The sequence below is a fragment of the Adiantum capillus-veneris genome, chromosome 8 (genome assembly GCF_014529385.1).
Source record: "Adiantum capillus-veneris isolate H3 chromosome 8, ASM1452938v2, whole genome shotgun sequence".
NCBI lineage: Eukaryota > Viridiplantae > Streptophyta > Polypodiopsida > Polypodiales > Pteridaceae > Adiantum > Adiantum capillus-veneris.
Window position 1 is genome coordinate 97,712,251 of NC_140938.1, and position 72,089 is coordinate 97,784,339.

A 72,089-nucleotide genomic window follows, 5' to 3' on the forward strand; every position below is an offset into this window, starting at 1 on the left:
AATTCTTTGTTTCTCTTGGGTCCTGCTAGAGGAAAGGAAAAAGTGACAGCATGTCCTTCCTTTAACAAAGCCAAAGAGAGAGCACCCTTACCGGCATCCACAATAAGAAAATAATCAACGGATTAGTTTTCAAACAGCATTACAAGTAACTTGGGTGACTCTAGGGATCAACCAATCAAGTTAAAAAGTGCAAGATCGCACAACAAATTCGGCACCTTAAGAAAAACATCTGAGTGGTTGACCCTGATGCAATGACATCCTTTCCATACACTATCACCAATGTTTCTCCTTGTTCAGATATTGGGAGGCCTATAAGGAGCTTACATGCTTTGAATGTGATAGCTGTTTGTCATTTGCAATGGCATACACATAGCTTACTCCACAATGGCTAGTGTGATCATGATTGACGATGGGTGGTTGAAACTTAGTGATGATCGATGAGGGTGCGCACAATTGTGCGTCTTTGGAGAGATGCATGCTCTGTGATCTATCCCTCATAGATGTGCTTCGAAGAGGTGGATGCTACATGATAGGTGCATACTCTAGGCCTATGAAATATCCCTAGAGTGGCAAGCTTGACTCAATGGACACCAGACCAAGTATGTGTTATGTGTGAGTATAGCGGACACTTCAAACGTAGTTTTGCAAACCAAACTGCTCGCTCTCATTCCCTTCCTGGCTCGTTCTACTCTCATTTTTTTTTGTGTTTCGTTGGCCACCATCGCCATAGCTAGAAAACCAGAAGCGAAGCCTCGTTTCTTTTTACTCGGGGCTGAGCAGTCTCTACGCCATTGTATCCGAGATCTCTCCATTCGAGCTCACCTCCATTGTTGGCAGAGAGATCACAGGCACAGGTAAGAGTTTCCTTGCTTCGTAATTTTCTCTCATTCTGCGCATTGTTATCGCCATTTTTGCGGGTGCAAGGTGTTATTTTTTTCGTTTTCCTGTGTAATGTCTATGGCGGCTGAAGCTATCTTCTCACTGCTGATTTCATCTTTGACGTTGGGGAGAAGCCATTCCCGCTTTGAATCATGTGTTTCGCTACTGACATGATGATGGGCCTCCTATACTCTGGTAGAGGATGCCATGTTTTTGTATTGCAGGAAGTTTTCTCCTGAATGTTGATCCATTTCTTTTTTAAGGAAGCTTTGTCTGCTTATCTTCCACTTCCCGTAAGTGTGCTTCCTATTTCTTTGAGTTTTTCACTGTGCAAGATTTCATGTGCGCATGCCTCTCAAGCCAGGACCCATTGCATTTCAAACATATAGAAACAGATCAAATACACAACATCTTCTAGAAACTCATTGCTCCTGTTCTGTTCTTTTAACGATTGCGTCTTCCTCAGTTTCTCCTGCTGCGTCTTCCCGGTATCATGTTCCGATGGAATGCTGTCCATTTTCTGCTCTTTTTGTTGGCTTTGCATCTTATGTCTTTTGTTGTATTGCCATGGTCTCCTGCAGGTATAACACATCAAAGCAGATCAGGTTGTGCAGAAGTCCCTCATCATATTAAATGCATCTTCGTTTTTTTTTGGGTAGTGGTTCAACAACTGTTACAACTCGTTTTGATTGGTTTGGAGTTGTGGGTTCATTCCCACCAGTTGCGTTGCTCTTTTTACATTAGAGATGAGGTTGGAAGTAAACTTCACACAGATAAGAAGAACTACAAGCTGTAAGCTCTTCAAAACTCGGATCCTGTAAGGGTGTCCGTACAAAAGGATTGTTCTCTTCATCATGAAGCGTGCTAGAGATGAGAATGGGGCAACAGGGCCACAGCTCAAACGACACTCGACGTCCCGTGGAGAGATGTGAGTGTTATTTCTCTATTTTTTTTTCTTTGGCTGATTGTGTCCCTTCTGATTTATTGCTTTGACTTTGTTGCACCTTTCAGGTCTGTCCCTGCTGTGCAATCCCAACAACGTCTAACAACAGATGATGCGTTAGCGTATCTTCAAGCAGTCAAAGACATGTTCAAGGATAAGAAAGGCAAATATGATGAGTTTCTGGAGGTGATGAAAGACTTCAAAGCACAAAGGTAAACATCATTTACAGCTGTTGTACTATGGTGCATGCTTGGCTGCTTCTAAATATTTGTTAGTAGGTACCGATATGTCTGATAATTTTGTAGAGACTTGCTAGCCTCTTCCTGTATCGATTGTTTGAGATTAAAAGCAAGTGAATGTATGCCAGGTTTATAAATGTTTCTTCTTCTATTTGTGTTCACGTTGTGTAGGATTAACACACCTGGAGTTATAGCTAGAGTGAAGGAATTATTTAAAGGTCATCGTGACCTTATACTAGGATTCAACACATTTCTGCCTAAAGGCTATGAGATCAGGCTCCCACCAGAAGACGAGGGCCCTAAAAGGCAACCTGTGGAATTTGACCAGGCCATTAGTTATGTCAACAAAATTAAGGTACAATTGCAGTGTGTTTTTTTGTTTTTTCAGGGTTATCTTCTCTTATTAAATCCAGTCTAAATGACTCTGCCCATGCTTTTGTCCAACAGACTAGGTTTCAACAGGACGAGCAAGTTTACAAAGCTTTTTTAGAAATTTTGAATCTGTATCGAAAGGGGAACAAGTCAATCAATGAAGTGTATCAGGAGGTAAGAGCTCACTGTATTTATGCTTTTGGTGCAACCATCGTTTAAAGGGATTCTTTGTATTTTCCGATGCTTCGCCCAATGGAGGGGTGGTTGTACTTGTGTAGAAGTTCAATATGCTGGTAGTGTGCTCATGTGTATGAAAGGGTGCTGCATTATTATTTGCTTCATGTAGACACCAGGGCAGCTTTTGAATGGATCATCAGCTAAGTTCCAAATTGTGTTGACTTTTTTGATAGGCTGATGTTGAGGTGGGAATGGCTAGGTAGTTGAAATGCCCACCTTCTTTAGATGTTGCTTCGATGTTGTACTGACATTCTACCACTAATGGTCTTAACTACTCCAGCTTTCTACCATTTTCTCTCAGTATTGTCAAGAGGCTTTTAAATTTATGTCATGTTGCTCTTTCGAGTGTGTGTATGGGTGTGTGAGTTGTTAATAAGAAGAGGAAAATGGTATAACCTTTCTATCACCCAAGTGTGGTAAATTGGTTAAGCCATTCCCCTCTTGAATAACAACTCTTGAGAGTTCAACTCTCGTCAGATAGATCTTTGAGGTCTCTTGGGATAGCTTCCTACGATTTTAAAATTCCTTTCTTCTTCTTCTTCTCCTCTCTCTCTCTCTCTCTCTCTCTCTCTCTCTCTCTCTCTCTCACTCTAGTTATGATTGTTTCAATGATTGCTGGACAGTTTCAGCTCTATCATCTATCAGGCCTTGAATTCATATATGTCAATTAGATTTTATGCTACTTCTAACTTACTGTTTTCAAGAAGGTGGCAATGCTGAAATGGCAGCAGCATCACTTTTAAGAACGTTTACCTCGTTTTCAGGTTGCTGCCCTTTTCAAGGACCATCAGGATCTCTTGGAGGAATTCACATGTTTTCTTCCTGACTCTAGTGGTGTTAATCATCCTTTATCAAGAGGATCAGGAGTTACCATGATGCGCAGAGATGAGAAGCCCCTAGCAATGAGACATACACAGGCTGAGAAGACTGTGAAGGTAGGGGAAGCAACTTCTTATAATGTTGTGCACTTTGTTTCTTTTATAATCCCTTATGAATTTTTTGTATTTTTCTTTCTAAATGTTCTACCTGGTTGTGTACAGAGAGAAAGAGTGGCCAACAATTCAGTTGAATGTGACCGCAGCTCAGAGAAGATACTTGACCGAGAGCGACATGACCGGGTCGCTATGGAGGCAGACAAAGAGCAAATAAAGAAGGAGAGAGATGATAAAGAGGAGAAAGAGCACAAACAAGTTGATAGAGAGGAGAAAGATTCAGACCAAGAGGGAGATAAAGACTCAGATGCTCTGCAAAGACTGCCAAATAAAAGGAAATCAGCTAGGAGAGCTGATGAATTAATTCGCAAACAGTCTCAGGGCGGGGAAGGAGGAGAAGCAATGGCTGGAACATCTGCGCCTCTTTCATCAGTAGAGGAAAAGAAGGCTTCTAAGGGTATGCTTTTTCTTGTAGATGTAGTAATGTTCTGATTTTGCTTTGATTTCCTCTGAAGTGCAACCCATCGTACAGGACTCCAGAGGAAGCTTGCATTTTTTGAACATGTGAAGAGCAAGTTGCGAAGCCGGGAGACTTATCAGGAATTTTTGAAATGCCTAAATCTTTACAGTGAGGAGATCATCACGCGCAAGCAGCTGCACAGTTTGGTGTGTTGACACATTTCCAAAAATTGGTTGCTTTGTTCATTTCTGATCGTCAGTGAAATGCTTATTCAGAGAGTTTTGCGAAACTTCTCAATGCTCAAATCTATCATGAATGAGCTCCTCTAATGTAGGGAATGTGAAAGAGTAATGTTGTAGTAAAAAGTAAATAGTAGTTCTTGGAAGGTACATGGAAAAAGTAGTGTAGTGCATATTTTATTGTTTCTTTTGAGTAACTACATAACTTCAGTTTAGGAGTTAATTCTCTATTTTTGTATGGGTTCAGATTGTAAGTGATATTATTTTTTCCCAGGTGGATGGAGTTTTGGGCAAGTTTCCAGAACTAGTTGAAGGTTTCAATGACTTTTTAGCTCATTGCGAGAGCAATGGTAAAGTAATTCAAACTCTTCTTTTAATTTATTATTTCATGAGCCAATCTATTCGCTAACAAAAGTATTTTTTTTTTTCTTTTCTTATATTAGAGGGTTACCTTGCCAATCTTGTCAGCAAAAGTAAGAGCTGCTTGTGCTATTTGTCTGAAATTTATTGGTTTTTGAAAACGCTCTCTCGGGTCTTTCAGTTGCTTTGGGATCATTTTCATTTGATTTATTGCTCTGATTTCAATTGTGTGCAGAGCTTGGGGATGGACCTCTTTTGAAACCAAAGGTTGAGAGAGAGAGGGAGAAAGACAGAGAAAGAGAGAAGGAAAGAAGTAGGGAGGAAGAAAGAGGTGAACATGGCAGAGATGCAGAGAAGGAGAAAGAGCGGGATAGGCATCTTTCTCGAGAAATTCCTAGTCACAAGGGCTTATTGGCAAGCAACAGGGAAAAATACATGACTAAACCCATTTCTGAGCTTGACCTTTCCAACTGTGAGCAGTGCACTCCAAGCTACCGGCTATTGCCCAAGAGTGTAAGCATTACTCTTGTTCAGAAGTGATTATAATCGGATCTCACGAAGCTCTATTCATTTAGTTTTGACCTGACTTCGGGCAAGTCTAGGGGGTCTGTTTTGCTGATCTCACATATTTGTTTGTAGTATCCAAAGCCAGTGGTCAGCCATCGCAAGCCCTTGGCACATGAGGTTCTCAATGACACATGGGTTTCTGTGACTTCTGGAAGTGAGGACTATTCGTTCAAGCACATGAGGAGAAATCAATACGAGGAAAGCTTGTTTCGCTGTGAAGATGATCGGTATGCTTGGATTGATCATTTCATTTTTTAAAAAGATTATTGTAAAATCATTGAAATAAACACTAATTTTATGTTTTTTTACAGATTTGAGCTGGATATGTTGTTGGAGTCTACCGCAATTACAGCAAAGCGTATGGAGGAGTTACATGAAACAATGCAAGAGGCAAACTCTAAACAAGATGGGCAAGCTCACCTTGACGACTACTTAACTGGTAAGTTTGTTAACGGTTTTTGCTCTGTGTGGAGCTTGTCCAATTTTTTCACCTACCTTTCTTTTGGGAAGTGTAAATATCTTTGCATATGATTCAGCCATCAATATCCGATGTGTGGAGCGTATATATGGTGACCATGGATTGGATGTGATTGATTTACTTCGCAAGAATGCTGCTGTTGCACTACCCGTAATTCTTAGTCGGCTAAAGCAGAAACGTGATGAGTGGACAAAATGTAAGGAGGACATGAACAAAGTCTGGGCCGAAGTTTATGCCAAGAACTATCACAAGTCTCTGGATCATCGAAGTTTCTACTTCAAGCAACAAGACAAGAAGAGCCTCAGCATGAAAGGTGAGTCTTTTCTTCTAGCAGTGAGTGACGGCTCTCCTGAACAGAAGTTTCTCTTAAACAGTGGATTCACTCAATGGTCTTTCTATTAGTTATCTCACTATGTTTTGCTTGCAAGGATCTCCGAAGCTCAAGGGCATGATTTTTAAGGGCACCATTTGTGAACTTCTAGACATAATTTCATCCCGTGTGCATAACTCTTTCTGATTGTGAGAATGAATGATTGGCGGATCACAGATGGTGAATTAGAAATGCTTTCTTTTGAGTTACATTGAATGTTGTTGCATCACAATAGTGAAATCTATTTTGGATGTAACAGCTCTCTTGGCGGAAATCAAAGAAATCAATGAGAGAAAGCAGAAAGATGATGATTTTATCCTTTCTATTGCTGCTGGAAATAGAAGGTCATTGATTCCTGACCTGAGGTTTGAATATCCAGAGCCTGATGTAAATGAGGATTTATACCAGATAATCAAACATTCAGCTGATGAGATGTGCACTACCATGGAGCAGTCTGATAAGATCATGCGGCTTTGGACTGCGTTTTTTGAACCAATATTTGGTGTGCCTTCTCGATCTCATGGTGCAGAGGATACTGAAGAAGTTTCGAAAGGCAAGCCCACAAAGTTCCAAGAGACTGGATCACGAAAGAGCGAGGCTGATGTAAGGAAAGAAGAAAAGGGCTTGGTCTCAGAAATGGATATTGAAAGGACGTTATCAAACGAGAAAATGGAGATTTCTCGAGCTGAGAAGTTAAGTGCAAGTGTAATGGCCTGCCGAACAGATGAGAGCACATCTTTGGCTGCAGCTCCAGAGGAGCTGAAAATCAACAATACCACTTCTAGAATTGAGGGTGTTTTAGCAGCAAGCTCTCAACCAGATCAGGTGCACGCGACTGGTAAGATGTTGTATGACTCTTTGTTTAGATAGAATCTTGATGTAAAAGCTAGCCAGTCTCTACTTTAACTCTGTGAAGTTCCTATGGCTGCTACAGGTTCGAATCCAGTCCATCCTGGGCCTGATAGACTGAATGACAAAAGTACAAAAGAGAGGGAAGTGACCGTGGTAGGTGTCTTGATGAATATTTTCTTGTTGTTTATTTGTGGTTGGTCTGGGTGGATGAGTCTCCTTGTTGGGCTTAGCGAGATTTTACTTGTCTGCTGGATGTAGGATGTAAGTAGAAGGGCATTTGATGGAAAAAGAGAGAGTGAAATGGTAGATATAAAGGCAGATCCACCGCGAATAATAGTAAATGGAAGGATGGAAAGAGAGGAGGGAGAACTTTCACCTTCTCCGGAAGCAGATGGAAGGCTACCCGAAGGTTTTAATGGAGGGCCTTCAATGGACTCTATTCCGACAGCTGTAAAGCAAGATGGTGTTGTTAGTCATGGTTTCGGTGGTCATGCGGAGGAGGATGAGGAGATGGAATGCGATGGAAAGGGGGAGGGTGAGCATGATGCAGATGCGGACGATGAAGGGGAGGAGAGTGCACCAAAATCATTCGATGATAGTGAGAATCCATCAGAGGCTGGCGAGGAAGCTTCTGGTTCCGAGTCCGGTAATGCGGAGGATTCGCGAGAAGATGATGAAGATGAGCATGAAGTCAAGAACGAGAGTGAAGGTGAAGCTGAAGGAATGGCAGATGCTGAAGGTGAAGCAATATCTTTGGCTTCTTCAGAGAAGTTGTTGCACTCATGCATGCCTCTTGCAGCTCATGCTCCCTCTATAATCTCCAATCCTGCTCCTAGCAGAGAGTCCACTGTGTTCTATGGCAATGACACTTTGTATGTGCTATTCAGACTTCACCAGGTAAGTTGTGTGGTATATCAACCATTCAAAGGTCTCTTATCATTGGAAGTTACTGGGTGTAAAAAAACTTTCAAGAGTCTTGTCTGTGCCTGCAGGCCTTGTATGAGCGCGTACATGCTGCCAAGGTCCATGCAATTGCGGCAGAGGAGAAGCAAAAATCCCCTAAAGATCACTCATCTGAGCTCTATCGAAAGTATAATCTTCTTCATGATTTGCAAATTGCTAGAACGTTTGCACAAGCTTTTATGTGTTCATAGATGCATGTGCATCAAAAAATGCAACACTTGGTGTGTGCATGCATGTACAAGCATTACTGCCAAATTGTGCCAGTAGATTCACCACCATCTTCCAACTCCGCTTGCTTTTTCTTTTTTAGGTTCATGCGAGCACTCTACAACCTTTTAGATGGAACGATTGATAATGCGAAGTTTGAAGATGACTGCCGGGCATTAATAGGAACCCAGTCTTATGTACTTTTTACCATGGATAAGCTTATATTTAAGCTGGTCAAACAGGTACAGAATGTTAATTTACGGAAGAGTATAAGGGTTTCAAAGTTTTTCTCAATGATTATTGGAATCCTTGTTTGCCAGCTTCAATCCATTGCGTCCGATGAGATGGCAAATAAGCTTTTAGCTTTGCATACCTATGAAAAATCTCGCGCTCCCAATGGTTTTATTGATGCGGTTTACCATGCAAATGCATCTACCCTTCTGCAGGATGAAAATATCTACAGATTTGAGCATGTAAGGATGTCATGGATTTGCGCTGTGTTACTGCGTGTTAAATTTTGGCGTGGGCTGTGGACTCTTACATTTGATTTTTTTTTTTCCTTCAGAGATCAAATCCCAGTCAGCTTTACATACAGCTCATGGAGGGTGGTGCAGAGAAGCTGGAAGCTGCTGCAAACGCCATAGAATCATCTTTTTTTACTTACCTAAATGAGTTCTTATTTTCCACCACTGATATTCACAAACAGCAACCTCCAATATTTTTAAGAAGGTATAGCTATTATTTATGTTATAATTGCAGACATTTTTACCTTGAGAAGCATTTATGTACCTTGCTTGCCATTCCTTTTATTGCTATGGTAAACTTTGGCAGTTAGTGTTTAGCTTGTGGTTATGTGATGTATAGTAACATAGGATGGACCCCTGGTTGAGACAGACAGGGATAGGACGGCCTTTCCCAGATCACCTGACAGCACATGGGAATGGGTCGGGATTCGGAACGCGTTCCGGGGATGTAGAGAAGGCAAAAGGCCTGTTTTTTTTTGGGTTGCATTATGCCCAGGGACCATGCCTATAATTTAGGCTTTCTCCTCAAGAGGTTAAGCCACACTGCACAAGCTCATTGCTAAGCCTCAAGCTCATTGCTCAAGCCTCAACCTCCATTGCTCAACTTGTAATTCAAGAGTGACACGTGTAGTTCATAATTTTGATAATTTTGATAAAAGAAATTAAGGGTATTTTACCGTTCTTGATCTCAACCCTGTTCCCTAACTTTTACTGTCCGGATCTGTTGTGTGTCCCTGTTCCCAGTACCATGTTTCTATGACGCAATGAGACTTTCTTTTAGTGCACGAGAGTCCGTATAAGTTGAATGTGAACTTAATCTATGTTTGTCTCACCTTGATACTAATCCTTCGAACTTCCAAAGCAGAAATAAATGTTGCTGTAGTGAAGATGGTGTTGATCAGAATGCAATGGCCAAAGCAATGCAGAATGTGTTTGTTGCAAATGGCTTGGAATGCAAAATATCCTGCAAAACGTCGAAGGTAGCAAGCTGACTTTTTCGCTGTGATGTAATGTAAATTATAACAGCTTTTGTTGGTGTTGTAAATCGTTACGACTTTTGGTTTTGTGCAGGTCTCCTATGTTCTAGACACAGAGGACTTACTTTTCCGCAGGAAAAGAAAGCGACGGGATAGTGTTAGTACTCTCTCCAACAATTTTATCAGCAGGAGGGTGCTAAAGTTCCGTAGATGGATTGATTGTCATTACAATCAGAAGAAAGACAGGTAACGGAAGACCATGGTGCATGCTCTTTTAGGAATTCTCAAAATAAAGTTTATGAACTTTTGGACTTGGATTAATAAAACTGTCCCTGATTTCTGCTGCACGGCTTCCTTTTGCCTTATTGACTCTTTCAGAAACTCTTTAAGAGGTGGGCACATTGCATAAAAACCCTTTCTTAGATCTTGGAATTAATTTTTGCATTTGGTTTTCCATGTTGTCTCTCTTTGATCTTGTATTTGTTGTGTGCGTGGTGCACATACAAGTGTGCTTCATTAAAGGCGTGGTTTGGCTTTCCGTCCTCTTTTTTTCCTTCTATTCCAGAATTTTCTCATGTGTTAATTAATTATGCTTTCTTTTTGTCCAACAGAAGTTAAGAAAAGCCTATGTTTATTGAATATGTAACTCTTAACCATGTATTGAGAGTATGATTGTCTTGTGGACAGATGACGTCTTGACTATTGAAGGTGTTGAACTTAGCCTTGTGCCGCCTTGTATCATACGCATTTAGCGAGCAGTTTAAGAGGCTGTACACAGATTTGTGGAAGCGTTTTTGATATAACTCTTATACGATCCCACACGATGCAGCCTCTTCGGAAAGCTGGGGCTCATAATTTTATGTACATCATCAATGAATGCTCTGCTGTAAAGTTAAAAGGGAGAGCCTAGGCAAGGGCATTCTCTCAGCTCGTGGTTGTCATTGCAGCTATACGACTCTGCGAGTATGTCGTTGAAGGAAGCCAACCAGCTTCCAAATGCTTAATAGTAGCACATCCATATTAAAAATCTTGTTATTTTATGTGATGGAGGACAAGCTCTCATGATCTTGTGTCGGTTGTAATTACGACATTGTGAATCCGACATGTGTAGAGTGCTATATCATCATTTTCATTTGCCCAAAGTCATTAGCTATTCATGCATGCATGCTCTCTCTCTCTCTCTCTGCACAAATGTACACTTCTTGCACAAAGCACATACTTTAAACATACGGTTTGTTCATCGGTCACATTTGCTCTGGTTCATGGGTCACATTTGCTCGGCCGTTCCCCTTTCCTTGCCCAGTGCTGGGGTTTTTTATCATCTCATGGGCTGTTTGACTTGTACTATGGAGGAAGATAGTTGCTAACATTAGGTTTGCTTGCAAATGCTCTCTCTCTCTCTCTCTCTCTCTCTCTCTCTCTCTCTCTCTCTGTGTGTCTGTGCACATGTGCGTGTGTGTATATGGTGTATGCAATTTGTTTAGGTTGATTCCTTGCTCAACTTCCATGTGCTGTAAAGATGAGTTGCACTTCAGGGAGCTTTTTGGGGAGAGTACGGCAGGTGCAGGTATTTCTGACCGAGCGTCGATGCCTACCATTCATCTCCAACACTTAAAAGAGTAGATGAATCTTGTAAGAGGAAAACGGTATCCTGACAGGATTGTAAAGGTTTGGTCTCATAGGTCATTTTGACCTTTTGAAGACGTTTATTATAACAGTTCATTTCTCTCTCTCTCTCTCTCTCTCTCTCTCTCTCTCTCTCTCTCTGTGCATGTGTGCTCAAAGGCCACATAGCTAGTTTGTAAGCAGTGCAAAAATTCATTGCTTGCCCCATCATGCGGAGGGCTGGCTATCTCCAGATGTGTTCCTTGCCATTGACACGTACTTTTTATGCAATACACTCGAGAAGTTATGATTGGAAATGTGGTGATCATGCTTCTGTTATGTGCTAATATAGTGCTTTTGGCCCATTCTTAGATGATGCACTTAGTCTTGGAATTTTTTTGCTTGCATCATAGTCAATCACGAAGTCTTAGGCAACATAATGTGCATAGTTGATGAGACACCTTTCACATTGTTCTCAAATGCATAATAGGCCCTCTTCCCAGCTTCTAAGCCTCATGCACACCAATCATTCCACTTATGGAGTTATTCACACTTCAAGGGACCTTGTAACTGTAACCCTGTCACAAGCGTAACTTTTTTTTTCAAGGTCAGCCCGCTATCCCCTACTTGAGTTCCCAACCTTTGATCACATTAGAGCTTGCTTTCCCCATATTTTCATCACATGAGCCCTTCCTATAGACATCTGCAACTTCTTAATTGTGATGCTCATTTCTACGATTGTTAAGCATTGTGACAACTTTTCAGCTCCACATCCCCCCCCCCCCCCCCCCCCCCCAAAAAAAAAAACCACACACACACACAAAACTATGTGCACAATAGGTGTTACGAGGTGGGAGATAAACCAAAAAAATGAAGATAATAATTTGCTTCTCTCAAATACAAAGGTCATAAGAGAGAGAGAGAGAGAGAGAGAGAGAGAGAGAGAGTGAGAGTGGTTCTCACCTTGATAGAGTATTATCCTCTAGAATCTACTTCTCCTTTTGAAAAACCAACCAAAAGAGATTCTCACAATTCAATTCACATAATATCTATACTATTGTATCTTTGGTTCCTCTCCCTACAATAACAACGAAACTCATTAAAGTTTTCCTTATTTCAATTTGTGTTTGACTAAACATATTTAGTATTGGTCACATGTGTGCATGTTTAAGCTATGAGTGAGTATGGAAACACTACACAAACGATCATTAAACGAGAGTGCAGGAAGAGGGAGGTTGGTGCTATTCTCTCCTATTAAAATAATCACGAAAAGATGCACCATTCTTGATAATGCTAGGTTCTTTTTGATAGTGCCAAGACTCCTAGGCATATAAGGACTTCGTAATATGCTTGTATCAAGAAAATGCACTTCCTTTATCTGCTAGGACAAATCAAATACATTAAATTGAAATATCATGTGTATTACTTTGATAGCTTTGTCAAAAAGCCTTGTCATGTTGGGACATACCTTCCAACAATTGCATCTAAGAGACAAGAAGCTTGCAAACAGCTTGTTGTCTTTGATTACTCAATCGCACCCTCATACGCATTGAAAAAATATTCCCTATAATTGTGTTCTTAAGAAATCCACTATCACGAAGACTGTCAGCATGTACCATCCAACCTTGCTTGCCGATTTGTGTTGTCAAATTGACATTTCTTCTCTCATAAAATAATTGAATAGGAGTAATGAAAGGAATGTGTGCGATTGCTTGAAACTTAGTGATAATGGTAACCTTGATCTGAAATCTGTGGAAGATAGTAAATTGGGCAGTGGGCAGAAAATACTCTAGTGATAGGAATTCCATTATGCTTTATCAAAATTGGTTCTTGCCTCAACCTGAAGAAACTCCCCTTGATGAGATGTCATTAAGGCTCACACACCATGCTCTGAAGAAATGTCCTCAAGCTGAAGAAACTAAGCTTGATGATACATCATGAAGGCTTGCATGATGCACATCTAGTTCCCCTTTGAAACTAAGAGCAACACATCTTGCGCACAATGGGTCATGCTTTAATCAAAAGATGTGTGCTTGCATGTAACCTTGGCTAGTGCATACAACTATTTGCTTCATTGATTATCTACCACCTCATCAGCATAAATGACAACAACTGCATTTGGCGAGGACAATCAATGTTGATGATGATTTCTTCTTCCTCACTCAGGAAGCATGGTGTAGCATACCATTTTTTTGCAAGAAACCCCCATAATAAAAGTCTCATCATAAATTCATTTATCAATGCCACGTTTTACATAATCCCACATACCTTCAAGGCAAAATAGTACATGATTGCATCTTCATAAAGGCCATTGTTTATTTTCTATAACAATCCCAAAGGTTCCTCGATGGTGCGATGGCATAACTTTCTTCAACAATACTTGATGATAGTTCCTCTCATCATGATTCACTCACTATTATCTTGAATATTTGTGTTATTACCAATAGATTCTTACTTCATCTTCCATACATAACCTTTTGGGACACTATTTCCTTCTCTCCCTTAGTTCAATATCCACATTTAAGCTGCTAGACAAGCCTCTCAAACTGAATCAAAATAATAGTACCTTAATTCCCCTACTGCAGCTTTCAATCTATTAAAAGTTGTGCATAAACGAGGTACATGCATTGAGTCCTAGAAATAGGATTTGACACCCATCTACCTTTGTAAAGGTAATTTTTTTGGTCATATGGTCACCCATCTACCTTTGTAAAGGCAATTTTTTTGGTCATATGGTCATAATTTTCAAAAATCTGTCATTAAAAGGGTTTGTTTTAAGATTTTCTCCTTTAGATACCTACCAATGGAAGGGGAGCACAACAAGATGTTCCTCTAATCTAGAGAGCACGGACGTGCTATATCAATAAAATGGTAAATTGGTATGTAAAAAAGGAATCCCTTCTAGCCTTATCGTCCTTTGAAGGATTCACCACCCTTATAAAGGCATTCCTCTGATGTAGGCATATAGGAGACGAGATCGATCCCAGGTTTGCCATCTACGTTGTTGCCTCTGCCAGCAAGCCAAGCAAGAGATTCGCCTTAAAGGAATGCTTGCAAAATTGTAGTGACATTCAGGTGGAATATTCACAGATTCCACCTCTACCTTAGTGTTTCTAGCATGTTTCAAAATTGGATGCATGCTACAGTTTTGAGTCGAACCTAAGTCACGGCTCCCGGGACAAGATCCCTATGCTAACCATGTGACCACAAGCAATTGCTTCTTGCAGCATGCATGAAGCCATTAAAAAAAAAAAAAAACTCTCTGCTAGAGCACTCACCCCTTTTGCATGGCTCTCTTCCACTCGTCGCGGGCACAACTCTGCCCTCGTGACTTCTCTTCGCGCCTTTTACCTTCTAACTAAGTGACATATCTATCAAAGATTCACTTTCACACGATTATATTTGAATCATGCCTCCATACAAAATAAGGGCATAATTAAAACTCTTCCGGTTATTCAATCAAAGTTGGGAGCATTTTTTGTAGCTCATTGCTTTTAACAGGCTACCTAGAGACTTGGTGAATTGTTGAAAACATGTTATCTAACAATGATGGATTTAACTAGATTATTAGTGGTAAGCTAGACAAGAACAACTTCCATGATTGGAATTTTAGAATGACCAGTTTTCTTATGGTTTAAGGTTATTGGGAGTACATTGATAGATAGAATGAGATAACACCAACACTACTAGATCAATGTGTAATTATTGTGCAGATAAAGGATTCTATGGATAACACCAACACTACTAGATCAATGTGTAATTATTGTGCATATAAATGACTTTAAGGATTGGAGCTAGGGATCTTAGAAGGTCATGTACTAGCTTTTTGTGAGTGTGTAGGACACTATAATTGGGCACATATAAGATACTCACACCCCAACGGAGTTTTGGGACACCTTAGCTTTTTATAGTGTGCAGGACACTATAATTGGGCACATATAAGATACTCACACCCCAAAGGAGTTTTGGGACACCTTAGTACTGCTAGATGTGACCAATACAAAATCAAGGAAGCTACAGTCGAAGACTGATCTAAACATAGTGCATAAGAAAAACGTGTCTATCAATGAATATTCTCTAAAGATAAAGAAAATTTGTGAGTCCCTTGCATCAATTGGTGTTATAGTTGTTGTTGATGATAAGGTGGAAGTATGTCTGTGGGGTTTAGGTCCATAATAGCAACCAATTTAAAATTGGCATCCATCTTCGAGAGAATATTTTTGCATTTATAGACTTAGTGTCCTTGTTGATTGTGGAAGAGAAGGAACTTGAGGAAATCTATGCATGGAAGAAATAACTTTGAACAGGTCCTCTACAATAATAGTGAAAGAGAAAGAATAAATGGTACATATCATGGAGATGGTCGTGGAAAAGGCAACCACCAAGCACAACGACGAACTAATTTCCAGAGATAGAACATAGGCAATTGAGAAAATTTTCAAGGCAAGGGAGCTCAAGAGGCCATCAAAATGCACAATATAACAATACAGGTCAACATTGCAATGTTGTATGATGGATTGTGGGAGACATGGTCACTTTGAACGTCATTGTCTAGACATCAGACACCAAAATGATTATGCAACCACTATCAGTAATGTAGATGAGCTTGATAGGCTACTTATGCTACATCATATATTAAATACTATGTCTGGAAATGTGAAAAAGTTGGTGATAATGTATGACATGTGGATTTAGGTGCATCTAATCACATGACCAATCATCGTGAGTGATTCAAGGAAATGTAGACTTTGTAAGTCTTGAATATGTAGAGACTGGGGATGATAATGTGCATTGCACTATGCATACAATAAATGTACCATTATCTATGACAGATGGAAAAGTAAAGTATCTGGCTGACATGGTGCATGTACCCAACATTACAAAGAACCTAGGTATTGTTGGGTAGATGGTTGTTTGGTCGAGCTTTATAGGTGCGGTTTGATTCAAATGATCTCTTTGTCAAAGAGTATAAGAAGATGGAGGGTTGGTTGCGCAGGAAAAGAAAGTGGGCACAATGTTTACTTTGGATGTTAACATGGCTACAATAAATGCTACTATATCTATGCAAGGTGTAGGAGTTGTTGCAGATATTAAGATTTGGCACAAACATTTATGTAAATCTTCAAAGGTTGAAGATGGTGCAAACTAAAGAGATGGTTATAGGTATGCAACTTTTAAAGTTGCTGAAATATAGATAATTTGTGAAGCCTGTTAGTTTAAGAAGCAGGCAAAATGACAAGCATGTAAGTAGGAATGCATTGGAATAGTACGTACATATGTACGGGGTTTTGCAAAGACTACATTTATGGGTGGATGGAGGTACCATGCGAGCTTCATTAAGGACCATACAAGGAATACATGGATCTATTTCATGAAGCAAAAAAGTGAGGAGTTTATGCACTTTCAAAATTTCAAGGCTATGGTTGAAAAACAGATAGGGAAACATGTAAAGTGGTTGAGGACAAATGGAGGAGGAGAATACTTCTCAAATGAGTTCAATACTTTTTTGAAAAAGCATGGAATTCAGAGATAGTTTTCATGGAGGTATACTCTCCAGCAAAATGGTGTTGTAGAGCAGAAGAACAATCACATAACAAAAGCTGCTAGAGTCATGATGAATGAGAAGAGCATGCCTCATTTTATTGGGTTGAAGTTGTTGCTACAAAAGTTTATACTCTGAACATAACCCCTACTACTGTAAAGCATGATATGATACCTGAAGAGAAGTTAGGTGGTGAAAAACTTGATGTATCAGAAATCAAAGTGTTTGGTTGTATTGCTTACATGCATGTGCCAAATGAGTAGAGAAGCAAGCTTCACCCAAAGTCTGAAAAATGTGCGTCCATCAGTTATTCTCTTGAGAAAAATTGGTTTTACGGTGTTACAATCTTATCATGGGTAAAGTGAGGGTGAGCAAAGATGTTGTTTTTGATGAAATGGAAATTTGATATAATGATGTCTAGGATAAATGCTACCACATCTATGATAGCCTTTTCCTATGGGAAGCAAGCAAAAGCATCATTTCCTCCTAACAAGCATGTAAGTAGAAATGTATTGGAATTAGTACATACATATGTATGGGGTCCGGCAAAGAATGCGTCTATGGATGGATATAGGTACCATGCAAGCTTCATTGATGACCATACAAGGAAGATATGGGTCTATTTCATGGAGTAGAAAAGTGAGGTGTTTGTGCACTTTCAAAATTTCAAGGTTATGGTTGAAAAATGGAAACATGTAAAGTGGTTGAGGTCAGATGGAGGTAGAGAATACTTCTCAAACAAGTTCAACAATTTTTTGAAAAAGCATGGAATTTAGAGGTAGCTTTCATGCATGTATACTCTGTAGCATAACAGTCTTATAGAGATGAAAAATGCACATAGCAGAAGTTGCTAGAGTTATGATGCATGAGAAGAACATGCCTCATTGTTATTGGGCTGAGGTTGTTGCGAAGGGTGTTTATATTATGAATAGTACCCCTACTACTGTAGTGCATGATATGACACCTAAAGAGAAGTTCAATGGTAAAAACCTAATGTATCATATTTCAAAGTGTATGGTTGTTTTTCTTTTGTGCATGTGAGTTGAGAAGCAAGCTTGACCCAAATTCTGAAAGATGTGTGTTCATTGGTTATTATCTTGGGAAAAATAGGTATAAGTGTTACAATCCTGTCATGGGTAAAGTGGGTGCAAGTCATGGTGAGAAGACATGGAGTGGTATGTTGCATGAAAGAGCGAGTCCTAGTAACTCTTCAAATGTTCAAGAAAAGGAAAGGAAAAAGTTGATGATGTCCCTAAGCTACCAAATTTGAGTGGTAGTCATGTTGATGGTGGTGACAACAATGGTTTTGAGAAGAGTTTAGATAAGGAGTTTGGCATACCCTTTATGAAGATTTTGGGTGTGAGAAGGATGCAAGCGAGGACTAAGGCACCTAGAAGTCATCCTAAACCATGTAGATCCAAGAGAGTAAGAAATATTGTATAGAGCTTGACTTATGATAGTTATGTGTCTCATCATTTGTGTACATGGAAAAGATTTTAGAGGAGGCAGAACCCACTCATTTTGAGGATGCTATTAAGGATGCAAAATGACAAGCAAGCTACGTATGAGGAGATGTGTGCCCTTGATGATGCAAATGAAACATGATTTTTGGTGCCCTTATGAGAGGGAAAGAAGGCAATCAGATCTAAATGGGTCTATGAGGAGATGCGTGCCCTTGATGATGCAAATGAAACATGATTTTTGGTGCCATTATGAGAGGGAAATAAGGCAATCATATCTAAGTGGGTCTATGAGATAAAGCACAACGCTGATGGCAGTGTGAGAGTACGTACAAAGCAAGGCTTCTAGCCAAGGGTTATGCACACTATGGGATTGATTACGAGGAGATGCTTAGCCTTATAGATGTTACCATATACATGTGGTAGGGATGTGTGTGAACACACTAGGACCGCCGGGGCATTTTTTCCCTCTTTAGGAGGTTTTTTTCCCCCAAGCATTGTATATACGCCCATCACTCTAGGGCTATCTATCTTTCCATTGCACACTAAGTAACACACTCTCTATTGTGTGCCTTGAGCTTCCTTCGTCTTCTCCAAGCTGTGTGCATTTCTCTGCAACCCTAATTCCAACAATTGGTATCAGAGCAGGTTGCGTCCTCCCGGGCTTAGTCGCCAGCTGCTCCAGTACACGCCTGCTCACTTTCTCCGATTTCAGTGAGCTTTGGTGTTCGTAGGTCGACAAATACTTTGGGAAACCTCAAAGAGCTTGGTCTGCTCAGATTTTTGATTCGGGCTCAATTCGGCCTCCGTTTCCACTACAGGCAGTACTGCACAGGCTATTTCGTCATTTTGTGCAAAATTTCTATCATCAGTGTCGTTTTTTGCATAACAGGTGCCTTATAGTCTTCTACGGTTTGTGCTATATAGTACGTGTTGTTCCCGCTCCGTTTCTCCTATTTTCAGGCAGTTTTCACATCAGGTGCATCATTTACCATGGCTGACAACAACAACACAGATGTGTTCAAGATGTTTGCTGCTGAGGACAGGTTGGATGGGGGCAACTACCCTATGTGGTCTTATATGATGCAACATGTTCTTGTGTCAAAGGGCGTCTGGAACATTGTGCAGGGCATTGATGTACGTCCTGGTTCTGAAGATGTAGGCCATGTTGCAGGTCTTGCTGTTGCAAGGATTGCAGCTGTTAGAGTTGTTTTGCCTACGGCAGAACAAGCTCGTTGGGATGTTAAGGATGCGCAGGCTCATGCATTGATTGCGTTTTCTGTGAAGCGCACCATTGTTCCTCACATCCGTATAGCAAAATCTGCAAAACAGGTTTGGGATATTTTGGCTGGTCTTTATGCAAGCCGCAATGAGGCTAAAATTGCTTTGCTGTGTAAAGAGCTGGAGTCGAAGATTATGCATGGGGAAGATGATACGGACACTTTCCTTGCTAGTGTCAAGGATATCAATGAGCAACTTATTTCTACAGGTGAAGTTATTTCAGACAGTTCCCTTGTGCAGACTGTTCTTGATGCCTTACCAGATTCTTACTAGACTTTTGCTAGTACTTGGAGACTTATGACCCAAGGAAATCTAGAAGTTGTCAAGTTTGATGCATTATGCACATTGCTGTTGCAAGAGTCACTTTCCACAAAAAACAGGACTAGACATCGTGCAGTTGAACAGGCTTTAATTGCTTCTCAAAGAAAGGGTGGTAACAACAATGCAACCACTTCTTATGGTTCTGCTACGAATAAATTCTGTTCCTAATGCTTCTGCTGGCAGCAATTCGTCTGGAAATTCTGGTGATAAGGGCAAAAAGAAGATGCGTTGCCATTATTGTAAATCCAATGATCACTTGATCAAGTCGTGTCCTAAGTTGAAGGCCAAAGAGGCTAAGAAGAAAGAGGGTGGTTCCACTGCAAATGCTAGTTCCACTACAAATGAAGCCATTGTTGAGTCTTCTATGAAAGGAGACTGTGTTGCTGATGTTGATGCAGAATGGGCTCTTAGCGCAGAGTGCACTTACAATCCTGCTATCCATGATGCATGCTTGTTAGTTGCTGCAGATTCACTTGTGTGGTATTTCGACAGTGGTGCTACAAAGCACATTACCTCACATCGTGAATTGTTTACCTCTCTCGAGTCTGTCCCTCATGGGAATTCTGCCACTTGTGCCAACAATGCCTCTTATCCAGTTCAGGGAGTTGGAAAGATTGTGCTTACTGCTGCTAATGGCAGTTCTTTCACACTTGTTGATGCACTTTATGTACCTGGGATCAAGAAGAATCTCTTGTCTGTATCCGCACTTGCTAGACTTGGAGTTGTAGTCAAATTTTGTGGATGACAGATGTACAATTCATGATCTCAGTTTTGGTGATGAAATTGTTGCATCTGGCCTTTTGTGCCGTGGGCTGTATAAGCTCACTTTGTATGACAAGTGTGGACAAAATTTTGCAAATGTTGTTGCAGATTCAAGGACTATTTCAGATGCAAAACTTTGGCATGCACGTTTTGGTCATCTGAATTTTGCCAGCTTGCTGCGTTTGCAGAAATCTGATATGGTTGCTTCTTTGCCGCCTCTTGAAGCACCTGTCAAACATGTCTGTGAAGGGTGTATTTTGGGTAAGATGCACCGTTCTAAGTTTCCAAAGGATGGTTCAGTTCGGGCCACATGTAGGTTGCAGCTTGTGCATAGTGATGTTTGTGGGCCCATGCAAACTCCGTCCTTGGGCAATTACATGTACTTCGTGACTTTCATGGATGATTACTCCAGGCATGCATGGGTATTTCCGCTTAAAGCGAAGTCCGAAGTTTTTATGTGCTTCAAACAATTTCTGGCTATGGCATAAAATGTCTCGAAATGTACTATGGGCACCCTCCGTTCCAATCGAGGGGGGGAGTATATGTCTCATGAATTTAATGCATTTTTGGCTAGTCGTGGGATAAAACACCAATGTACAGTGCCTTATACACCTTAGCAAAATAGTGTTGCTGAGAGGAAAAACAGGTCAATGATGGAAATGGCACGATGTATGGTCAAAAGTCAAGCTTTGCCGCATTCTTTTTGGCTTGAGGCCATCATGTGTGCCACTTATGTACTTAACAGGTGTCCTACGAAAGATTTGCAGTCTATTACTCCATACGAAGCATGGCATGATAGAAAGCCTTCTATTGAGCACATACGTGTTTTTGGCTGTTTGGCATATGCTTTGGTGCCACAAGTGCAGCGCATAAAATTGGATGATAAGGCTGTCAAATGTATTTTTGTTGGTTATAGTGCTGAAAGCAAAGGTTACAGGTTGTATCATCCCAAACAAAACGTATTCTGGTTTCACGGGATGTAGTGTTTGTGGAAGATTCTGTTCAGCCCTTGCTGTCATGTACTAGAGACAGTAATGTAAGCTCACATGACATTTATGACACTTTGTTGCCTCTTTTCAGTGGTGGAAATACGAATGTAAGTTCCAATGAGGCAAATGTACAGCCTATGGGGGTTTTTGAAAATGTTCTAGATCAGCCTATTACTGATGCAGATGTACATGATGTACTTGATGAGGAAAGGGCTGAAAATGAGCAGGCTAGAGGTATGCCAAAATGGTTGGTGCACACTTTGCGTGGCAGTAAATTGGATGCACCTTTGTCTACTAGTTCGTACTCGTTCAGGCTCTCGCCATGCATCTTATGCATCAGATTGTTATGCTTTGGCTGTGTCTAGATTACATGATGTTGAGGAGCCTCTGTCTTTTGATGAAGCACAAAATTCAGAAAATTGGATGGCTGCCATGCAATCAGAATATGATGCACTTATAGAAAATGACACATGGACTTTATGTGATTTGCCTCGTGGCAAAAAGGCCATTGGTACGAAGTGGGTTTACAAGTTGAAACGCAAGCCCGATGGTGAGATCGATGGCCATAAAGCTCGACTTTTTGCAAAGGGTTATGCACAACAAAAAGGCATTGATTATGAAGAGAATTTTTCTCCCACTTGTCGTATGACTACTGTGCGTTTTCTATGTGCATTGGCAGCTCATTTTGGTTGGGATGTACATCAATCAGACATTGTTACTGCTTTCTTGAATGGTGACATATTTGAGGAAGTTTATGTAACGCAGCCTCGCGGTTTCGTCATAAAAGGACAAGAGGACAAAGTGTGCAAATGTAACAAGGCTTTGTATGGGTTGAAGCAATATCCTCATGCTTGGTATGAGAAAGCTGACACTCATTTGGTCAAACAAGGCATTCGTAACAGCCAATAGAAAGCACATTGTATGTTAAGCGTGAGGGTGATGTACTTCTCATTGTGGTTCTTTATGTTGATGATTTGCTGATCACTGGACCAAATGAGAGACATATTGTTGAATTTAAGGCTGATTTGAATGCTACTTTCAAGATGAAAGATTTGGGGCTGTTGCATCATTACTTGGGTATACAGTTTAACCAGTGTGATGGTGGTATTGCCTTGTGTCAGAAAAGTTACATAGAGACATTGCTATGTAAGTTTGGACTTGAGGATTGCAAACCTATTGCCACTCCCATGGAAACAGGTTTGAAGTTGAGTCTACATGATGCTGGCAATCCTGCTGATGTCACTCTTTACCAAACTGCTGTTGGCTGCCTCATTTATGTATGCAACACGAGGCCAGATATTCAATTTGCAGTCTCACAGATCAGTAGATTTATGCATAGCCTAGGGTCTAAGCATTGGCAGGTTGTCAAGAGGATTTTCCGCTACCTTAGTGGCACTTTACATCTTGGCTTGTTTTATCCCAAGGGGGGATCATTCCCGCCAGACTTACATGCTTTTTCAGACTCAGATTGGGCTGGTTGTTTTGACACGAGAGTGTCCACAAGTGGTTTTTGTTTCATGCTTGGCAGTTCATGTATATCATGGTTGAGCAAGAAGCAACCTACTGTGGCCACTTCGAGTTGTGAGGCCGAGTACAGGGCAGTCTTCACAGCTACGGTTGAGTGTGTATGGCTCAGAAGCCTTATGGCTGATTTGGGTGTTGGACAGGACACTGCCAGCACTATCTACACTGACAGTCAAAACGCATTGGCAGTTGCGAGGAACCCAGTTTTTCATGCTCGCACAAAGCACATTGAGGTGCATTACCACTATGTCAGGGAGAGGCTCTCAGCAGGAGAGATCATCTTGGCTTATGTGCCAACACAGGACAACCTTGCAGATCTTTTCACAAAGGCATTGCCTCGTGAGAAGCTTGAAGCTTTCCGCAAAGCTTTGGGCTTACTCCCCTTTGTGGACTGATCATGTCCTTAGGGCATGGAACTTCCCTTTACTCATGTGCCAGCTCTCGTTCATCGCATCACTCCAGGGGGGATTTACATGTGGTGGTGATGTGTGTGAACACACTAGGACCGCCGGGGCATTTTTTCCCTCTTTAGGAGGTTTTTTCCCCCCGAGCATTATATATACGCCCATCACTCTAGGCCTATCTATCTTTCCATTGCACACTAAGTAACACACTCTCTATTATGTGCCTTGAGCTTCCTTCGTCTTCTCCAAGCTGTGTGCGTTTCTCTGCAACCCTAATTCCAACAATAGCCAAGATGGTTATTGTTTGTGTGTTATTGTAATGGTTGCATCATTAGAATGGGAGTTGAAACAAATGGATGTCAAGAATACTTTCTTGCATGGAAACTCAAATAAGATTGTCTTTATGGAGCAAAGATAGGGTTATGTGAATACTTGCAACTATGTGACCTTGTATGCATGTTAACAAAAGCATCATATGGGCTACAACAAGCACTAGAGCTTGGTATGTGTTACTAGATTGGGCACCCTCATGTTGTATGGGGTTAACTACAATTGGGATAGCTGGACCGTAATGGTTAATTACTGTGCTGTCTTTCTATTTTTACTAACGGTGAGTTGATGACTTGTAGATTGGAACTCTGGGAGTTCAGGAGAAGGCACCGCCAGTAAATAAATTCATTGGCCATTTTATATTTGCACATTGTTTTAGATATTTTATTAATAAGCCACTATGGCTGCTTTATTAGATAGGATAGTGAGAACTCACGCTAAGTGATATGCTCCACTCATAAACTAAAGTGGAACTAAGTGTAAAAGAGGGGACTTCAATTTTTGGCACCAATAAGCAATATCAAATATTAAATACCAAACTCCACAATAGGTGCCATGGAGTGGGGTTTGGGGCTACAATCTTTAGGTCATTCTTGTGCTCAAATTTTCCCTTTCCCCTCTCTTAACCTATGTCTTGGGCTATGGAGCTTCATTGTGTCATCTTCCTGTGTAAGAGTGTGTAAGATTTTGTCTCCTTTTCTTTGTGTACTATTATGTGTAGATATGTTAACATCTCCATCCCTTCTTTCTATGTCAACGTCAACTCTTCTGTCTCTCTTTTCCCTTCTCCATCATGGCAAGGCCAAGGTGGAAGCCTACCCTTTCTCCCAATAGTGGTATCAGAGCTTTTGGTTCGAGGAGATCGCCCACCGAATTCAAATTTTAAGGAGAAGATTGAAATCTATTGCATCAAGCTTGCAAAATCAAGGCTTAACTGACGATTAATTGGCAAATTGACCAATTAATTCCACTTATCGACCATCAAAAATTGGCATGTCAAGTTTTAAAAATAAATTCAATGGTTAGCTCTTGTGGGTTGTGAAGGGGGGAGAGAGAGAGAGAGAGAGAGAGAGAGAGAGAGAGAGAGAGAGAGAGAGAGAGAGAGAGAGAGAGAGAGAGAGAGAGAGAGAGAGAGAGAGAGAGAGAGAGAGAGAAACATGAGATTTTCAAGGTATTAGAGAAGCGATAATTAAGAAATTTGACATTGGAATGCCTTGAAGGAGATTTTGAAGGGAGAATCTAGCATAAGTAAAGAGAAAATCAAGACGTGGCTTCGGCTTGAGCAAGCTGTTGATGGAACTATGAGGGCAAATTTCGACATTAGAAGAAAAATTAACTGAGAAGATGGCTTGTGAGAGCGTTCAAGGCTGTCTTGAAAGAGGAATGGAATTTTGAGTTGGTTCGGAGGTGAAGCCGATGGCCTTCGATCACACTAGAATAATTTTGGGCTTCAGCACTCCAAGTTGAAGTTACAACCCTTGGCATCCAAAGCAAGAAATCAAGAGCCACACCAAATCGGACACATATTAGCTACATGGTATATTAATTGTATGTCCACATTAAATCGGGTTTGTCTCTCACTCTCTTTCTAACATTTTAGAACAAGATTATTTCATATTTTATGCTTTTATATTCTTTTATCATGTGTTTTCTTCCAAGATGTCTTCTAGGCAATAATACCCATTACTGCATTATACTATACTGACTCTATTTGTAGCAACTATGGTTACTTACTAGACCCTTGAAATTTACTTTGGCATAAATTGATCCTAAAATTTAATAATAATGGAATAAAGATTCATGCATATGGAACACATCCATCATAGCTAAGCTACTATCTAAAATTTTCCATTATTGATTATGGTTCAACATTGAGACTTTATATAACTGCTAATCAAGATCAACCTGTCTTGTTCTGAGCTATTTTTGACAGGTATTATACATTCCAATCTGACAATTGAAACTAATGAACAACGCTATGGATCTTCTTTGAACATGGCGACCAAGTTTAATCATGCCACAACCAGGACCAATCTAGCACGAGTCTACATATCAAATAAATTGATAAGTGTCTTTTCTAACTTTGAAATTTTTCCAAAGTCCTGCTTTGAAGTTTACGAGGTTTATCAATTTATAGTTTTTATGTCAATAATCTAACCATCTCCTTACTGTTATCCGTATCATTTTCTCTCCCTACATCCTTGGAAGCTATTCACTCGATAAGCTGCTAGATTGGGCCTGTTTTAGTCACATGGCATGTCGAATGTGTTTCTATGAATATGATTGTTCACATTTGTAAGTCTCTCCCCTTCTCTCTCCTTAGAACAAACCATGTTGACATTCATGGTAATACTCATATTTCTATTATCACTTATGGATTTTTTTTGTGACAGTTGTACTTAATCATTGACGATTGCATATTACTTCAGCCACCCCTCCTAATGGCCTCTGTCATTTTGGTAAATTCCCAATTTTGATTTGATATTTACAGTTAATCTGGTGTTTTTTGTGCATTATGGACTACATACATTTGTCAAGGGATGGTAGGTGAGTATACATGTAGAATCTCATGCCTTGTGGTTGCCCAAAATACCCATAGTAAGCAAAAAGATGGTAGCGACTCTAGGTCACAGTAGAAGCTCTGTGTGTGTGTGTGTGTGTGTGTGTGTGTGTGTGTGTGTGGCCCTAGCAAGTGAATATGAGGCTTGGATTGCCCTACTTTGCCTATATGTGCTCGACTTACCCGGAGTCCCAAGTCGTATGTGCCTTGGGACTCCGGGTAAGTGAATATGAGGCTTGAATTGCCCTACTTTGCCTATATGTGCTCGACTTACCCGGAGTCCCAAGTCATATTTCCATTTCTTACCATGATTTCCCATGGCATATAAACTACAGCTCAAATGGATCATCATTTGGATACTTGGTCATTGATTGCCCTTGATTTTGCAAATTGGGTCCATACTTTCACTCTAGCAATCATGTTTGTCAAAAATCTATCAATACGGATCATTCTTATGCTTGATAAGAGGTAAAAAATGATAAAAGTAACTAAAAAGAAAAAAATTAAGTGAAAACACACACTTTATACACTATACACATGAATCCTCAATATCTTGCAGCTCAAGATCTTGCAATCGGCTATTATTGCTCTTGTTACTCCCCCCTTCCCATTTTGAGTCATTGCGAATAAAGGTTTGTGCAATGTGCATGGGTGCGAATATCGTGTCTATGCAAGTCCGTGTAATGTGGCCCTATTATGCTAATGGAATAGATGCATGGGGTAACAATATGCTATGTAAGATATGGATAGTGAATTGATTGTTCAGTGGCTTTTGCTGGTGAGGCTCCATCGATACGATATGGTCCAAACAAAAGAATTCGAAGATGGCACGATCTTTCTTCAATGGTTGTTTTGTGGAGTACCGTGGGCTTGGTTTCCATGGTTTGTGTGTTCTTGGGTACCCACTGGTGCATTGGCTGTGGAGACTAATGAGCTAATTGTCAAGTATGTTGGTTTGGTCTTCATTGCCAAGTTGTCTTGGTAGGTTGTGGCTGGTTTGATTGCTGTTTGTACTTCGATATCCATTGATACTTGGGTTGGAGTGCTTTAGGTTTTGTCGATTGTTTGGGATGCCATTTCCAAGTATAACTGTGACGAGGTTGTCGAGATTTTGCTGGTGGGCTGGTGCTACTTTGTTTTGCTACACCAATTCTATTTCTTTTTATATGCCTATGTGCCAAAACTCAATTCCATTAGAATCCACCAAGTTGTAAGAGACTACAATATATAGACTAGCTTGTGGATCTCTCCCTTTTTCTCTCTAAGAAGGAATCAAGTATTGACACAAGGAAATTCTTTTTAACACAAAGAAATTCTCCTTGATCTATTATCAAGCAACACAATTATATTAACATGATGTTAAGTATTGATGGCACAAGTCCATGGTGGGAATTCTACCAAGGTTTATTCCTTGGATATCATTTAGAGATTGGTCTCTACTCTATTATACCTTTTATGTACAAAATAGCCAAAGCACAAAGAAATGTACTCTTAAAATGTTAAAAATCTAATTTAAGTTACCGACAAAACTCAAAATATGGTAGAGATAGGGCGCTCTTGAACAACAAAAAAACAATAGACTCCAAATTGCTTCTTATTAATCTTGTTCAAGATATGGTCGTGAAGAGAGAATACAAGGGGCAGTATAGTCATAGCTATTGTATCGATTCCATGATATAGTGTACTCATGGTATCCTAGTACATAAAACTATCTTTGATGGGGGTGTTTCATGTTAGGAAAGAATGTCTTACTCATGGAAATATTTTTTATTTCCCTAATTAGGATCCCTCCATGTTAGCATAATGGTTGTTGTGGTGAGAGTTGCATTAAAATTATACAATGAAATTTCTTGAGGAGAGCTTTGTGCCGCCACAAGGGAGTCATGTTATGTCTACAGCTTGAGCCATTGTCACAAAGACCAACACTCAACTCACATAGTAAGAGGTCACCTTGTACCATGATACTTTAGAGAACTGCTCAAACAAAAAAACACACAAGTTCAATTTTTGCAAGTTGTATATAAACACACTTGCTAAGTATATGTTGTACAATTTGCAATTATTTTCATCTAACTTGGACTAAACAATGCTGAAATATACATTATGCTGAGATTACCCACCTCCAAATAAGCATGGATTTGAAGAACCTACTTGCAAGATATAACAAAGAAGATTGTTTTAGAGGTAGAGTTGTGTTTAAGCTCTATTATGTCAAAGATTAGAAGGTTATTCAAGCTCTACAATGAAAGACAAGGAGATTGTGAGTGCATGTGTGTGCGTGCGCGCGCGCTGGGTATACACATGCACACACAAAGGAGATTTTGGTGAAAAATGGTTCAAAAATTAAATTGAACATTTTAAAAGAAAGAAAGAAAGACAATAAAAATAAATTAGACTGTATAGACTATCAATTACATTATCCCAATAGATGCCTTCCCTCTCCCAACATATTGAAGAAATGACAAGAGACTTTTGCATGGGTACACATTTCATCCACTCAACAGTCGACATTGTGTCAAAACCTGTAGCACGACCTTGTTGTGATGATCTTTGCTCACCCATGTGTGTGACTTTTGATGAAAAATCTGTGGACAAGCAAATATACATGCTTGTGGTGTGCATGGTACATGGTTTGTGATATTGTTGAGCACTATGGCTACTAAACTTAATGATGCAAAGGAGGAAGGTAATGGAAGGAGGAAGGTAATTTCAGCTTGAATGGATTTTGGTTGCGCTCTACTCAACCCCTCTGGTAGGATTCCTTTGGTCAAGCAATCACCAACGTATGAGCTTCACTTAGGTGCAATCACCATCAATCTTTGAAATGTTTGTGCTTTGTCATTGTGAGTTCCCATAGTTTGCACATGGGCTTGGCTTAAGTAGACATCTTTCTCTGTTGACTTTAGCCTCAAAATTCCATCATCTCCTTGCTTGTATAACCTTCCAACAATTAATACTAATGTTTGATTTTGCTCCATGATTGATGGCTACCTTTCATCTATAGTGAACCAATAGTGAGCAAAGGTATGACATGTTCCCTCCATCGTGGTACAATCTCAATGTTGAATATATAAAAATCTGACAAGTCATCATCCACTCCCTTGGGTGCCTCTCCATGAGTCAATCTAGAAAAATGATCAGCCCTCCAATGTGTTGTTCCTTTTCTCACTACTATGGTGAAATCAAACTCAAGAAATCTAATAAACCATCACAAAATACATTTTGTATTGCACCAAGTATAATAGTGCTTGATGATCCACAAAGAACTCAAATTTGTTTGTGAGAAGGTAGTGTCTGAAATTTTTCACATCATAGAACATTCTTAGTCCTTATCTCTCTTTCTTTTTTGCACTATTAAGTTGTTTGCTAGAATAACAAATGAGAAAATCCAGCTAGTAAAATGATAGCGAAGATATGAGAGTGAGAGAGAAGTGTGTGTGTGTGTGTGTGTGTATGCATATTATGTGTGAGTGTGTATGTGCTAAAAATTTATTGTTTTTAGCTTGTGTGTGTGTGTGTGTGTGTGTGTGTGTGTGTGTATGCATATTATGTGTGAGTGTGTATGTGCTAAAAATTTATTGTTTTTAGCTTGTGTGTGTGTGTGTGTGTGTGTGCATAGGAGAGAGAACAAAGGTTTTTTTGTTGGTCAAAAAGAGAGAGAGAGAGAGAGAGAGAGAGAGAGAGAGAGAGAGAGAAGGGACAAAAAGTGAGAATTTCAGCCATGAAGAGAGAGAGAGAGTGAGAGGGAGAGAGAGATAAAAAGGTGGTGGGCTAAGGAAGAGAGAGAGAGGGAGAGGAGACAAGGAAAGGGGGAGAAGGGGGGGGGGGGACTTCATGGATGAAAGAGGACAAGGTGGGGAGAGGTGATAATGAGGAGGAGGCCCCTATTTGCTTTTGTAAGAAAGATGGTGGCCATGGTTGTACAAACCATTGAGTGCCCCTTTTATTCACTAATATATAGCTTCTAAAAATTGGAAGTGGAGCCCTATGAGAAGAAAATGAAGGAGGGGGGATGATTGCCAGTGGCTCCACCGGTACTTGGGGACAAAAACTCCTTACCATGCAAGATTGACGGCTTCAGGTGAATGCTCTTACGGGAGTTTTTATCAATTTTGATCATCAAGTGGTCATTCACACATAGTGCACTTGAGAATTTCCCACAAGAGGGGGGTTCCATAGAGAGAGGTGGAATGAATTCAAAAGGCATCCCTCACTAGTAGTGGCAACTTTAAGGCCGTCAATAGTATCTGATACTAACCGTTGTGTCTCTGTCATGCAACAATACTTTGGCTACACTCTTATTTTTGTTGCTGACATTCTTGAAGAGATACCTGGTATCTTTGACGGAAGCAAAATTGACATATGTTACTTGATTACCTATTGTAAAATGCAGTTGGTTGTCGAACAATTATATTATATACAATTTTTATTTGCATTGCCATGGTGTGCCCAATATTAGTTGATTATCTAAGGCATTGGTGGCAGTACAAAGAAGTTATGGGGGCACATGTATCCATTGATGTATAATGTGAGCTCCACAAAACTTGTAGCAATACTGACAATCCCATTGTATCCTATAAATGTTCTTTTCAAAGGTTGTAGGACCAATCCTGGCAATTGCTAGTACAAATTCCAATTGATTGTATTCAAATGCACATCGGAGTTGACTAGCGCATAAATAGGTAATTTAGGAAGAGGATTGAGGGTGATAAAGGTAAAAAGACCCCAAAGAGTAAAAAACCCTTTAGCATTATTGAATGCTTAAAATGCAGCTACTTAACTAGGACTAAGGTACTCCTAGGCTAGGTCATAAGCTTGATCTCCAATGGTGGCTTGAATCATTTTCCATGGGAAGATCTCAAATAGATATCTCTTCTCATACCCAAACACTACACTTTAATCTCCAACTTTCGTTTCACTTCATGAGTCTTAGTTGTTTCTCGGTTAATTCTCTCTAGATTCACTGTGATCATGCAAAAAGGAACTAAGTCCAAGCCAATTTTATCACAAAACTTGGTAGATTTGATCTCATTGACACACACATCTAAGGTGGCCAAAAGCTAATTCCACTCCAAGGGTGCATTTTTTCTTCAGGAAAAGGCTTAGGTATATAGTCAGAATCTTCAAAAGGTCTTGCTTTCTTGCATTTGTCATTGATAGAAATTGTCGCAAATTGAAGCTCCACACATCCATAAGTGAGCTTTAGAGTTTTACCACGTAGGTACTTAAGACTCTATAGCAGTTGCAAAGTCAAAATCCTCTACGGGGGCTCTAAATACATCTTTATAGTTGTGTTCAGTGAGATTGATGCAGGTAGTGGTCTCCATATGGTGCAAGTAAATATAATCATAGTCCCAGTCCCAAACCATCTTCAATTGGCATATGCACAACCTTCCTAGAATAACATCGTAATTATTCTCAGTACCAAAGTCTACTATAGCAAGCGTATGTTCATACTCAATTCCACAAGAAATTATCACCAATTTTTCCAAAATACCAATAGGTCTTGCAATATAGCCATCAACTAGCTGCAGTTTCATCCAAGTTATTCTTAGGGCAGGTTTTCCCCATTTCTCCCAAATCAATTTAGTAGCAATGGAAACCCTTGCTCCACTATCTAGGATTGCAATGGTTTTTACTGCTTGATGCACTATGGGCAGTGTGGTGTTACATTCTTTGCCTCTATAGTAATTGCCAACTTTGTTTATGAGAACTGGCTTGCATCCTTTTTTGGTTGGTTCCACTCCTCCATTTCTAGGTTTAAAGTTTCAACTGGGTTTTTAATTCCCATTTTCTCGAGACATTTTCCAACATCTTTCCACGTACGTGGTCTGATTTTGAGCAATTCAACTACTGTTAGGGTGCATCTCACCATTGTTGACATGAATTCTTACAACCCTTGAGAATCTATGGTTGGTCTAAGGGTTCCTCATTGTAATGGCAAGATCATAGCATCAGAGTTTCTACCGCAAGGTCCCAAGTAAGAAGGCAACTCCCTAAAGTTTTCCTCCCGATTCCTCTGATTTCTTTGTACCTTGGTTTCCATACATGGAATGTAGGTTGACATCCACCATGCCTTTGTCAAGATCAACCTTAGCAATGGGTGTTGACCTTCCATCTTAGTTCTCATCTCTTGCCTTCCTAACCATATTCCAAAGTTCTCTCAACCAACTATCTCTTGCCTCTGGCACATTAGGCGGTATCTAGTAAACAAAGTTATTTGCAGTGTTCTCTGCCACTTGATTTGTCGTGCCACCTGATTTGACATGTGTCCACTTGTTCTTCCCTTAGATGGTGTTTCAGCTCATTTTCCTTGTCTTGTTCATTGGTTGTTTCCTTTCGGTTTTGTTTACAACTGACTTTTTGTGATGTCGTTCTCTTTTACTCACTTCTTTTGCTTCATCGGGGTCTCTACAGTCTACAGATGGTTAAGGGATTATCCTCTCTTAGATGGGCATGGCTGGTGGAGGCTCCATAAGGGCTTGAGCACACTCAATTTACTTCTTGCACATCTCCAACCAAAGCTTTTACCATTCCGCATTAGGATATGTTGGTCATTGATGTTCCATTGTCTGACAATTGTCTAGTCTGCCTTTGTATGCCTTCAAAATTGCTTCCAATGGCTCAAATTTTTTGTTGAGTAGCATTGAACCTCTAGATCTAGCTTCCTTTGGTTTGTTTTCACTCAGTCTCACCTATTTCCTTTAGTACAACACTAGACTTGGGTTTTGTTGGTTGTTGTGATTGCTCTTGAGCCTGTGAAAGCTTAGTTGTAACAACCTTTAGCTTCTTATGGTATTGAGATCTCACTCTATCTTGTGTGGCTTTTCTAATTGATTTTGCACTAACTTCTTTGTGAGGGTCGCTACCTGCTTTTCTACTTATTGCCTTTTGTTTTTCCTATGATCTTGTCACCACTTTCAATGGTATTTTTGTCTCTAATTTTGATCCACTTGAAGAGGGTAAAGCCTGCATAATGTTCATCATCACTTTTCCTCTTTTGTCTAGGTTCTACAGATAATCTGGGTACAAGTGTTTAATCCCGCATTCTCCACAATATCCTCCATCACCTTTCCTCCCATGATGAGTTTTGCAAGTTAGGTTGGTCCTCAGGGCAGTCTCATGCTTAATGGTCTCCTCCACATCTGAAACAAGGTCTCAGGGGCCTCGATGGTTTACATTGTTGAGCATATGGTCTTTGGGGACATGCTTTTGGTCTAGATTTGCCCTGATTAGATAAGAACATCAATGTTCCCTGACTTAGGTAAAGCCTTTGCTCTGATTTACATTGCCCATCATTGACTTTGAAGCTCTAGAGGATGAAACATCACTTTCTTGATCATAGGATTCCATGACCCTTGATGGATAGGGATCACTTAGATAAAAGTGTCCGTGGTGTTACTATTTGTACTACACCTGTATTGGCAAAAGAGAGCTCTCTTCTAGGTAGTATTGATGTGGATATATGTACCTCAGTGTTGCAAGATCTTCACTTGATAGTGGCAGTTGATGGCCGAGCACAGGTCTTGGTCTTTCTACTCCTGGTTATGCATTTACTAGTCCTAAGGCATATCTCGTTGGTGATGGTGCTTGTTTGTTTGGTTGATACCGAGGGTTTGTTGGCACGTTTTGTTGGTGTTGAGGGTTTTGCTAATAAGGTCTTTCACTAACTTGCCCTTGATTGTAGTAGCATTCCTCAGTGGCATGGTTTGTCCACTAATTCTCAATGGCACACCACTTTTGCTTAGGATATGGTTGCGGCAACATAGTGCATTATGGTGTCAAATGCATGAGGAAAAATATAAACAACAAAATGGCCCTTTAGGGTCAAACATGCTTTTGTAATATACTCTCTACACCAATGAGAATGGGCTTGTGGCCACGGTCCCACCAGTTTGTTGGCCAATAGTGCATTTGAAGCGCATTGCTGAGCTCTTCCATATATATGTTACATGATATAGTTTTGAGGTACATAGATATGGGCTATCCATGTCCCCCCTTTTATGTCCTATTGTTGACTGAAATCTGATTGGTTTCTCTTAGAAGGCCCCTTTGGGGTTCATATTTTTTCTAATGGATCTCCTCCACAGGTTAAGCATCACCTCAATGGTGGTACTCTCTGGTTTTGAATGCCCAAATTTTGCCCCATTCTCCTCACAAGTTCCTCTACAAGCTGCTTGTTGATGTTCATGGGTGTTTGTTGATGTGGTGGCATTTTTGCTGTGCTTGGTCCACTAGCTACGGATTGAAAATTTGTTGAATTTTCATCTGCATCTTGCGACACTTCTCCATAACTTTGGCAATTGTCCACTAAGTAGATGACTTTTTTGTGACCTCGTCTAGCGTCATACTTTGTTTCCAAGTGAACATCCTTCATGAGATGTTTGTTCTTGAGACCCTCTATGAACAATACTACTTGAAAATCCTTCTAAGGCTTCTATGTGCTGGATACCTCTCAATGTACTGCTTGAATTGCAATGCAGCCTCTTGGAACTTTCCACCCTCTTTCTAATTGAACAAATGAATTTATGACACTATATTTTGTTTGATTCCTCTCATGAAAAGCTCCTCTACAAAATCCTATATAGCAATGCTTCTATATTCCCATAGTCTTTCTTTTTTAAAGGTTGGAACTAAGTAAGGGTGGTGCCTTCCAGGTTCAATCCAAAACCTTCAAACTGGATGTGGAAATTTGTGACGTATTCAACTCTCAATACCTGTTTGAAAGACGTTGAATGTGCATGGGGATCACTTGATCCATTGTATTTTGAAGCCATGCATTTTGCAACTTGGGACGGATGCATGGGCCATGGATCAATGACATATCTCACCATTCTTGGAGCTCCAGTGAAAGCTTCCTCATATGGAGATGTTGACATTCTTGATATAGCTCTCGATCATTCTCTCATAGGTATATATGGTCTTTCCCTTTTAGTAGGGTGTGGCATGGATAGACCTATAATGGTTATATAGCCACCTCTAACAGGATCTGGTTCTAACAATTGACTCCTTCTCATCCATGGATCTAGAATTTTAGGTTTTTCTTGATCCCATCTTATGAGTACTCTCTACACGAGGTGGTATCTCAGTGACTTGGTCCATAAAACTTACCTACTTTTCAATAGGCTTTTTGTAGGACATTTGATTTAAGTAGATAACAGAGAACGGTTCTCCCCAACAGGATCTTTTCCATGTCTTCCATATACGCATATCTATACTCTTGCCCCTTACTATCTACCAAAATAGGTCATTTCCCCGTTTCAAACTGGTAGACATACATGTACATTTGCTTGATGTCGATAAGTTCCATATTGCTCACATCTTCCTTGATTTTGCAGTTTTCTCCCTCTTTGGTTATTAATTTGTGTAATCCCACTATAGGATCATCTACAAGCACTCTTTCTAGATCTTTCATGGATATGAATCTAGCTCTTGGGCCATTTTCCAGTGTGGAGGTCTCTCGATTCCCTGAAAAATCTTTGGTTCCGGTCATTCCCATAGAATCAACAATTTCAAGATTATCGGTTGTAAGGAAACCCCTCTCTTATCAATACAATGGTCTTCATAGTCAATAGCCTCAACTTGCTCTAGAAACTCAACGTTCCCAAGTTCTCTCAAACATAGCACTTATGGACGGATATCTACATAGATTTTGGCTCCCTTTCCATTAATGTAATGTTAGTACAGTTGTTTGATTAGTGGAATTTCTAGTTTTTGTGATGTGCCCTCCCCATCTCTCTCACTATGATAGCTCATTTTTGATGCTTTCTTGGCCATAAGGACAATGAAGTCTAATTCAAAAGAAGAGTGAGATACCCCTCTTCTTTAATGGTTGTCATCAAAGAGTGCTCTCAACAAATGTTTCTTTTACACACTGCCTTATATACCTAGGGTAAAAATATGCAATGTCCGGGCGCCCAAGGCCTTTAGGGCTCCACCACTTACTAAATCTGCTACCTAGCACACTAACTGACCTGTTCTTTACAACTTGGAACTCTCATTGAGCCCATAACACATTAAAATATTACAATGGCTTGAGCCCGTAACTCTCATTGAGCCCGTAACACATTAAAATATTACAATGGCTTGAAATAAATCGAAAGTTTACAATACATGACCATTTTTGAAAAATGTGAAAAATGTGTAACTCCAATCTTTACTGCTTCTTCATGTTGATCTTCGATGTGCATTCATACGTTTTCAATCTTTAGCAGCTTCTGTTAATTGACGTTGACTAACATTCCCCCCTTCCGATTTTAGTGCCCATCCTCGGGCATTGTTGAAAAGTGTCCGTGGAGGCTGTGGAAGGTTTTTGATTGGTTGTTGATGGGCTGATTGTCTTCATTTGTCATTTAATTTGTTGATGAGGTTCAATTTGTTGCAGTATCGTGATTGATCCAAATATGTCTGTTGTGTTTGTTCGTTGTAATAGCATAATGATGAGGCTACTTTTTATTTATGAAATGTATGTACAAGAAAAGTAGAATGATGAGGTTCTAAACTAGGTTCTAATACCTGGATGACCAAAGGGGAAAAACCTAGTGGGAAAAAAGTGCCTTTGGGATACACACATTATTGGAGTATATATTAGCATGGAAAATATTAATAAAGTACTCAAGGGATTATTTGTTGATAGATATAGAATTAAGAAGGTAGTAAATATGAGAGTTTATCATGATGGAACATGGATTTGCCTGTTGTAGTCCACTCAAGGTGCATAGGTGGAAGCAAAAAAGAGTGTCTAGTGCATATGTCCAATGATGGGACATCCTATTTATGCATACATAGAAATGCATGGGAAACAATATGCTGTGCAAGAAGGATTTTTGAGGGGTTCTTCAGAAAGATGGTGTATCTATGAAAGCATATGACATGGCTTTGCCAGCTGGCACCCCTTTAAGAATGGTTTTTGTTGTCGAGGATATGTGCTCTCATCTTACTGTGCACTGTGCGTGAGTGTTGGACTCTACGACACTTCACCATTTGTAAGTTAATAGACTTCGACTCTTATGCTTATTTCATCCAGCATCAGCAAAATGACTTTAGATATGCTCAACTCTTCCAACTTGAGAGTAAGCCTAATAACTACGACTCTTAGCAAAGAGTTTAATATGACTTGAAGCTTTAGAGCTAATGCATTGCACATTTTATGGCTCAGCAGCCCGACTCTGACTATGCCAAAGAGATTTTTTTGCACCCTAGTGACTTGACTTTTTACATTCTTGTGCTTACTACAAAAATTTCTTCAGGTAAAAGTAAGCTTGAATCCTCAAAAAGAAGATTAGTGAAGGACCAAGTTGGCATTGAAGGCTTCTTTTGCCATACCTGTTTTATCATCTTCGAATCTACATTCTCATTGGTTGGGTTGTCCTTCCTTGACTATGAAGACTCCATTATCTGCTTGATCCTCCAATTAGGCCTATTGATAGGAGTCTTTGATTGTGTTGTATGACTCTATTCACTGTCGGCATCTAGCTTTTGACTCGGAGCATTGGAAGACTTAGGAATCCAAATCTCTTGATGACCTTTGTATCTTCTTTGTTGACTTTGCTTTGCTCTAGGTCTTGTTGAGTTCTTGAGATCTTCATGCAGATGTGGGTGTAGTTGTATTTGGCTTGTGGTTGATTGGTAGCCAAATCTTTGTACATCCTGTGTAGAATCCTTGTCCAAGAGGAAGATTCTTTGAGATCCATATTTTTTCTATATCCTCTTGAGAGTTGTGGTAGACTTTAGCATCTTTCAATGTTGTTTTGTTGTATACTTGCTTCTTAGGTATCTTAGGATATTGTCGAGGTTAATACCTTGTGGGCCTTCTTTCTTGGGAGGGTCTTGACTTCACTTCATATGATCTAACCTACAATTTTGGTACCCATATCTATCTATTACCTCCATAGTACTCTTGTTCTTTTAAGCTCCATTGTAATGCTATCCATCCCATGTGTTTGTCTTTTTGTGTTTATTTCCAGTCTTTAATCCAAACCGGATCATTGACTTTGACTAAACTGCTCGAAACAAACACTTGCTTGACTTTCCTTTGCTTTCTTGAGTACTTTGGCTGATATATCTTTGATTATCTGGGTGTCTCCTTAGAGGTTTTAGTTGGGTCAGCAATTGTCTTGAAGTTTTGAAAGCTTGACTTGCTTGAAGAAGCTAATCCATGAGGGTTCTTTGATGTAGAGACATATGCTGTCACACCTTCTTTGCTAATCGATGGAGGGTCCACTTTAGCTTTACCTTTGTCTACAAGATTTATCTTTGATTCTTATGACTTTTGCAACTCTAAATCTAGCATTAACGATATCTGTAACTGCTGCTTGCTACCTCTTGGAAAAGAGAGTATTAGCATTTTATCTTCTTTGTGGGCCTTGTGTTGATCTAACCACTGATGTCCAAGGATTACATCTGCAAGCATTTCCTTTGAAGGCTTTACCTAAAACTGTACTTGCTCTTCATGATTTTGGATGCTAAGGGTAGTAACCATTTCTTTTTGACTTGTAGCCTTACCCATGATTTCTCTATTATCTGGCTTGCCCTGAGTAATCTCTAGAATTCTCTGGATGTTGTCTGCAACCATAATGTAATTTGCTTCTTTATCCAGTAGAGCATTGCATCTGGCACTTGTTCCTTTTGTATTGCTGAGACTATAGCTATTCTCATTGTTGGTTATTGAAGATCTTTGTTTTGCTTTTGCCATGGTCTCATCTTGATCTAATTGTGTCTCTATGGAGAGTGGCTTGAGACTCTGTCTTCCAGTCTAACTTTCATTAGCTAATTTAGTTGGCAATGTCTAGATTTTTGGACTTCCTATTGCTTCCTGATTGTCAGCAATTTTGATCTTCTTAACTTTTGGCTTTGGTGGCATTCTCTGCTCAATAGCTATTGTGGTTGCTCTTTGCTCTGTTTGATTTGCACTTGATATTGTTTGATTTGCTTTAAGCTCTTCTAAAGTTCTATTTGACAAATCGTCTTCAATAAGATCTTCTTTGACATAAGTCTCCATTTTAACTGTGCTTGAGGACCTTGTGCTATCGTCTGCGGGTGACCATTGTTGGCCTTCATTCTTGGTTGTTTGTGATGACTCCGTCATGTTTGAATTCTGTATCTCTGACATCTTCTGAGCCATTGTCATTCCCATTATGATGTCATTTGGCATCTCTTTTGTTGTGATCACATGGAGCTATGATGTTCTGTGAACTTACTTCAATGGTGGTGGAGATGATTCCCTAACATTCTGATCGTTTGTTTCCTGATATACTCACAAATTCAGGAGCATCTTCCAGCTGTGGTTGGCCACATCCTTTCCAAGTGTGAAAAGACATGAGGTTCTTGTCTAACTGAAAATCTAGCTTTACTTCTCTTGAAAACTTTTCTTCGTGTTCACCAATAATGTTGCACTTGATCATCTTAGGATTCGTGTCTGAATTGACTGCTTTTGCTATGGTAGTTTCCTTTGATTGAGCTTCATCTACATTTTCTTTGCTTTGACCACCCGCTTTAATTGACGTTGGCTCCATTGGCTGTAATAATGCACCTTTTTGCAATTGTTGAGCATTGTCCATGTGCATTTGAGTAACCTTTGACCTTAAAAAGATCCATTATAACAGCATTTGTCTGTAGACTCTGAGGGAACCTGGGTCAATTGGAAACTGCGAACAACCATATGAGTTTGTTGGATAAAGGCTCTAGGGCTTCTAACTGGTGTAGCATTTTGTGGTACATAAGCTGAGCTTGATGAATTTAGAGCTCCCCGCTTCCTAGGGTGATCACTATAGCCTGCTTCATTGTAAGAGTTCAAAACTATTTGGGTCTAGTTTAGTCTCACCTTCTAGGACTGTGAAGGTCTACTTTGGGTAGCACTGTTGATGTTTGGCATCTGTAAACCTTCAACATAGTTTTCTATGTATCTCCATGAAATATGACAAATTATTCCCCAAGTCAAGCTATAGATAGCATTACCTTTGTTGTGATATTGTCTATCCCATGGGTCTCCTATGATATGAGCTTTTGTGGTTTCAGGATCCAAGGCACCATAGATGCTAGACTCTCGTCTATTTTTACGACTGTTTTGGTTAAAGTATATGCTCGTTTGGTTACAACGTCGAAGCTTGATTTTCGATGGAGGAGAGCTTGGCTCTGAACATATTTCTGGGTTCACTTGGGTAATATCCTTCAGCTCTAGAGAGGATGGGCTATGATAGATTCTTTTCTTTGAAATGAACCATCCTTTTTGATCTATCATTGGACGCACTTCTATGAGATGGTATGTGGGCCGTTCAAACACTAGTTGATCCTTTTTGTAGAGTTTCTCTTTTTGGTCTACATAGTGTGCATATGAATTATGGGTGCCATACAATGCTAACATCATTCTGTTTGATGTGTCCCTTAGACTCGTGAATGATTGCACACGTGTGGGAGTGGATGTAGAATCATTTGCAAACCTAATAGTCTTTTCAACATTCGGTGATATCTGGACACCTTGACCAAATTCATGCAGGAATTTGTTGTTCAAAGAATCAATTTTAAGCTTTTCAGGTGCTTGAGCATCTTTATGCTGATTTTGAACTTGCAGTGCTTCTAATGGTAATGCAGATTTATCCGATTGCATTAAAAGTGATGAGTTAAATGCACTTACATCGATATTCGCATTTCCAATTTTCTCTGTACCTTGCTTGGTAGTTGATGTGTCCTTGTTGGTTGGATTTCTTGGACAATCTTCAGAAAAATGTCCACCTTTTTTTCCACAATCTGAGCAATACGCCATGACTGGTGGTATTTCATTTGGTTCTGTCATGTCGAGCTCTTATCAAGGAGCTTCTGCTTCTGAGCTTGCCAAATTGTCGGCATCTTCTTTTAAAACACTAAGCATCAAGTTGTAGAATGCTCCATCTTGACCTTTGTATCATCTTTGGCTTGGTTCTCCAATTAGATTGGCTTCTATTGGTTGATCTGTTGGATTTTCCATTTTTGGTTCTCGATTGTAGATTTGACCACTATAATCCATGTACAATGACCCTGATTGCATATGCACCAACTGTATGTTTTACTGACTTGTGCAAATTTTTGGATAAACATTTGGGTTGACTTTTTAAACTTCTATCTGCACTTCATCTTTGAGCTTGCAATACCTGGCTTCACTAAAGTCTGTGAACATTTGAGAGTTATCTGAATGTGGCTTTACTTTGATTAATAAGATCTTGGCTCCTATGCTGCTTTTGTTGCTCCTCAAGTATCTATAGCCTTCTGAATCTGCATATAAGACTTTATCTCCATTGTAGCCATATAGCTGTAAAATCTGCTCTGTTGCAGTTGTGCATGTGCTACCACTGCTACTGGCTTGTTCGGTTGTACTTGAAATCTCGGCTCAATTTGAGTCCATGTTTGTTGGTTCTGGAAAAACTGTCTCCTAGCAGATTCTGGTACTGATTAGCAAAATTTCTCCTGCTCGAGTTTGATAGAACTGCTTGTGTCAAAGCACTTTTGCAGTTGACTGCTCTTCAGTCTCACAAGAGTTGATGAACTCTAGCTTGAAAGTTTCAGAATTGATTGCAACCTTTTGAAACGATGATAATCTACGCCTTGAATAGCCTATCCTGCAATTCAATGTGATTTGTGCTCCCGTCTGTCCAAGTAGAAGCTCAATTTTCAGTGCAATTACTTGCACTTGTCAATTTTTAGCATGCAAAATTTTAGAAATTAGTCTAACGCTCCACTGCTTCGAGTTGATTGTTTTCTCGCTTTTTTTGGCTTTTCTTCTGCTGTTCTAGCTTTTCTACGGTTTGCTCAGTTTGTGGTGTGTGATTCTCTTGGCGGTGTGTTTTTTGTTTTTTTGTCTCTTTCAACGACTTCCTTTTTATTCTCGCTACCAAGTTTGTGTTGGATTCCCTAATCTTATGCACAAGCTCCCTCCACCAAATGAGTGATAGCCACTCATCACACACACCATATAACTTCTATTTGCCAATATAACTTCTCTCTCTCTCTCTCTCTCTCTCTCTCTCTCTCTCTCTCTCTCACACACACACACACACACACACACACACACACACACTAGAGAGATTCATCCTCTAGGGCAAGATCCAACAGGTCAAACGCATGAAAGAGAAACAATCTAATGAAGCATAGCGTGTTAATCAAGGCTGATGTTGTTGTGCCAAGGTAAATGACAAGCAACACACTTCTTTTCATGGAATTTAGGTTAATTTTGCACCACGTCACCCAAAATTGTGCCACCACATCACATACACCGCTATAGAGTGGCGGTTGGGTGGTTGGAGGTCTTATATGCTCAACGCATAAGACCGACACAACCACCGGGTCAAACGCATGAAAGAGCAACAATCTAATGGTGGGTAGTGTGTAAAGCAAGGTTGTTGCTCTTGTGTTGAGGTAAATGACAAGCAGTGTGGTTCTTTTCATGGCATTTGGGTTAATGTCGCCACCATCACCCAAAATTGTGTCACCACATCAACAGACACCGCGATATAGTAGCGGTTGGGTGGTTGGAGGTCTTATATGCTCAACCCATAAGACCCACATGATCCATCAAGTCAAACACATGAAAGAGAAGTGATCTAATGGTGGGTAGCATGTAAAGCAAGGCTGCTATTGTTTAGCTCGGTGCGTAAGACCAAACAAGAGCATAAAGAACATTTGACACAGAAGAAGAGCATATAGAACATCTGACACGAGTGTTAAAATCAATCCACAAATGCCAAATGATGATTAATGGAAAGAAGATCAGGTCTTATTTCCAGAGAGAGAGAGAGAGAGAGAGAGAGAGAGAGAGAGAGAGAGAGAGAGAGAGGACAAATCACAATGTGAAAGTTGGGAACTTGCAAGTGGCAAGCTCAACTACCAAGAAAGGGCAGCCATAGTGAACTCCAAGTAAACATTATCACTTTGGCCCTCTAAATATGGCGCTCACGTGCGTATGCCTTCCCAATATCTCTCTTATAGTTCACGAAAAGGGTTACATGAATAGAAAAAATTCACTTAATGGCAAGAACATACAAGTCTATATATGTCTCTTAGAGTTCATGGAAAGGGTTACAGGAATTAAAAAAATCCACTTCATTACAAGATCAGACTACTTGAGAATAAGCATATCTCTTTATTGAAAAGAATATCAAAAGCGACCGTTCATAATGGTTTACAAAAAAGATCATTGTCCACACAATGCAAGGTGTTGTTTGAAATATCTACTATAAGTCATGGGCTGGTGGATCTAACTCCACAATGTTTGGATGTGGCTCCGACAGAGATGTTGCCATCAGGGCACAATCCACCTTATGTGCATATCTCTGGTCTCACTCATGCATCTCTCTCAGGAGAGACATAGCGATAGTGTGAGAGAGAAGAGAGATAGAACGAGAGAGAAGTAGACAGAGATAGAGACTCACCTCATATACAAAATCGTTAGTAATTCTTAGAAAATCAAAAACTCACCTTAGGACTCCTCTGTATAGGCTCTCCAACTCTCTATCTCCTACCCCTTTCTCCCTCTTGCACATTCTCCCTCTCTCTTTCTCTCTCGCTCTATCTCTTGCACTCACTTAGAGAGAGCGCTAGTGCCCAATTGAAGAGAGAGAGAGAGAGAGAGTTAGAGAGAGTCAGAGAAAAACACGGCGAAGGAGAACGAGAACGCTAGGATTGATAACATTAGGGAGAGATATTATAAAAAAACGCAAAAGATTAAATTTTTAACTATAAGATTAAACGCGAGAGAGAGAGAGAGAGAGAGAGAGAGAGAGAGAGAGAGAGAGAGAGAGAGAGAGAGAGAGAGAGAGAGAGAGAGAGAGAGAGAGAGATAAAGTTGCTAATATAGTGCGTCAATCAAATCCAAGTTGGATTTTTCTTTTTTTATATTTTTACTTGGATTAGAAAGTTATGCTTTTAGAACAATTTAGAAAGGGATAGAAAGCTCTAGAGAGAGAGAGGGAGAGAAATGGAGGAAGAGAGATAAAGATAGAGAGAAGAGGGGGGTAACGAGGGAGAGAGATAGAGAGAGGGGGGGAAAGAGGTAGAGAGAAGAGAAAGAAAGATATTGATAGAGAGAGAGGGGAACAAATACATACACACACACACAGATCTAGAGAGAGAAGAGAGAGAGGAATGAGAGAGAGAGAGAGAGAGAGAGAGAGAGAGAGAGAGAGAGAGAGAGAGAGAGAGAGAGAGAGAGAGAGAGAGAGAGAGAGAGAGAGAAAGATAAGATAGAGAGAGAAAGAGAAGTGTAGGGAGAGGGGTAGAGAAAGTGAGGATAGAGAGATGGGAATAGTGAGAGGGGAGAAAGATAGGGGGAAATAGAGATTGTCTTTAAATATAAGCTTTGGTGTCAGCTAAAATATATCTAAATAGCCACTAAGCTCTAAAAGATTCTCCCAGCAATGGCTTCCTCTTCGTCATGCAGGTGAGTTGTTGGACGGATACGCCGCGACGGACGTCAGCACAACGAGAACTCACCTAACAAGATTTGTCAGCTAAGGAGGAAGCTCGACCCGCAGGCGCGTGGAAGCAAGCATAGGGTGTCAACCTACACTCGACCGACTCCTAACTAATTCCTACAGAGGTCTCTACCCAATGTCTAACTCACAGTCTTCAAGAGTGCATAAGAGGAAACCTCCTACAACGCTTTCTAGAGCCGAACACCCATCGAACAATCTCGCAACACCACAGAACTTGAAGGAGACCCTACTAACACCAATAGGTCGCTCTCCCTAAGGTCTATGAACCAAAACCCCAACACAAAACACTCGGTGGAAAATCACGTAGGATGTCTGGCCGAAATTTGTAGGTCTTCATTTCCGGAATCTAAAGTGCCTAATGTGTAGCTCTACTCAATGCGAATGCGTGGATATGCTGCAATGCAAAATCGGACAATGTATGCTCACCGAATCACCAGATGAAGCTCATAGATGGAGCTCACAAAACCGGACCGTACGCGTGCAATGTAGGTATCGGCACATAACTCTCATCGGGGGTAACACGCTGCACTTCTCAGCACTCGATTCCGACCACCGGTGCACGCATAGCGTCAAGATGAAGCTCACACTCTCTCTCGTACACAGTACTCACTCACAGACTTCAAAACTTTTTAAAAATGACAACAAGTCTTTCATTAAGGTCAAAAAGTGGTATAAATACCTTACAATTCTCAAACCCTAAAGTTCAAACTCAACCATCTACTCAATCTAACTGTCAAAACTGGGATACAATCTGGAAACTTCTGTAAGCCCCAATATTTACAAGGTGAAATTTCAAGTTTTCTCAATAAATGAATAATTACAAAAAATGATAATCTGTCGATTAGTCAGTTTTTGTAGGGTGTGTCCAGCTTCTAACACTCCCCCCCTCCTTGCTCATGTCATCCTCGACATGGCTGTTGAGCTGCTTCTTCATTTTATGGTTTCGTGCATCTTGAGCAGCGACTCGTATCTTGCATGTTAATCCAGCAGTGTTGGGCCGAATATATCAGTGTTGATGGTGAAGAAGCCGGTGTAGAAAGATTCTTCAAAGGCTGGAGGTGATAGGATGGCAGAAACATTATCATTTGATACAATGCATGTATCACCTCCTTGGAAGGCTGACGAGACAGATCATATGCACATCTGTAAGTATCTTGAAAGAAGAAGATACTGTCTGTCACCTGGCCCGGTTTGAACGTCTCAAAGACTGCCAAAAGGGTTTTGCAGATCTTCCTCATCATTATGCAAGAAAGGTCAGGCGAGCCAGTGAATAATTTGATGGTGCCCGTTAGGGTTTTCACCATGTATTGAACACTTATTCTCTCGTCGGCCTTCAAGCCTGGCAGCTTTGGATAGTTCAGCCAAGTGGGTTGGCTTCTTTGTAGTATCTCCTGGGCCTTCCACGTCCTTATCCTTGGTAGAGGGCAGAAGTTTAGGTTATCTCTGATGATTTTGGGTGCCTCTACCAAATGGATTAGGTACTGTGGATACTTCGTCAGCCATGCCTTTCTCCACTTGGGCTGGGAGTCGGCTATCAACTTTGCCCCTTCAGGCTGGGAGATATCTGCTATGTAGAGTGGCACTGTTGGCTCTTCTCTAATCCTCTTGTTGACGGTGGCGGCTTCATATTTTAGCAAAGGATGGGAGAGAGGGCTGTAGCCATTCACGCCGGAGGTTGCTGGCGTCGATCTTCTGAATGGTCATGGATTTAAAAACCCTCTGCTCCCATTCCAAGGCTTCCTTGTCTGTTTCTCTGATTTCTGCCTCTATGGCCTTGTACAGCTTCTCTTCCTCTTCTTGTGTCAGATCTTGTGGCTCTTGAGAGGGTCCTACTAGGATTTCCTCTTGCATGGGTGTGTCCATAGGATCTGCCACGTTCTCTAGGTCTATGCCTTCCATGGCTGCCGGCCCTGTGCCTGCTTGCTCTTCTGCCTACTGTCCTCTCAGCTCTTCTATCTGCTTTAGGAGCGTCTGTTTCTCTGCTTCAGCTTCTTCTCCCATATTCACGAGGAGGTCGTTCATCAGCGTTTACCTTCTCTGCCTCCTCCAGCTTTCTCCTGATGATTTCTAGCTCATCTTGCATTGCTTTCTTCTCTTCTTCCATGCGTGTTTGCATAACCACGGACCCTTCCGCCATCATCAACCTTTGCTTCTTCTCTAAAGTCAACTCTTTCTAAAGCTCTTTCATATGTTCTTCATAGATCTGGCTTTCTGTAGTGGTGTGAGTCGTGCTAGTAGATCTGACTATGACAGGAGATGCTCGTAGCCGCTGGATGGTTTGATCTTTAACTTTAAGCTGGTCCTTGAGCGCAAGGACCTCATCCTGGCTAGCCTCTTGGTCTATTTCTGCCTTTTCTTTGGCATTTCGCATGGCCTCAACTTCTTTGGACTCCTCAGCAAGTTGTAGGGTTAGGTTATCCCTTTCCCTCTCTGCATCTGTCAATGACTTGCTGAGTTGTCTATACTCCTCTTTGGCTCCTTGCAGTCTTTGAGCTACTGCCCGATTTTCTCTTTCCATTTCTTGGCATCTTTGCAATGCCTTTGCCAGACTGGCTTGCAGCTCTGCTTCTCTCTCTATCTGCCTTTGGCTTTGCTTTTGTAAGGTGTCAACTTCCAGCTTTATCTGCACTTCAGTGGCTTTGAGAGTGGCCATTTCACTTTCTGAGGCCATTCAATGTGCTCCTAGCCCGTTTAGGTTTGTCATCACCACATCCCAATCATTGGTGGGCCGGTGCAGGTCCACTGTATCAGTGGCCATCTCCTTTAGCTCTACTAACCGTATGCTTTGTATTTGCTCTTTGGGCCCCATGCTTGCCAAGTTGAATGCGACTGTGGCAGCCTCTTCTTTTGTATATCCGGCAGCCAGCAGGTCTAGAAATGTGTTGTATGATTCATTTGGCTCTGGTTGCCCACTTTTAGGCGTAGCCTCTTCCTTTGGTTCTTGCTCCTAGCTTTGCTCTTGCTTGGACTCTTCTTGGTCTTTTGGTTTGTCTTGCTCCTCTTCGTCTTCTTGTGGAGGGCTACGAGGAGGTGGTGAGGGTGGGGGGCTGGACTCAGGGCTGGCCGGTGGAGTTGTCGGCTTTTTCTTGAAATCTCTGCCCGCCTTGGTCTTCCTTTCTCTCTCTTGGCCCTCCTGCTCTTGTAGCAGTTTCTGTCGAACTTGCTCCACTTCCTCTTTTGTAAAGGGTACATGTGAGATATTCTCTGCTGTGGCATCAAGAATCTCAAAATTATCAATGTAATCATCGAATCTGTCTCTGTGCACCCTTCGGGATGATCCTGACATTGCTTCTAGAGACGGCTTCCATAGCTCGTCTAAATCTCCTTTGAGGACTCTTTCTACCCTGAAGCTTTCCATCAGCCTCTCTAGACGTGCCGCTTTTTGTGATTTCGTCTCTTTTGCTGACACTTGGGCAGATTATTTCTTTCCTTTCTTCAGCTCTGCGTGCTCTTCTTGCACGGTTTCTAACCGGCGTTTCAAACGGGTTGCCACCCTTGGTGCTTTTGGTTGCTCGTCTTCCTTATCTTCCTTGAGCCTCAGCCAATCGTTCTGTGATGGAGGGTGAGTCCATCTCCCCTTGGCGTGCAATGCCCCATAAATCACCTTCGTGATTAGCTCACCCGGCACAATGTATGTGGGGTTCTTGTTGCCCATCTTCACCAGATTATCATGTACATAAGATGCATAATTGATGATCTTCAGCTTGCTTTTCAGCATTTCCCAAGTGAATGTTGTGGCAATTGCTGCAAGCAGCATGCTGTACTTTTGTGGCCGCTTTGTACACATATGGAAATATTGATTGTACAGCTGACTCATGATTTCCACTTTGGGGTTGGCAATATCTTCAAAGGTATAGTTGGCTATCTTTTCAGTTTACACCTTTACTTCGTCTCTTCTTTTGGTTACACTATCCCCCTTGTTGGAGAGGTCTAGTGCAGCTACCACTACTCTTTTTGTGATTAGAATCTCAGTGCTTGGCTTGCCCTGCAGATCTGTAACTCGGGCCACTCCATCTTCTTTTATTGTTGTCACAAATTCCCATACTATTTTTATGTCGATACCAGCTGACACTGCTTCAAAGTAATTGTGGAGATCAATCTTCTCCAGATACTCTGCCATCTTGTTTCTGACGAACTCATTGAGTTCCCGCGGTAGCATTGGTAGCTCTATCGCGTTTCCTTTGGTGTCTTTGAACACGCCTTGGTAAATCTTTACCTCATTGGACTCTAGAAGATCTTCTTGGATCCATGTGCTTGTTGGCTTGAGAGTTCCTTCTGGTATGATGAGGGGCTCTACCTCTTCTAGGTAATATTTTATGGTCATCCTTTTCTTCTTTGCCGGTGACTTTGTGGCTGCCATCGATCCTGTTGTACTCAGTAGTCCGAAGTTAGCGTTTTTTCCATATCAGCTCTGAGAAACTGAGTTTTAACCATCCAAATGACTTGAAAATTGAAAATAAAGCTTAAAAGGAACTAGTGGTGCATGTGCTCACAGTGCAATTCTGGCAAAAAATTTTCATTTAGACATCCTACGCGTAGGATGTCTTTTTTTTTATCAGATTTGGGTGATACTTGACATGCTAGTGGTCCTTGGCCTATACAACATGGCTATGTGCTTGGATTTGGATTTGGGCATCAAAAAGTGGATTTTTGGGCTGATTCAGGCTTTAGGTCACAAATTGGGTAGAAATTCCATAACAGGTAGCAAGTGATGTCCAAATGGGTTGAAAATTGATATATGGGCTCATTGCACCATGGTATTGGCTCCCATGATGTCATTCTTTGCACAGAAGGTCAAAAACATGCAATAGACATCCTACGCGTAGGATGTCTATTTCATCAAAATGGCTTGGGATTTGTTCTGTGGATAGTCCTTGGCATGTGGAACATGGCCATGCTCTTTGATTTTGATTTGGACAAGAATTGATGCTGGTAAGATCCTGTGCAGTGTTTTTGGACCGTGAAAGTGTATCTTGAAGGTGTTGGGGGTAAAAAATGATTAGATTGGCTTCAAACTTGGTATATGAGCTCTTGAAGATGATGTGATTAGATCTGGAATGGACAAACACCCTCTGTAGGCCAAAAATGTCAAATAGACATCCTACGCGTAGGATGTCTACTTCATCAATTTTTACAGGTGACCACACAGATTGGTTGGTTATGTGCTTGTGAATGTGTTGTGCAAGTTTCATGTGATGTGGACAAGTTTTGGTAGGTCTATGGCCCATTATTGCCTCTATGCCCTAACTTTGTGTTTTTTCATGTATATGAGGTCAATTCTGGTCCAAATGTGATGAAACTTGGTGGCTAGCATGTAAAGGTCATTCAAAAAATATGTGTGATGAGAAATGTTGAGATCTGTGCCCAGAAATGCCTTTGAGACATCCTACGCGTAGGATGTCTCTTGATGATTTTTTCATGGAATCTGTTCACTAGTGCCTGCCCTTAGTCCCCCTGAGTCCCCTTTAAGCCTAATTTCAACAAAAAAGTCAAATGGATAGAAAGTAACTCCCTGTGTGGACTTCAGAGCCTCCGAGCCATTTTCTGACTTTTGGAGTGCTTTTTTGCGATGAAATTTCTTGATGTTGATCTCCATAGCTTCCCGATCCCTTGGGGATCCTTGTTGTATGGTTTTTGTCGACTTAGGCTTCACCGGAGCTCCATTTGGAAATTTGTCACTCTAGAAGCACCCGTGGTTTCATTTACAAGTCTTCGATGATTTGTGGTGGTCTACCACCATAGGACTTGGTTGTTGATGGTCTAGGAAAGCCGCTCGTGAAGTTTGGTGGCAAACGGACATGTGGTTTGGCCGCGAGAGCTATTTGACACTTTGTGCGTCTGATGTCGTTTCTGAAGTTTAGTGCCGCTTCGGGTCACCTTTTGGTCATGTGGGCTACATAGACTCGTCGAGCATGTCAAGATGCTCCTACCCATGAATTTTGGTAGCATTTGGGCGCCTTTTCGCCGATTTCCCATTTGGTGGCCTCTTGCGGGATTCTAGGAATTAGGGATTTTCCTGATGGTTTTCTACTACCCTTGGACATCCAAGACTGGTCTCCTATGCTAGGGTAAGCTGGCGATGAAGTTTGGTTGCTTTTGGGTTAGCCGTTAGGTGGCCGCTTCTACTTGTAGGTCTCTACTGCCCGCTTTGTGTGTGAACCCTACGCTAGTTTTCGCGACAAAACGAGAAACATGCGCGAAAAGCTCAAGGTGGTGAGCTACCTCTCATGTCTGAAGCCCGTCGGGTAGTCGTGCGCGTCGTAGAAGCTGCTGGAAGTTCCGCTCGCTCTAGGTGGCAGAAGCTCTCTCTCCAAGGACAATAGTGAAAATGAGCTAAAAATGAGGTGAAAATTTCTTATAATGGAGGTCCCTGAACCATTTTTCATGAAATTTGACATGTGCTCCCAACTTCTTGCGAGATGCGGTTTAGGCTTAAAAATTTCTAGATTTGGACTCCATTTGCCCTGTTTACCAGAAATTGGGCATTTCGGTCAAAATTTGGCCAAAACACGCTTTCCGCTCCAGTCTCATAATTGCACCCCCACTGTACCATAGGTTGTCCTATAGTCAATGATCATCCCCATATTTTTTGTTTTTCATTACAACCATTTTTCACCTGCTTTTTGTATTTTTTAAGTTTTTTTGTCAAAAAATAGCAAAATTAAAAGGAAAATAGCAAATCAAACCCAAAAAATCCCCAAAAATCATAATAAATCAAAAACATCACCGCAAAACATTATATACACTCACATGCAATTTTTATGGCCGGATTTCTCTGTTTTACCAATATTTTTCCCGAAAAATGGCTATTTGTACTTATATACACACACCTAGGGGCTTGATTCGGCGTTTGGCCCCATATACCTATAGATACATGCTGTATAAGGGCATATGTACTTGGGTTAGTCCAGAAAATCTCGCAATCAAACAACAACCCTTAAAAATAGTCGAAAATCATGCCCTTTTTTGCTCTTTCTGCTATTGGTTCTTCATTTGAGAATGCCCCTGCCCCCCAGTCGGAGTCCTCCCGAACAACAAGGTATCGCCTCGGAGTATGTGCCGTACATAGGTTGAAAAATTTGTGCTAATGCTTGGCCGATTAATGTGGCCCTATTTTATGCATACTCGGTCAATGCATGGAAAAATTAATGCTGTGCAAGAGAAGGGTATAAGCAAGATGCTTATTGGCATTCGCCGTCGAGGTTTCCTGTTTTCTTGGCAACTAACAACTGTAACTCTATTGCTCTCTATTTAATTGTCTTTCTTGCAAAAGGCAGTCGCTTTGCCGCTACTGTTGATATGGCCGTAGTTGTCTCTTTGGAGAGGATTGGCTTGGCGGGAATGGCCGTAGACCGCATCTATTTTGCTTTCCATTGGTAGCTTGTTTTTGCCGATTTTTGTAGGTTTTTTGCTACTTCCTTTGTTGCCACTGTTTTGTTGCTTATTGGCATCCGCATAAGTCGGTTTTTTGGTTGCAAATGTAGCTGTCTGCCTTCCGATGTTGCTTGTATTGAAGGGAGTTCCTTTTGCTTTTGTTTCGGTATCCAAATGCGAGTAACATTTGGGTTATTGCTGAGCATTTTCTTTGGGATCCATATCTGTTGTATGCCCTTGGTTTTTGGTTGAGCTATCTGCTTCGGTTTAATTCTTCCGTTGTATTGTTTTTGGTTTGCCGTCATTTCTATCCTTCCGCATCCATACTTGTTTCCCTTTTTTTGGTAACCTAGATCTTTGCACTGTGGTCGATAACTTTGTATGTATGTAGTTAGCATGGTTGGCCTTTACCTGTTTGTTAGCCTTGGTTATCATGTTGTTCTTTGGTGGCACTCTTGCTTTTGGCTCTTTTTCCAGTGATTGCATTGCTGGCAGTTGATTATTGCGGGGTTGCTGAGCAAAGGCTATTACCTGTTGTTCTTGTGCATGCTGAATTTTGATTGCATTCGCATTCCAATCTATCTGCACATTGTACTGTTTTTACCAAGGTTGTCCCAATAACATTGGGTGTTGTGTGATTTCATTATCGACTACATAAAATTTGTGTGGATAAATATATTGATGTACTTGTACATGCAATATAGTCCACCCCAATGTTTTCAACGAGTGTGATGTACCACTTTCCAACACTTGAGGAGTAGGATGAAGTTGACCTGTGGACTTGAGCTGTTGGTATAATCTGTAAGAGATCAAATTTGCTTGAGCTCCAGAATCAAGCAATGCCGTTGATTCAACTTGATTGCTATCCACTTTGACTGCAATTATTGGCTCCACTGTGTCTTCATCCAACGTCGTTAGTCGAATGGCATTGATTCGCAATGGTGCTCCACTTTGTTGTTGTTGTCACAGAAGTCTTCGTTTTGCAATGCGTTCTTTGGCTTCTTCTTGAGCTTCTTCTCGTATTCTCTGTTTCTCCTTCATTCATTGTTTTCCTTGATGGATTTGTTGAAGCATATCCTGTGTTAGTGGTAAATGGTATTTCTTCAATCGACACCTACTAATCCAATTTGGCATTTCTTCACCTGCTAATGTAGCAAGCTTGACAGCTCCACTTTGTGATAGATCACTAATCACAAAGGGTCCCATCCCTCGCTTTTTAAGTTTCTTGGCATGTTGCTTCAAAGTATAAACAAGTACATAATCACCTGTTTTGAACTCTTTCGTTCACACATGTTTGTCAAAAAACTCTTTTTGTCTTCTCTATTTAGCTTAGATCAAAGCTACAACTCTCAAGTGGAGTTCATCTAGCTTTCCAAGATCATCTATTCTTGAAGAGAGCTCATGCCCTGTCCATTCTAAGCGTTTTGCTACTCGTAGAGTTGGAATTAAAAACTCTATGGGTAATATAGCATTTAGGCCAAACACCATATTGTATGGTGTTGTTCCTATCGATGTTTTGTAAGCTACCCTGTATGCCCATAGTATTGAGTGTAGTTGCTGATCCCAATATGTTCTTGATTCTGACACAATATTAGTGAGAACCATGCAGAGTGTTTATTTGTGGCCTCAACTTGTCCATTTGCTTATGGATGGTATGGAGCAGATTTCCTATGTATGACCATGAATTCCTCTAGCAGATATTCAATGACTTCATTAAGAAAATGTGTTCCACGATCACTGACAATTTCTATTGGTAAACCGTATCGTACAAAAACATTCTCATACAAAAATTGTGCAGTGGTCTGTGCATCTGCTTGTTGCGTTGCCTTGGCTTCCACCCATTTTGTGAGATAGTCCATAGCCACAATGATATATTGGGTATGGGTTCGATATGCAGGGGGTGAAATAGGTCCCACAAAATCAATGCCACATTTTGCAAATGCCCTTGCTCCCATCATTGGCCATAGTGGCATCTCATCTCTCTTTTTCGGCACCTTGGTGCGTTGACATGCGTCACAACGCTTAACAAACTCTTCAGCATCCATATGCAATGTAGGCCACCATATTCTTGCGGTTAAGACAATTTTTGCCGTCTTATTGCCTGAAAAATGTCCTCCACTTATTCCGCTATAAGTTGATTGTCCTTTCCTCGCTTATAGAGTTGGTTCCCAATTAACTGAAAGAGTTGAGCTTCCAGCTCTATAGCCCTTTTCCGTGCTCTTGTTATGTTTTCAGGAAACGTCATGGTGGTTAAGAAATCAATGATATATTGACTCCATGCAGGTGCAACGTTTACCTGAAACAATGTCGCGTGATTCACTGGCCGTTTGGCACAACATATAGTACAATTGTTAACTGGTGTGTTTTCACTGTTGAACAATGAAATGCACAATACTGGATATGTGCTTCTTCAAGGTAACACTCGTATTCTTTCAGATTTATACATAATCGTAGAATTTGGTCCAATCCTAGATGATACAGCCATCCTGCAATCAACTGGAAGTTTTTTATTTGTCGAATTGTTTGTTGTTTGGATCTGTCTTTCGTGCTATCATATCCATCCTTATCGCAAAATTTTGTTGTTGGACTATCTGTAATGGTACAGACATCCAATGTTGCTAGTATGTGTTCCCATTCTAAAGGTTCCAAGGCATCTTCACGGAAAGGTTCCGGAATATACTCCTTGTCCTCAATCGCTCTTTCTAAGACGCATTCCTCTCTTTTTAAGCTTCCACAATGTGAAGCTCCTCACATCCATAGCTCTTTTTGTTGCCCTAACCATGCTGGGAGTTCCGATCCTGCAAATGTAGCTGAATCCAATTCTTCCACTGGTGTCTGGTTCACATCCTTGTAACTATGGTCTTTCAGGTGTATTTAGTTGTTGTCTCGCCATGTTTGAGGTATATGTGATCATAACCCCAATCTTGGTCCATCTTAAATTGTCGCATGAACGGTCTTCCCAAGATGATCTCATAATTGTTCTTTTTGTCGAAATCGACTATTGCAAATGTACGCTCATACTCGATTTGCACGAAGTGACAATCACTTTTTCTAAGAGTCCTTGACGCTTCTCGATGAACCCATCCGCCCGCCAATTGCAATTTCATTCTAGTAGCTCTTAAAGCTGGTTTTTTCCTTTTTTCCAGATTTCCTTGGTGGCGATTGTTGGGGTATAAAGCCCAATGTGGTCGCCCAGGTAAGTGGGCGGGCCGCCAGGTATGTACACATATTATTTTGTAAAAACCTAATAAGAACTCATTATGCTCTACACACTACAACGGAGCGAGTTCACTATATTGTCGTGCTCTTCTTCTCGCACTCTCTTTCGCGTCGCACTTTCGCTTGTACTCCTTCAACTGGTATCAGAGCTCAGATTGAGGCTCGGGGAAGCATTGCAGGAAGCTAGAGTCACTTGCTCAGATTGGAGTGAGATTCGATAGGCAAAGACACGGCCCCAAATCCTGTGGGCAAGCACGAAGGGCTTGATGTTCTCAGAATTTCATTCTGAGGTCATCTCGGCCACCGTTCGGCTTCGACAAAGTTCTGCGCAGGCCATTTTCGACTATGTGTTCTTGACGGGTGCAGATCCGACTCTGCAAATTTGGGGTTTTGGCTTACGACTGCAGGTGCTGAGGATATCGGCACTCCCAGAGTGCTGATTTGTGGCTGTCTACACATCGAAGGACAGCTCACAGTTCTTGGAGGCAAGTCACATACGACACGAGCGCATCTACACATAGACTGTAGGCGACATCCATTAGTTCATCAGGTAGCTGCTTGATATTCCAGATTTCATCCTAACATTGCAGGTACTTCCACATGGGATGTATTGTTAGAGATGATGTATGTCTGTTGAGGGTTTACTGGCTATGAGTCACGCAGCACAAACAACCGCCGCAACGGTTACATCATACAGTGGGAAATTTGTGGATGTATGACTTTGTGGGAAGTCTATGTACTGTCAGATTTACTGCAGCCTTTGTTGAGGGTCGAGTGAGGTTTTATTGAGCTGGGGGATTCTCGAATGTTGAGATCCTTTCGGTTATACAGGTCTTGGAGCGATCCCTCGAGCACCCTTAGATAGGCAGCTAGGATGTATTGACTGTGAGTTAGACAGTTGGGATTGCATCTTTGCTTTACGGCCGATGAGGCATTGTTGTAGTCTATGCTTACAGGACAGTGACAGGACAGTGAGAGACAGTACAGGTGCAGGATAGGTTTACCCGCAGCTTATAGAGTTAGAGAGACAGTGGTTATTGAGCTATTTTTTGGTCTGTTTTTTTGCGTACACCAGAGCCATTTTACAAAGGAGACTCTGCCAAAATTTTTGCAGAATCTGAAGCTTTCTTGGTTCATTTGATAGGTTGATATTGGTTCAGAGGTCAGTTTACATGGGGAAACTCTGTCGAATTTTTCCTAGGAAAGTAAATTAATGTGAAGCGTAGCTATGGCTGGATCACAGGACACTGCTCTTTACAATATCAAGAAGCTGGATGGAACCAATTTCCCATTGTGGAAGAAGCAGATTTGGCACGTGTTGGTACAAAAGAAGCAAATAAAACCTATAAATCTCAAGGGGATAAAACCAGAAGATATGGACGAAGATGAATGGAGCGAAATGGATGAATTGGCACTTTCTACCATTATGCTGACTTTGGCAGAAAGCATTTACTTCAATGTAGCAGACGAGATGTCGGCTTATGAAGCATGGACAAAGCTGAGTGATGTTTATGAGAAGCAGAGTGCAGCTTCAAAGGTATATTGGCTTAAGAAGCTTGTTGACTTGAAGATGAAAGAAGGGACACCTATGTCCAATCATCCAAATGAATTCAACACCATCTACAGTCATTTGTCAGCTCAAGGTGTCAAGTTTGATGAACCTGTTAGAGCTATGTTCCTGTTGATCACATTGTCGGAAAGTTGGGACACTTTTCGCACAACTTTGAGTAATTCGGCACCTCCAGATGGTTTGACCATAGCAGGTGTAGAAGGAATTCTGCTTACTGAAGAAACCAACAGAAAGACAATGGACAAAGGCAAAGGAACAGCCTTAGTTGTTAGGGGAAGGACCAAAGAAAAGTACAAAGGTGGAAAGAGGAATCACTCTCGTAGCAAGTCTCGCAGTGCTAAAGGCAAGAGTGACATAGAATGCTACCATTGTGGCAAGAAAGGTCACATGAAAAGAGATTGCAGAGAATAGAAAGCAGAAAAAGGCAAAGAGAAAGCTGAAGACCATGGTGAGAAGAACAAGTCCTCAGTGAAGATTCAACAAATAAATGTGACAAACACCATTGAAGAGGATGAGAGTCTAGCGTCAGGAGACATCTACTTCTTGAAGAATACAATGGACTCAGCTCTTCTTACATTATCTGATGGACATGCACTGTGTGACTGGATTATAGACTCAGGGGCATCACTTCATGTGTCTCCAAACAAGGAGTGGTTTACCTCTTATGTGACCACTAAAGATCATGTTCGGCTAGGAAATGGGCAGACATGTGAGATCTTAGGTGTTGGAGATGTTCAATTGAAGTTTCAGAATGGCTCTTCTTTCACGCTGAAAAATGTGAGACATGTTCCTGCAATTACAAAGAGCTTGATCAGCACAGGTTTACTTGATGATGCTGGCTACGTCACCACTTTTGGACAAAACATATGGAAGATATCCAAGGGTTCTATGATAGTAGCACATGGAGTAAAGTCTGGAGGACTTTACATGATTTATGTATCAAATGTCTCTAAAAATGTAATCAATGTAACCGAGCAGCCGAACGTTTCTTTGTGGCATAGCCGGTTAGGACATATGTCCAAGAAGGGAATGGAAATCTTGTCTCGTTCTGGTTATTTGCATGGATTTTCATTTAATGATTTTGAATTCTGTGAACATTGTCTGTATGGTAAGCAAACACAACAGCCACATAAGCATAGAATCAGTAGAAGAGATACACAGTTGGCACTTGTTCATAGTGATTTGTGTGGACCTATACCTAACCTATCTCTAGGGGGAGCTTCTTACTTTATGACATTTATAGATGATTACTCGAGGAAAGTATGGGTTTACTTTCTCAAGCACAAGGATGAAGCGTTTAGTGTTTTCAAAACGTTTGTGACACTTGTGGAGAATCAAAGCGGCAAGAAGCTTAAATGCTTACGCACTGACAATGGTGGAGAGTATGTTTCAAAGGCCTTTCAGGACTTTTGTGAGTCAAAAGGGATAAAACGTGAACTTACTGTCCTTACAATCCTCCTCAAAATGGTGTTGCTGAGAGGATGAATAGGACCATACAAGAGAAGATCAGAAGTATGTTGTCTAATGCACATCTGCCAAATGGGTTTTGGGCTGAAGCTGTATCAACAGATGTTCATATGATAAATAGATCTCCTAGCAAGGTTTTGCAGAAGGATTCAGTGGTAAAGATGGTATGGTCAGGCAAGGTGCCCTCATACAAGCATCTCAGAGTCTTTGGCTGTGAGGCATATACTCACGTTCCAAAGGAATTTAGGAACAAACTTGAGCCAAAGAGTAGAAAGTGCATCTTTCTAGGCTATGGTAATTCTGGTGAGATGGGGTACAGACTTTGGGATTCCGAATCCAGAAAGGTTATCCGTAGCAATGATGTTCAGTTTAATGAAGCCAAATATCATTCTAAACCAGAGAGGGTTCAGGAGATTAGAAGAGTTTTCTTCCAAGAAGATGGACTTGCACGTGAAAGACAAAATGTCAGGGCTCAAGAGGAGCAAGGACAGGATAGAGTGGAACCACAGGTTGTGGCTGAGCCTGAGCCACCTATTTTGCGTAGATCTGGACGTATCACGCGACCTCCTGATCGGTTTGTTCCATCTATGAACTATGTCATGTTGACTGATTGCAATGAGCCTTCATGTTAGAAGGAAGCAGTGCAAATGAAGGACTCCGGGAATTGGCAATTGGCCATGCAGTCAGAGATGACAGCTCTGCATAAAAATCAGACATGGAAGCTAGTTAAATTACCACAGGGCAAAAAGGCTCTACCTTGTAAATGGGTTTACAGGTATAAGATCACGGCTCATGATAGTCAGCCAAAGTACAAAGCAAGGCTTGTTTCCAAGGGCTTTAAGCAAGAACAAGGCATTGACTTTGATGAAGTCTTCTCTCCGGTGGTCAAGATGACTACATTGAGATGCTTTCTTGCATTGGTTGCCATATTAGATTTGGTGTTGCACCAAATGGATGTCAAGACAACGTTCTTGCATGGTGATTTAGATGTGGAAATTTACATGCAGCAGCCAGAAGGGTTTGTTGAGAAAGGCAAGGAAGATTTGGTATGCTAGTTGTTAAAGAGTCTTTATGGCTTAAAACAATCACCGAGGGCATGTTACCATAAGTTCCACAAGTTTATGCTTTCTCAAGGCTACAAACGTAGTGAGTTTGATCACTGTCTATATACAAAGAAGGCTAAGGATGGCAGTTGGCTGATCCTTATTTTGTATGTGGACGACATGTTGATTGCTGGCAAGCACTTGGAAGAAATTTCAGCTTTGAAGTCAAAGATGGCAAAATCGTTTGACATGAAAGACATGGGTGAGGCAAGTCATAAACTTGGTATGCACATTGAGAGAGACAGATCAAAGAATTTGATTTGGTTATCTCAAACAGAGTATATTGACAAGGTTTTGCAACGTTTCAATATGGAGAAGGGAAAGGCATTGAGTGTTCCATTGCCACCATATGTGAAACTTAGCAACAAACAAGATTGTCCTATGTCTGAGGAAGAACAGGCTGAAATGGATAAGATTCCATATGCGTCTGCACTCGGTAGTTTGATGTATGCAATGATTGCTACTCGCCCAGACATTGCATTTGCAGTGGGAGTAGTAAGTCGATACATGTCAAACCCAGGCAAGAAACATTGGGAGGCAGTGAAAGGAATATTGAGATACCTGAAAGCTACAAAGAGTATGCGTATATGCTATGGGAGTCAGGAGCTAAGTGTAAAGGGTTTTACAGACTCAGATTATGCAGGTGACTTAGACAACCGAAGGTCTACGTCAGGGTATGTCTTTACATTGGCTGGTGGAGCAATATCATCGCGTTCTAGATTACAAGATTGTGTTACTCAGTCTACTACAGAGGCTGAATATGTTGCAGCATCAAAGGCATGCAAATAATCAATTTGGCTTAATCGACTAGTAACAGATTTGGGAATCAAAGAGGAGATGACTGTGTCATGTTGTGATAGTCAGAGTGCTATACACCACAGAAAATCCTGCTGATCTACTTACAAAAGGACTTCCCTCAGAGAGCTTTGCGCATTTTCGCAAAGCAGTTAGGTGTAGGGTAGTACATCACTTCTCTACATCTCTTGTATAGTAGCTTCTCTCACACTTAAAGTACCACATTGGACTTTAAGTGGGAGTTTGTTGGGGTATAAAGCCCAATGTGGTCGCCCAGGTAAGTGGGCGGGCCGCCAAGTATGTACACATATTATTTTGTAAAAACCTAATAAGAACTCACTATGCTCTACACATTACAACAGAGCGAGTTCACTATATCTTCGTGCTCTTCTTCTTGCACTCTCTCACGTTGCACTTCCGCTCATACTCCTTCAGCGATAGCAAACTCCCGCTCCACTGTCAAGAATAGCTTTAGAAACTACTCCTTGGAATTCTACTGGTAGCGTGGTGTTTCCATCTTCTCCCTCGCAATACTCTCCAACCTTGTTTAATGATACTGGCCTAGTGTTTAGTTGAGGCCTGTCCAATTCTGTGATCCCTTCCTGAAGCTTCGAGGTGGGGTCTTTCACTCCAAATTTTTCTAGGCATTTGCCTACTGTGGTCCACATGTTTGGTCATAACCTTAGGAGTTCGGCTAATGTGATTGTGCATGCCACCGGGGTGGACAATAACTCAAGCAGTCCTTGTGAATCCATCACTTGTTAGAAGAAAGTCTTTGAGATGGGATTGCTCTCACTTTAGACTTGGCTTCATACTCTCCTAGGTAAGAGGGTAAAGTTTTCAGTGAGTCTGGTTGGTTGTGCCCCAAACTAATTGATCCCTGGTCTCCCCCTTGTGAATGTATATCAAAGTTCATTTGCGACCTTGCCACAAATTCTTCAATAGGAGGTAAGATCTCATTCTTCTCTTTTCTCGTGCTATGCATGTGGTTACTCACCCTGTTAGCCTCGTTGGCCTCACGAATTTGCTTCCACAGATCGTCTAGACCATTACAGTCCTTACCCATTTCTGTCAATGTTTTAGGCTGGAACCCGTCACTTGCCTCATCTGTTGTATTTGGCACTATGATAGGCTCTCCTCTGAACTCATAGGCATTTGTGAGTCTTTCCTTCGTTTCTACTTGTTCCTCTAAAGTTGGTTGGATAGGGGTTGGAGTGGGTACTTCATGCCAATTTGTAGGTTTACCAAGCGGGTCTTCCATCAATGATTGAGCTGTTTCAATCATCTTTCTACACATTTCCAACATTTGTTTTTCTATTTCAGCATATGGATAAGTCATCCATCTTTGCTCCTGGGTTTGATTCTTTTTGAGTCTGGCTTCATAAGCTTTTAAAAGTACATCCAACTGCTCATTTACCTTGTCTGCCAGTACTGATCCTCTTGATCCTGCACTTTTGGGCTCTGCTATTTCCTTGGGTGCTATGGTTGCCGTGGTGTGTGAGCTTAAGCTAGCTAGATCCTCTAACCGCTCTAATCTATCCTTTGTATGTTTTAACTCCTCGGATAGAGCTGTTTGCTCTTGTTCTTTCCTGGCCTTCATACGCGCCTTTCTAGCTTTCCAAGTGCTTCTCTGATTTTTCGTTTCTAAACTTGGGGCATCAGTTTTTGGCTCTTCAATTATGGGTTCGTTCGTCATTCTTTGAGCTTGGGCTCGTGTCACCGCCTGAATAAGTATGATTGTTTTATTTTCTGACCCTCCACTAGAAGGTACTGTTTCTAGCATGTTCAAGGTAGTTTTTGCTCCTTTGCTCGGGTTTTTAGGGCAATCAGGAATCAAATGAGTAACTCCACACTCGGTGCAATATGCGTTGAATCTATTTCATCATGAGGGCATTCTCTAAGCAATGGTCTCCACCACACTTGTAGCGGGGTCCCTTGGGTTGTTGAGGTGCTCCTTGAGCTCCTCTTTGTGGTATGCATGTCTTTGTCCGCCCATGCCTCCGTTGGCTATGAACAACAATGTTCGTTCATCTAAGCTATATCTTCCTTCTCCTGCTGCCTGTGCAGCTGTTGGTGGTCCTGTGCTTCCTATCATGCTCCATGGTTCTGGTGTCGAGGGTTCTTCTGGCTAATAATAGATAGAGTTTGCCGCATATCCATTGGGATCTTCATAATATGCATGCATAGGCACCAAAGCCTTCTCCTCTGATTCGGTTACGGTTGGTGTGTATCTTATACCGACTGGTCGTAATCCTGGTAGGGGTGGTTGTTGTCCCAACACTGGTTGTGGTCTTTCTACACCTACAGGTCCTGGTAGGTTGCCTGCTTGATACCTAGGCATCGGTGGAACTTGAGGAGATTCTACCTGAGCTTGGGGAGCGTAAGGTCTCTCTCTCACATATCCCTTGTTATAATAACATTCCTCCGTCCCATGGTTTGTCCATTTTTGTTTAATAGCACACCACTTGGTCTGTTTAGCCTGGGGTTTGGTGTACAAGTTAATCTTTTTTAGCACTTCCTCTACAAGCTGCTCTTGGTTTACACCTACTTCTCCTTTCGGTGTTGTCTTAGAAGACTTGTTTCCACTTTGTTGTGAAGATGAATCGTCATCAAGGTCCTTGAACTCCCCCTCTTTGTAGACCGCACAATTGTCCACAAGATAAAGACCCTCTTTGGTCAACTCATTCAACATCATGCTCCTCTTCATATGTAAGTCCTTCTGGAGATCTGCATTCCTTAGTCCTTGGATGAATATAAGCATAAGTATGGACTGAGTGGACAATTCTTCCACATGCAGAACTTAACATATCTTTTTAGTCTTAGGGCTACCTTTCGTACATATTCCCCATCTTTCTGTTTGAATTTATGGATTTGTGAGATGGTATTATGAGCTATCCCCCTTTGTGAGAATTCCTCGATAAACTCGTCAAACACTTCCTCCATAGACTCAAAGTCTCTACGCTCTACATAGTCAAACCAAGTAGCAGCGTCATCCTCTAGGGTTAGTCCAAACCCTGCAAATTGGGTAGGGAAGTCCAACACCTCTTCAACTCTAATTACACGCACAAAAGCTACTACATGATCTCTTGGATCTCTGTTTCCTGTGTATTTCTTGTTTACCCATTTTTGCACTTGAGAAGGTCTAATTCTACGATGGTCTACAAACCTCATCATTGGATCTCCACGTCCTGATCGATATACCTCCTCTGGTCTTCTGTAGTAGGTTGGTTCCTCTCCCAGTGGTGCTCCTAAGCCATAATTTCTAACAGTTCTTGCCAGAGATGGTTCATCTCTTCGAACTCGTTCTATGGGTGGTCTTCCAGGCTCTGTTGACCCTTGAGTCTTGGTTTACTCTCTCCTTGATACCTTGAATAGAGTGGTGGTTCTTGCAAATCCCTTAGCCCTCATGCGGCTTGATAACCATCTCGGTTTCGGTCTTGTTCCACACCCAGTCGAAGCCATGCCTGCAATGATGGTTGAGTTGTTGGTTGGTTTTGATTGTTGAATGTCTGCGGTCGGGTAGAATGTGAGGTAGCGTCATACTCCTCTGAAAAGGGATTTGTCGACTTGCTAGGGGTGTAGGTGGCTCTTGGCACTTCATCTGGGGCATATGTTGATGCTCCTGGAACTGTTGCCTTTTCTACCTCTTCAGGGAGAATACGTTGGTATTCTCGACCGTACCTATCAAAAAAAATTATATCCTTCCCCATAGCAGTTTCATAAGAGAATAAGTAAAGAACCTTGTCTTTACTTAACTCGTTTAAGTATGGTTATTTGCAGCGAAAGTAAACGACTATTCCCTCACTCTCATGCTTGTAGATTCCCACGTTCTCATTATAAGTTGAAACCCTGGTTGTTTTCTTATCACACATAAAAATTGCTCCAGGTCGATCAATGTTTGGTGGCGGTTCTTGAGCTTCTGAAACCATTTTCCCTTTCGCCACGTTATCTCCATATCTGTTGTAATCTTCAGGGTTACTAACTATCAGATAATGGTCCCCTTTTCGTCTCGGAATCTATCTCCATCATCATAGACTCGAATTATCTCCAATCTCTGAACCGGACTTTCTTCAATACAAATGCACTTGCGTCCTCGATAATCAGAATAGACTAGGGCTCCCCTCGAGTTTGTTCCTTCTAAGAAGATCACAGTGAGCTTGGAATCATTCAAAGGATTTAGGGAGGTGCTTCCTCCTGGCATTGGTTCATCATAGGTGAAACCTCCTGGCAGTTGACTACCCATCATGAAGAAAGATTTGTCTGACGAAGTGTCAGTATCACTACCTTCCTCAATAATCGGTGCTAGTGGATCTAGCCTTGCCTGAGTTACACTCTCCTTGGTGGACACTAAGCTATCTTGGTCACCTGCGACCTTCTGGTCTCTAAAAATTGTATCTTCTTGATCTTAAATTCATCAAACTTATCAATGCAATTTATCACAAATCCAACCACTCACCTGGCAAAGGATCAGTCTCCGCACAACTTCTTGCTTTGCTACTGAATATACTTGTACACAAGCGTTTAATTTCGGCAATCGAATCAAAGCAATTTAACTGCTAGAGGTTATCTTAGTAATGATTGGTATAACTGGAGAGTTAATCTCAACCACTACTGTATTTTATACAATGCTGATGCTCTAGATTAGGGCTGCTAATCTGGAACTGTACTTCCCTCGAGTGTTGGTCAATTTATGTGAAAAAGTCTGAATTCAGTCTTTGCTCCATCAATGGACAAACAAGGTCCAAATTCACTTCTGAAAGAAGTTTTGGAACCCTTAAGCCAAAAGGAACCTCACTATCTAAGCCCAGTCAAATTTTCTCTTCAATAGGCCCCAATAGACATCCTACACGTAGGATGTCTCCTGCTCTGTTTTGCCCGGATTTTTGCACTATGGATTCCCCTTGATATGCTGAATCCATAGCTGTTTTTACTTTTTGATTTGGACACCTATAAGCTGGTCAATGGATCAAAAATTTGTTCTAACAACCTGTTGCTGGTCTTGATCAGTCTAATCAACTCCAATTTGGATCAAAATTGACTAGGAGGCTTGCCTCAGGCTATACAACACCTTGGTATGCCCACAGTCAGTATCTGGCTTCAATTTCTTGCTTTAGATATCCTACGCGTAGGATGTCTTTTTCATTAGAATGGATTCAATTTCAAAGCACAGGCTCCCCTTGAGGTGCTGAGTCCTTTGGTATGCTCTAAATTAGGTTTGGAGTGCAAAATCACACAAAAGACATCGTACGCGTAGGATGTCTTTTTGGCCTGTTTGACCCCAGACTTGACCCACAGCTTCCCCTTGATGTCAGCAACCCAGTGGTATGCTTAGATTTTGGTTTGGATTTCAAAAGTCCCCAATTTTAGCTGTTCTTGCCTTTTCAGTCAAAAGTGCTAAAGTCTGCTTTGAACCCAATTTTCTCACCCAAAGGAGATGAAACCCCTCTCAGTCACTCAATATATCATGCAGATCATGCTCATGCAGCCATCCTATGGTTTTGGTCTTAAAATAATGCTTTGGCACAATTTGGGTAGGATGTCTGACAATTTCAGTCGATCTGGCCTTATCCCGTCAAGCTATGGTCAAATTTCCACTTTCCAGTTGAAAATAGGATAAACCCCCCCTTCTGAACACACTGGTAAACTCAAAATCCCAAAATTCCCACCAGATTAGCCTGTAGACATCCTATGTGTAGGATGTCTCCTGACTTAAAATAAATTTTTTTCCTGACATAAATGCTCCTGATGCTCTGCAGCTCTATAAAAAACACTCACAGTAACTTTTGGACTTCACTTCAGCTTTCAAACACACTTTTGCATATTTTTGCGTCTTTTACAACCTTGTCTCAGTGAATTTACCAAGCAAATATACATGCATGAAGTGCTCTAGATCCTGAATCATGATGTCCTACTTACTCTACTCCTACTCATCATGTGAAATGGTGATAATGGTGTTCTGGTTGCTCTCTGGCCTCTCCGGACTCTCAAGCTCTCCTCTCATCGCTTCTACCACTCGAACTCTTACTCAAGAACTCAACTAAGATCTAAAACTATCTCAGTCTACCCAAATCTACCTAAGTCGAAGGATCTAGGCTAGACACACGCTTACAAGACTCCCTCTAAGACCTAGAGAGTCCTCCACCCTCTGATCCTATCTAAATGTAAAACGAGACTCTTGGCAAGCCAAAAATCCCTATCCTCAAGGACTAGTCTCGGTCACCTACCTGAGGTTTTCATCCCCGACAGCAACGCCAATGTTGGATGGATACGCCACGACGGACGTCAGCACAGTGAGAACTCACCTAACAAGATTTGTCAGCTAAGGACGAAGCTCGACCCGCAAGCGCGTGGAAGCAAGCATAGGGTGTCAACCTACACTCGACCGACTCCTAACTAATTCCTATAGAGGTCTCTACCCAATGTCTAAGTTACAGTCTTCAAGAGTGCATAAGAGGAAACTTCCTACAACGCTTTCTAGAGTGGAACACCCATCGAACAATTTCGAAACATCACACAACTTGAAGGAGACCCTACTAACACCAATAGGTCACTCTCCCTAAGGTCTATGAACAAAAACCCCAACCCAAAACACCCGGTGCAAAATCACGTAGGATGTCTGGCTGAAATTTACAGGTCTTCGTTTCGGGAATCTAAAGTGCCTAATGTGTAGCTCTACTCAATGTGAATGCATGGATATGCTGCAATGCAAAATCGGACAACGTATGCTCACCGAATCACCAGATGAAGCTCATAGATGGAGCTCGCAAAACCGGACCGTACGCGCGCAATGTATGTATCGGCGTGTAGCTCTCATCGAGGGCAACACGCTGCACTTCTCAGCACTCGAGTCTGACCACCGGTGCACGCGTAGCGTCAAGATGAAGCTCACACTCTCTCTCGTACACAATACGCTCACTCACAGACTTCAAAACTTTTTAAAAATGACAAAAGGTCTTTCATTAAGGTCAAAAAGTGGTATAAATACCTTACAATTCTCAAACCCTAAAGTTCCAACTCAACCATCTACTCAATCTAACTGTCAAAACTGGGATACAATCTGGAAACTTCTGTAAGCCCCAATATTTACAAGGTGAAATGTCAAGTTTTCTCAATAAATGAATAATTACAAAAAATGATAATCTGCCGAGTAGTCAGTTTCCGTAGGGTGTGTCCAGCTTCTAACATGAGTTTGTTCTTGAATACTATTAGCAGTGAACCTTTGTTGCGTGATTGTCTTGCAAGATTTGCAATGGTTAGATTATGGGGGTAGTAGTAACAGCGAGATGTTTGCCATCATTTCCACTCCGGATGTCGACATTCCAATGTACACGTTAGTTTGAAGGCTCTATCGAATTGTGAAATAACAAAAAAAGATTCCTACAAAAGCTCTCTCCAACTAGGTGTGGAAAGCTTTTTTCTTGCAAACACTATACCAGTGCAAGGCTTAGAAAAAGTTCCCTCCAAAAGCTCTCTCCATTCCCATCCCCCCATGGAGAGAATTAATTCTATAGCTAGGAGTGGTTTAAGGAATTGGGGTTTTCCAATTGACAAGAGGGGAGGGAGAATAACCCTACTTGGAAGGGAGATCCTCTTTCAAAGAATACTCCTTTAGCTACTATGATAAAATTTTTCTTCAAAAGCTCAACTCCCTCTTGAGAAATTAGATATTAAATTAAGTATGTCACTAAAACTTTTACACACCTAATTTATGCAAAATCAAGAAAAAGTTGTGAGCCTTTCATGAGAGCATTTCTTTTGAAGAAATTATAATTCTTCTTTTTGGAAAATAAAACAAGTTCCAAAAACAATTCCATTACTTAGTTGCCCTTGATTCATGGCATTTACCTTTGTAAGAGTAATCTAGGTAAGAGAATAAAAGTAAGTTAAAATTAATAAAAAGGTTTATGTGGGATATCAAGGGATAATCAAAGATACTAGTCACCATTCTTCATGCATACTATCTAAGTAAATATGATCTCCAATCACCTATGGTTAAAGATAGTGCTTTTTACTCTCTCTATGCCATATTAGTATGGTAATCTAAAGAACTTGAAATACCGAAACTTGAAATAACATCATGGTTAGTTGTTAGCAATGTGGTTAGTTATAACTAGTAATGAGACATAATTAAAAAGAAACAAAAATATTAAGAAGTTGTTATTCTTCCAAGCAAGCAAGGGAAAGGCTTGCTTATGGAAACATGAGATCTTACACATAAATCTAAGTAAGCATGAAAGGTAAATCACTTTCAAGCAGATGCAATAGCATAAAAAGAACAAAAAAATGGTACAATCTAAGAGCAGGAAGATTGAGAAGACAATCAAGCAAGGTGTGTTGGGCTACAAGATGGTGGTCTTAGTCAATTGCAGAGCCCGCATGATGTTGTTCAAGAGTAGAACCATGGGAATTGAGGTATGGAAACTATTCTGCAATATTGGTTGTGTATAGTCCATGATTTGTCTAGGAAAATGCAAGAGTTGCAATTAAGCATGATGGATAGGGGACATCCAAGACAAGTGTTAGACCCTGATGCTTCAGTCGTACTTTATTTACTTTTTATTTGTAACCATGGTTTAGACCTTTGAAGTCTAAGGGTGTTTTTACACCTATGATGGTTAGTTTAAGTGGGATTGCTTTTAGTCGTGCAAGTTACTTCTTTTGAGGGTAAAGGAGATGGGAATAGAGTGCCTTATTGACTTTTTCTGATGAAAGAAGATGACAACACTTACCCTAGTACCTTGGGGAGGCCATGGCTTCTTGCAATAGTGGCCAAATAGGATTGGGAGAGTAAAGTGTTCACCTTGTCAAACCAAGAGAAGGGGAGACAAATAGTGTTGGACCTCAAGACCAAAGAGTGTTATTTCCACTCCATGGCAGTAGGAGATAAAGATGGCACGACAACAAGCTATGAGTATGAGACCGAGACCACCTATGATAAAGGATACACTAATAGAGAGGAAGAGGAGAGTAGGGATGACATGTTAAAGATCGATGCTAATCTGTTTGGTGTCACCATAGATGATTCTCATGCAAAAGAAGGTATGAAGCCTGAAGTTCATGGCTTGGGTGTAGAGGAAATGGATGGTATGTTGAGTGAGGATATGACTAAACAAGAGAAGGAGAGCTATGTTCAGTTGTATCCAAAAGTTTATTGATGTCCTATTCAAAGGTGCAAAAGCTAAGGAGGCAGGGAGAAATCCAAAAGGAAGCCCTTTGACAGGAGATCAATAAACTTTTGGATGCAAGTATCATCTCTCTTGTGATAGTTTTCCCTTATGTTGTATTATTTCTTATGTTTTCCCTTTTACACACACACACACACACACACACACACACACACACACACACACACACACACACACACACACACAGAGAGAGAGAGAGAGAGAGAGAGAGAGAGAGAGAGAGAGAGAGAGAGAGAGAGAGAGAGAGAGAGAGAGAGATGGAGGATGAACCTTCTTCTTCATCATCTTCACTAATACAAGATCACAACTCTACAATGCATAAAAGAAATAATACAACATAAGGGAAAACTATTACTGAGATCTAGTGTGAAGCGCTTGTGAGCTGGTTGGTGGATAAGTGTGCCATCACTCTGGTAGATAGACCAAGTTGGTGTATCCCAAATATAGTATCACTGACAGAGATATACAAGTCTACCAAGGTGCACCAATGATGATAACTATCAATGATAGTCATCCAAGAGTAGCACATGTTGAGTTTGAACTTTTAGCAAAATCAATTCTTGAGATTGAAAATTTGAAGCAACTGTTGAGTCAAAAATTTGTTATAAAGTATCTGGGATAATCTAGTCACATTAAATGGTATGATTTGTTATAAAGGATTTGGGATAAGCTAGTCACTTTCTTGGTATGTGCATTAAATTGTATAGGACTAAAAATGTCTCAAGAAGCATATATTTAGATGGTTTTGCATCATTTCAATATGGAGGTGGGAATGCATTGAGTACCCCCAGGTAAAAGCATGGTTTGGTGGTACAAACAAAGGACCTTTTTTAATTTTACCAATGAAAAAATGGGGAATAATAAAATATTTATAGTTTAGGTCAAAACCTCTTGGACCTTGTGTTTTTAGATTCTTCTTTTGAAGATCTATCCACTCATATATATTAAGATAGGTAGTTTTGTAGGTGACTTGTAGAAATTGTAACTCAGAGATTTGCCAATCAAGGACAATCCTTTTGTATCACCAAAGGATGCTTTTAGCCCCCCCCCCCCCCCCCCCCCCCATTATTGACATATGTAAAACCTAGCAAAGAAGATTCTCCTAAGTTAGATGCTAAGAAGGAAGATATAGCAAAGGTGTCCTATTCCTCAATGGTTGGTAGTCTTATGTATGCAATGGTGGAAATGAGGCAAGATATTTCATTTTTTGTGGGAGTGGTGAGTCTATGTGGAAAATCCTAGTAAAGAACATTGAGAAGATTTGAAGTATATCCTCAGATTCTTGAAAAATATAGTAAGCAAAGTGCTTACACTTTGAGAACAATGATACATTCAATGTTGGATACACGGATGTGGATTATGTAGAAAACAAAAGGTCTACATCTAGCTATGTCTTCATATTTGCTAGAGGAGCCATTTCTTTAGGTCATGTATTCAAGATTTCACATCCTCTTTCACTATAGATTTTGAGTTTGTTACAACATCAGATGGGATCAAGGAAGTAGTATGTTTGACATGTGTAGTAGGAGATTTGAAATCAAAGTTTAGCCTTCAATTGTACATTGTGATACTCAAAGTATGTCATTGCTTTGGCAAAGAATCCCATGTTTCATGCAAAAATGAACACATTAATATGAGGTATCACTTCATTTGGGTCTTAACAAAAAAGCGATCTAAACCAGTAAAAGTTCATACTGATGACAACCCTATGAATATTCTTATGAAGAGCCTGGTATCACAGTGGTTTGCACATTTCATTGACTTGATGGGTGTAGGGTGAAGCCATTCACATGCTTCACGCTTGTACATATCAATTGTTTTTGGACACTTAGGGTCACATTGGCCTTTAAGGTTAGGAATTAAGGAGTAACTAGGAGATTAGAGTGGTTTACTTAAAGGGGAGAGATAATTTTCACACAAAATAAAGATAATAGAGAAGAGAGAGAGAGAGAGAGGTAGCTATATGTGGTTTACCCAAGTGTGGGCTACATCCATGCAAAAGTATCCAGTCAATGGCTTTTCACTTCTAGCTTGAAGTAGTTACAAAGGGATTATCAACCCTAATGTAACTCCCTCCTTGCTTCACTCAATTTCACCACCTCACATACACTCTATCACACCTTACAACCTTCACCATTTTGATCATCTTTGTGTGTAGAGGAGGCCTCCTTTTATAGGCCAAAATGGGCTACCCTCTCTCATGAGAGACGGCCATGTGTAGCCATTGTTGTGTTGACAAGTTCAAGAAGAACTCCCCCATGTGCCCATGTGTGGGCCATCCTTAGGTAGAAAAGGCTGCCTGTAACTCATCCATTGGCCATTGAACATTGACCACTGGTCATTGAATGTAGTCACTAGCCATAGACTTCCAACCATCAGCCAACCGGCCACATCGACCATTTTTTGATCACTTCCTACAAAAAGGAATATTCCAATTTGGTTTTTTGGTGAGTGATTTTTCTCACGTGGGATTGCTTCTCCTCATAATAGGGGCCTTACAAATGTGTGTTCTTTAGAATAAAAATTACAAGGGGTGAA

At 40.9% G+C, this 72,089-nt stretch overlaps 1 protein-coding gene across 5 annotated transcripts; it reads left to right on the top strand.

The window, feature by feature from the left end:
- Window positions 1-715: 715 nt before the first annotated feature.
- Window positions 716-10,741, top strand: LOC147452616 (paired amphipathic helix protein Sin3-like 4). Of its 5 annotated transcripts, XM_086518251.1 has the most exons (26): window positions 716-854; window positions 1,079-1,172; window positions 1,461-1,534; window positions 1,653-1,807; window positions 1,891-2,034; window positions 2,233-2,416; window positions 2,509-2,607; window positions 3,435-3,605; window positions 3,711-4,059; window positions 4,135-4,268; window positions 4,576-4,651; window positions 4,745-4,774; window positions 4,897-5,174; window positions 5,301-5,455; window positions 5,540-5,667; window positions 5,765-6,019; window positions 6,336-6,914; window positions 7,011-7,081; window positions 7,187-7,825; window positions 7,921-8,018; window positions 8,202-8,340; window positions 8,419-8,571; window positions 8,664-8,827; window positions 9,488-9,602; window positions 9,694-9,845; window positions 10,287-10,741. In XM_086518251.1, exons 4-26 carry the CDS (start codon window positions 1,734-1,736, stop codon window positions 10,288-10,290), a joined length of 4,191 nt encoding a protein of 1,396 aa, XP_086374377.1. In that variant the 5' UTR covers window positions 716-854; window positions 1,079-1,172; window positions 1,461-1,534; window positions 1,653-1,733; the 3' UTR covers window positions 10,291-10,741. The 5 variants fall into 5 exon arrangements, with proteins under 5 accessions (XP_086374377.1, XP_086374375.1, XP_086374379.1 ...); XM_086518249.1 differs by having other exon boundaries at window positions 1,461-1,807; XM_086518253.1 differs by lacking the exon at window positions 10,287-10,741 and having other exon boundaries at window positions 1,461-1,807; window positions 9,694-9,849.
- The last annotated feature ends 61,348 nt before the right edge of the window (window positions 10,742-72,089 follow it).

Bases quoted from the DNA above. Each gene is read 5' to 3' on its own strand.
- LOC147452616 (XM_086518249.1), top strand. From the start codon at position 1,734: ATGAAGCGTGCTAGAGATGAGAATGGGGCAACAGGGCCACAGCTCAAA. The intron at 2,608-3,434 runs GTAAGAGCTCAC...CCTCGTTTTCAG, and splicing joins TCAATGAAGTGTATCAGGAG to GTTGCTGCCCTTTTCAAGGA. The intron at 8,019-8,201 runs GTATAATCTTCT...TTTCTTTTTTAG, and splicing joins TCATCTGAGCTCTATCGAAA to GTTCATGCGAGCACTCTACA.